General features: G+C 32.8%; 3 long non-coding RNA genes across 3 annotated transcripts; all 3 read right to left on the reverse strand.

The window, feature by feature from the left end:
- Positions 1–4,684: 4,684 nt before the first annotated feature.
- LOC148763685 (uncharacterized) lies at positions 4,685–6,522 on the reverse strand. Its single transcript, XR_016025088.1, has 3 exons — positions 6,416–6,522; positions 5,683–5,766; positions 4,685–4,824 (listed from the first exon to the last, which is right to left on the reverse strand). It is a non-coding gene; the product is annotated as an uncharacterized LOC148763685 (long non-coding RNA).
- A 5,239-nt stretch (positions 6,523–11,761) lies between these two features.
- On the reverse strand, positions 11,762–13,599 carry LOC148763686 (uncharacterized). Its single transcript, XR_016025087.1, has 3 exons — positions 13,493–13,599; positions 12,760–12,843; positions 11,762–11,901 (listed from the first exon to the last, which is right to left on the reverse strand). It is a non-coding gene; the product is annotated as an uncharacterized LOC148763686 (long non-coding RNA).
- Positions 13,600–17,163: 3,564 nt separating this feature from the next.
- On the reverse strand, positions 17,164–47,488 carry LOC148763687 (uncharacterized). The gene is made up of 3 exons (XR_016025570.1): positions 47,446–47,488; positions 18,323–18,406; positions 17,164–17,454 (listed from the first exon to the last, which is right to left on the reverse strand). It is a non-coding gene; the product is annotated as an uncharacterized LOC148763687 (long non-coding RNA).
- Positions 47,489–72,089: the final 24,601 nt, after the last annotated feature.

Raw genomic sequence — 72,089 nt, forward strand, 5'->3', positions numbered from 1 at the left:
GCCATGTGCTTTTATTTTGAACTAAATAGGTTTTTATAATCAACAATTGACTAATTACCATTAGTCAAAATGCTAATTCACGTAACAAGTGAAAAATGCCACATCACGATCCATTATGACATATCAACATGTCGTGTAAATATTACATGTTATAAGAATCTATTACATGTTACGTGTCAACATTACATGTTATAAAATTACAAATGATGTAACACCCCTGATTTTTTATATGGCCCAAATGTGATGCTGGCCAAATGATTTGACGAGTAAACTTGAAAACTAAATGTATATGCTTGTGGTACATGCATATGAGCTATTGTGGTTTATAGAGAAAGACTTTGAATTTCAGTGTACATTGAGGATTCTAATAATATGATATATGAGCATGTGAAGGCTCAAAATAATGTTGTGCATATGTTTGGCACATAAACTTTTATAAATATGATGTTTAATGTAAATTATACTAAGTTTTAATTTGTGTACCATATGACATACAGTATAATGAGGATTTGGCTCTACGTGATGAGTACATGCCTGGATATTGAGCATTCTTGATGTGTTGAGATAGGAATGATAATTGTGGCACTTAAAGCACAAGACCTTGAGACTTAACCAAAAATTTAAGGAATGGGTGATAAATCTTGAATTTTAAAGTTTAGATTGAGATTTGATTGTGTGTTTAAGTATATAAATATGAGTTAAGATAGTCATTTTGAAGTATAACTTAAACAGGAAATGATTTTGGGGTGTTAAAGTTTGAATTTTTAGAAGTTAGAGTACAAAAAAGGTGCAATCTAAGCCAAATGTATCGATACATTAATAAATGTATTGATACATTCTTGGTAGGATGAACATCTATCGATACATTGTCCAAATGTATTAATAGATTTAAAGCAGGGGACATTATGTGGGAAAAAGTATCGGTAGATTCCCAAATCTATCTATACATTTTAAGCAGAAAGCAATCTGAATAAAATGTATCGATACATGGCTTCATGTATCGATAGATTTGAGGGAAAGATGTATCGATACATTAACAAATGTACTGATACATTCTTGGTAGGATGAACATCTATCGATACATTGTCCAAATGTATTGATAGATTTAAAGCAGGGGACATTATGTGGGAAAAAGTAGCGGTAGATTCCCAAATCTATCGATACATTTTAGGCAGAGAGCAATCTGAATAGAATGTATCTATACATGGCGTCATGTATCGATAGATTTAAGGGAAATTTGTTAAGAATGTATCGATACATCACTGGGCAAAGGCAAAAATAAAAAAAGGGTCTGGGCATCAGCTCGTGCACAAACCTTCACCCTCTTTTTTTACTCTTTCTTTTTCTATCCCATACGAAACCCTAAGGCCCTAAATGGCATTTGGAGCCTATTTCAACTAGATCCAAGCTTAGGAAATTGATTCGAAGGTAAGATTACATGTTCTTACTGATTGATTTTCTATTTAATCGGTTAATAACCTCGAATCTAAATATTTTCAAATTTGGTCAAACTTTCTCCCCTTGAGTTTATTATAGATTTGAAGCCTAAATTTGAGCAACCCAACTGCTTAGGTAAGGATTTAGCTCATTTGATAGAACAATAAGCATGTATATTAAAATTGGGTATTTTTGAAAAGTTGGGATATTATTGAAAGCTAGGATATAAATATTTTTATGATGTTTTAATTTGTTCAAAGGGATAATGGAGGCTATTGATGTGTTTGTGAGCTAGAGGACAATTAAAGCCTAAAGTTGAGCTTGATGCGGAGTGCCTCCGATTGTCAAAGTGAGTGGGATTTAATTAAATGCATGTGATGCATCTTGCATAATGTATGCGCTGCCATGGTACTTAAATGTTGTGTGTATGCCTAGATAAAAATGCCTAGGTTAGAGAATTTATATGTATGTTGGAGTTGGACCTAAGTGGATTGATGTGATTGTGTCAAGTATGAATTTCAAAAATATTGTTTTATGAAGGAAGCAAGCAATCCAATTACACAAGCGGAAACACAGATCATTCTTATTGCAAGTAACATAATCTCATCCTAAAAATAAGAATTTATATAGTAAGAAAAAAAATGTACCTTTTTTTTAAATTCTTATTTTTGGACACCACTGTGAGACCTCAACCTCTATAGACCCATTACTAGAATAGACCTTATAAAACGAACCAAGGGTAATTTCATCATTTCTCATGGTGAGCTTCTAGAAATAGCTTTCTAATGTTATTAAGGTCTACGTAGGCCTAAAGAATAGATGAATGATGGTAAAGTAAATGAAAAAGATAGAAATACTAATAATTTCCATAGTAAGGGTAAAATGGTCATTTTGTACCTCGAGCCTAAATTTTTAAGTTTTTATGAACCCAAGTACTTTTAAACTATTATGGACTTTGTCTCAATGTCAAAGGAGTAAAAAGATTGTATAAAGGAACGGAGGAAGACAAGTGGCCTTGTTAAGGGCATTATTGTAAATTGTATGAAAATTGGATAAACTTTAACTATAAATATCTAATCTTCAACAACTTTTCTTCAGTTTTCCAGCAGCTTCTCTTCTTCTTCTTCTTCCTCCCATCCTCCTTTCCATTCCATGTTTCTTTGCACTTTCCATGGAAGCCTCCCTTGAAACCTTTATAACTTTCCCAAATTAGCTTCATTTCTTATGTTTTTCTACACCTTTTCATAGGGTTTTTCATGCTCTTCCACTTTTACACCTCAATAGCCTTCAAAAGTCTCTCTTTAGTACATTCACTCACTAGCTGTAGAGAGAGAGAGAGAGAGAGAGAGAGAGAGAGAGAGATTTCCCTTATTAGCTTGAAGAATTTTGAAAGAGAATTCAACTACAAAGACCATTAAGCTGAGTATGAGTTAAGGTTAATCTCTTTAGTTGTTGATAATGTCTAGTAATTAGATTTATGAGTGTTTTATTGTTGAGGTTGTTTATTCATTTTTAGTGTGACTAGAGTAATGCAAATAATAGCCATTTAATAGTAGTTGGAAGCTAGCAAGGAATGACTAGTAGAACTTGATTTAGGAAATAGCTTTTGGATTGGTATTAATGCCAAGTTGGGTTGATGGTGATGTTGTCATGTGTGATAGGTTCCAACGAAACCCCACACCTCCATTCGAAATATTAGTCGAAGTTAGAGCCCATCAAAACATCAACAAAAACTGGTGAGTGAACTTGCATTAAATGTTTTGGGGTTAGGGTTTATGAGTTTGATGGAAACAAAAATGAAACATGTTATTTGACTTTCTTTAAAAATGCATGGGAACAAGCTCTTAATGGAACGATTTTACGTTGTGAAATATGTAATGTGATGTGATGAATCCATGTGTTCTATGTTATGTTGATATATATATGCCTTGGATGGTATCATTGTGTGATGAGATTGAAATGTGCGAGTAGGGAGAGCACATGATGATGATATGGAAATGTGCAAGTAGGGAGAGCATATGATGATGATATTGCCTTGAGCGTGTAGGGAGTGCACATGAGCTGAGTCAGGCGGGGTGGTGTACGTGTTTATATATGTTTATGTATGTATATGTGATAGAAAGTTTATGACTATAATATGTGATTGTATTGTATGTTGAATCCCACATGATGAATCTTGAAAATTGCTAATTACTTGCAAATTGATTTTATTACAGCACAAAAATGGATTTTTATTGCAGAAAGATCCTTTTTGCTCAAGTGCTTTATTTCTCGCTGCAGCGAGAATGCATTCCGCTGCAGCGAGAAACTCTCGAGTGGTAAGGGATTACACCAGCCCTGGATTTCTCTACAGCAAGAATGAAATCTCGCTGCAGCAAGAAATTTCACCGTAGCGAGAAACTCTCGGGTGGTTGCATTCCAAACCATCACTAGAATTTCGCTGTAGCGAGAAACCCTTGGGGCAGCTGATGATTTGTGCCCGAATGCCTTTCCGCTACGTCGAGGATCAATCTATTTCGCTTGACTTGCTTGAATGCTACCAAAGTTTTCACCCTCCAAATTCTTTGCTGTTCATGGATCCTTCATCATCAATGATTAAACAACTAAGGGTTTAAATGAAGGGTTTTAACAAGATTTAAACTAAATTGCATTGTTTTTTTAATGCAATTGCATCATGATTTTTAAACTTTCCTTATCGTTTGTTTGTTCCCTTCCTATGTTCACTCACTTGGTTTATACTCACCGTTTTCAACCTCATGTTTTCAGATCAGGTGTCACGACCCGGAACTCCCATCGAGCCCGTGACAACCGCCGCTACGTCTCAATTTACATTCATTACCCAGAATGTCAACCGAGACCCCGCAAGGCTTTAATATCAGCTTCTCATTTCCCCTGTGGGTAGCTGTTTCCAAATACCACATTTTAAAAGATTTTAAACTGTTTCCAACTTAAACAAATGAAATAATAATTTCCGTCTCACAGGGGTATTTTTGTCATTTATCCCAAAAATCTCAAAAATCATCTAAAAATATAGTATGTAAGTGGAAAACACATATTTCTTAATCAAAAATAATTTTGGATGTCTAAAACATTCGTTTAAAATGGAATTATGACTGTTATAATAAAATAAAAATATTCAATAAAATATTCAATTTTCACATAAAACGATATTTTAAGAACACTGCATAAATAATTTTTATAGCGTAAAAGCAAAATAAATTCTTACATACCGTAATACAGATAACCAAAGTATAGAATTTAATTTACAGTGACACGTGGGCCCACGAATGACCAAAAGTAGCAAAAGAAATGAACCTACAATCTTTGGATGTGGCAAGTTCAACTGTAATCCTCGCCGATATCAGTTATCTACAATCTATTCTGAGCCTGAAATGGGTGGAAATGAGGGTGGTGAGATTATAAAATCCCAGTGAGTAAACAAACATCACTCAAAATATCTAAAGTCGAGTAAAAGGAGACTATTAAAACATTTCATCAAACTGTAATTTATCATCTTTCAACTTATTTCAACCAAATGAAATCAATTTATTTAAAGCAAGTAACCAGTATGGCTTATGAATTTCTTAAAAAGCTTGGCTCATGCCAAAAATTATTATCATACTCAGTTATTTGGGATACCTTGGCCGAGGGCTATCCCAACTGAGTCCGCCAAGGCTATTAGAAAGTCATGTTTTTATTTTGAAAACATAGCCATTCCTTGGCGTTGGCCGAGTTCCCCTTCACGAGGTGGTTTGGCGTGAAGTGAACTCTAAAAGTTATACCTCAGGAGTTACCCTACTCGCCTCTCCAACCGAGGTAAAAATATAACAGGATTCCGTGCCCCTCTAATAGGCTAGTCCACAGAATCCAGCCCACTGCAGCAGGTCAAACCCACCATACAATAAAATTTTGACAGCATGACAGGGCTAATATATTACTACCCAGCCTGCAAGGGTAAAATAAAGCAATTCATATAATTCATAAAAAACACAGCCCAGCCAGTCATGCCAATACAATAACATAAGCCATTAATTCAATTTTAAATTTACAACATATCAGTGGTCTCCAATTACTCTATTTTCAAAATCGTTATTTCGTTTCAAGACAATTTATAAAATATTTTCATTTAAACTCATTTTGTTTACAAAACATAAAAATTTACCATTTGAACTCATTTTCATAAAATTCACCAAAACCGAATAAAAACATACTTTAGATAATTAAAATGATGGTAAGGTTACTCACCGTGTCTAGAGTGAGGATTTTCAAAATACTCAGACTATTGGTCCTCGGGTGCAATTCTCTTGCCTTTATCAGAGGACTCACCACCTTGACACAGTACAAAATCGAGAAATTCACCACATTGGTACTAAATTGAAATTAAACTAATTTAGACTACTAATGCTTGATATGGAATGCAAAAATGTCTAAATTTTTGTCGAAATGCGGTGTTAGCCTATTTTGGTCTTTTACCCGATAAATCGATATACGCGTCCGTTTAAACTCCAAATTAATTTTTTTCAGTTTCTATACCTCAATTGCACCCAAATTGACTTAATGTCCCTCAGTGTGGTGCAAATTATCAGTCCCGATAGCAAATTACAAAAATACCCCTAGTGGGTAAAAATTTGTATTTTTGCTCCAAAAATTCCCATTATTTTTCTAGGCTCATAATTCATCATTATTCATCATAATTCCTCAGATAAACATCAAGATCAGCAGCCAATATTTCCCTAGAAAATTCAGCATAATGGGTTTCAATGGGAGAAAATTATATCTTTAGCTTATTTTTGCTATATTTCAATATAACTTAACTAAAATCACTTAATTCAATTATAATCAACCAAAAATCAAGCTCAAAACTCATCCATGGAGGTTTGGCCAGCATGGGTGTCCATACCCACTTTCTAATTTTGCATAGAAATGAGAAAAAAATGCATGGGTAGTGAAAATCACAAGGAAAATCAATGAAATTTACCTTTTTAATGCTTGATTTCTTGATTTCTCTTGATTTTCCCCAAATTTTTCAGGTAGGATTCTTGTTTTTGTTTTTCCCCTTTTCTCCCCTGGTTTGGACAGCTGAAGAAGATGAGAATTCCGGAATTTTTACCTTTTTAAAGGCTAAAATAATATAATATTATTTTATTCATTTTTTTAATGTTTTATTAATTCCTTAAATTCTAGCCATCCATTTGTTTCCAAATTTTCACCATACTCTTGTCCCACATATCCATAGCTTAGGTAAAATTCTCAGACTTATCCAAAGTCTTGGTGGAGTAATTTTTGAAATTTACACTTTTACCCCCGTAAAAGTCAAAAATTACATTTTTGCCCCAAAAATTGAAAAATTGCCCATAGACATATTTTTCATCCCTTATACTCATACCATTCTCCAATTTGTCAAATTTGATCTAAATTGTCTCAAAATCTCAAATTTTGTTCGCGGGTGGCAAAATTACGATTTTGCCCCTACACTCTAGAAATCACTGGAATTAAACTTTTTCACTGCCAAACCCTCAAATTATACTCCAATACTCAAATCATACTCCAATAAGTCAAATGGGGCTAAAAAATTTCTTTTCTAAAAATTCCCATTGTGTCCTTGGGTGGCAAATGACCATTTTGCCCCTGGACAGTAAAAATTCTAGTTTGACTTCAAATTGATCCTCGAACTCCAAATCACCATATTAAACCATTCTGGGACTTTAATATTCTTAATTTCATTTTAAATTCTCTATTTGATCTAGTTCGAGACTTAAATTAACTTAATTGTACCATTTGGTACATTGTCGTCTTTTAACGATTTTTCTTTCAAGGCTTTCCAAGTATACAAGCATATTGTCAATCATATGAATGACATGGAAAGTATTTTATAAGGTCGGGCTTGACAACACTACCCCCCTTAAAATAAAATTTTGACCTCAAAATTTCATGTACTGAACTCAGAGAAAAAGTAGGGGTATTATTTTCTCATCTAATGCTCGACTTCTTATGTCTTCCCCTTTATAGGGAATTTCGATTTGTTCACCTCATTTACCTCCAATTCAACTCAAGTATTTCGCTTATGTCTATTATTATCCTTTAAAATCAGATCAACAATAACCTTCACAATTATGATCTCTTATATTGAGACATTAAGCATGCTTCTATTACTATCATTAAGCTTGAACCATAACTCCATCTCAATCATACCAATTTCGATCGCATTTTATTCTTATTTAGGTATACCAATCACTATCTTATTACTTCATTCCATATCAAACTTCTCGACTTTCATTCATTCATCCTATCCTCATACACTATTGTGTAGTTTACAACATCATTAACACGCCATACTCATTCCTGTACATATCCTCAGCGTTCAGGAAAATTAATGGCTTTAATTATTTCTACTTATTTCATGTTTACTTTGCATTTAGGAAATTTCAATCTTCTTAATCCTATTAATCCATCTCATATGGCTTAATCGTACTATAGATTATATTCCCTTAACTATTTCTCCAAAATTCCTTAGGTCACCATAAATCGTCTTCTGATAAGATTCTTAATCGTTACATTATCTATACAACTCATCAAATATATTGAGTTCAAATCTTGAACCACTAAAACCATTATTCATTTAGTTGGGTACATCACTACTCCACACATACATAAACATATACATTCAAATGTCTATATTCCTCATTATGTATACGAGTCTCTATTTTCAAATGCCTTCAGACTAATTTCTCTTAATTCATTCTCATCCACAATCAAGATTCAATAGAATAAGCTTCATAATTCATACAAATTCTCATCATGCCTGTGTATAGTTCCTCATCATTTATATACTTATATTCTCTTCTTATCGTTTCCAATTATATGCTTAAGTTTCCTTGTACTGTATATCATTGCATCACAATGTCATCTCCATTGAATTATAATCTATTATGCGTGTATGTTTTATAATCCCATTGGTATCTCAAAAATTTATCTTGACTTGATCATTGCATCTTATGCAATACTACAATTCCTAAAAGTCATCCTTATTCCTCGATTATCCTTCATGTCTCCTATATATTGTATCCTTATTGCATTTCGATATTGATTTGTCACTTAAAACTCAGATTCATTTGAATCATGTATGCCTCACGCATTTTCGAATTCCAATTCCCATAATATATTAAGAAAGTTTCATTATCTGACTTCATTATCAAGGTTAACTTCTATCATCCTTTATTCCACTCTTTCATATGAATATAACATCATTCTTCCTTAACTAATTTACAAATTGTACTTGAAATTACAAGACTTGAAACTAAATTCTCCTCAAGTACTTTTTAATGTTAATACTTATACCACTCTCAGCTTATAGCTTCCTTTTTATAACTACATAACTTAATGCTTGCTTTCACAAGATCCATGGCAGAACTTCTCTTGAGTATTTCCTTAGGGATATTTATTTTAAATTTATGTCTCATAACATATGATCATTTAACCCGTAACTTAGCCATTTGGCTCCTTAGCAAGTTTCAAAGTCACGCATCTTATGCCCATCATGTATAACTTATAATTCTTTCTCAAGGGCGTGTCAACATTTTTGAAACACTTAATCACTTATTTACTCTTTTATACACCAAGTATATCATTTCCATAAAGGCATGCCCAACTACTCATGCTTCAATTTATCTCCATGGGTTTCTAGCATGTCACCTAGTTTACTTGTGTTGTTACTAATCCTTTCCTTTCAACAAGGTCAAGACAAGATCAGTATATTCTCATAACAATATTCTATATAAACTCATTTGCTATATCATTATTGAAATCTTTATTTACATTTTCCTCACTTGCTATTGACATCTCTTATCAGTATCTCATACATTCATCTAACCTTTCGCTCGCTTCCTCTTTAGTCTTTAACAAGACTTAATCTCTTGTCTTTCTTATTTCTTAAGATTTGACTTCAGTCATCATATTATTCATCTTAACACTCCCCATGTTAATTTATTTTTATGTAACCATCTAAAAAATTCTCTAACTTTCTTTCTCTTACATGCCAATATATATAAGGCAATAAAATAATAATAAAAAAAAAACTTTGCAATTTCACTCATCATCTTTATCTTAATACCTCCCAATGCACTTAAGACTCCAAACCACAAAGCTTAGCATGAAAACCAATGACCATTCTTCAACTCGTGAGTTTCATCTTCATGCCACTCTCAATTTGCTCTTGCTTGTTAGCCATTAGGGGTTCTTAACGCGACAGTGTTTGAGAGTCAGTACTGTGGCGTTGCAACTATTTGATTTCACTTTATCCCAGCAACTCTTCTACCCTTAAAGCTACTACCTCAATTATTCACAATCGTGTGGCTTCCCTTCGAGTCTATACCACAATTAGTAAGACTAACTTTCTATCACAAGTTTACGATCAAAACATTGATTTAACATATTTATTTTGCCACTAGCATTCATATATCTTTACCATAACATTTAATACACGTTTGCTTAAGCAAAAATCTCCAAATTTATTCATAGCTACATGTATCTCAAATTGCTCATCACTTATCATCAGTCAATAAATCCCACTCGAAAATACCCTTTCCATATTGTATAGTGATTTCACCATATAGCATCACTGCACGATGTTCCTCCATTCTACTATCATGGATACTCCATAGAAATTAATTAAAAGATTTACGTACCCTAACTAATGCTAATTCCATTTAATCATATCTTAAATACTTCAAACTTGTAAATTACAACTCCAAATGTATGTCCATATATTGATAATCTTTATATATTTCATGAGCATGAAAACTACAACTTACAAACTAGCTTTCTATCATACGTACTTTATTAGAGCACTAATTTCAACTTATTTAATCTACCCTTGGTGGTATGTCAAAATCATCCCTGTCTCGATTGCAATCCAGAGGAATCTCTCCTCTGTATATTCGTATGAGCTAGTGGAGATGGAGCAGCTACCGTAGCCCGTCCTAACTGTGGACAATCTCTCCTAATGTGACCCAGTTGATCACAATGAAAACATCGTGCAGGCCCTCTGCACGGCCCAACATGATAATTCCCACAATTTCTGCATCTACGTGAACTTCCTGAAACAGAGGAGTCTTTGCCCTTTTTTGGTGGCTGACTAGAAGATACACTTAGATTTCTCCTTTTTGCTAACTCAGCTCGCAGACTCTTATTTTCATTCGCAAGCTTCTCGGCTCTTAAAGCCATTCGCACCACCTCTTTAGCCACGGTTGCGTCCGACTCACCCATAAAAGAAACACAACTATGTTGCCTAGCCTCTTTAAGCTTCTTAGAATCAGAAACATCCAGCACTGGTGGTGGGACAGGAGGTGGGGATGGTGGTACTGAAGGAGCAGCCAGAGGAACTGTAGGAAGAGCTTGACCAGCTTGAGCCTGGCCAGCAATAGCAGTAAAGAAGGCTGCTAATGCCTGAACTGCCTCAAGAGGCATAGCAGGAATACTAGTAAGTGGTAGAGGAGGTGGAGGATGTGGAGGAGTCTTGGTTTGTTCAGCAGTAGGTGCTGCCCGAATGGTGGATGCAGTCAATTCCTCCTCTATTGCACCTAACTGACGACGTTGGAAACGACCTCTTCCCCTTCCAGCTGATCTAGTGAAAGGTGGTTGTTCGCGTCGAGGAGACATAATAATCTATAATAGGGAACAAAGTGAGTTTAGGCAACCTCAGGCTCTATATGCTTATGCATGTATTTTATTCAACCTAACCTAACTTAACTCGGGGCCACACTGACACTGTAAATTTTTAAAACAGCTTTAAAATAACTTTAAACCCAAAACTCTAATCTTTCAAACCAACAGCTCTGATACCAACTTAATTGTCACGACCCGGAACTCCCATCGAGCCCGTGACAACCGCCGCGACGTCTCAATTTACATTCATTACCCAGAATGTCAACCGAGACCCCGCAAGGCTTTAATATCAGCTTCTCATTTCCCCTGTGGGTAGCTGTTTCCAAATACCACATTTTAAAAGATTTTAAACTGTTTCCAACTTAAACAAATGAAATAATAATTTCCGTCTCACAGGGGTATTTTTGTCATTTATCCCAAAAATCTCAAAAATCATCTAAAAATATAGTATGTAAGTGGAAAACACATATTTCTTAATCAAAAATAATTTTGGATGTCTAAAACATTCGTTTAAAATGGAATTATGACTGTTATAATAAAATAAAAATATTCAATAAAATATTCAATTTTCACATAAAACGATATTTTAAGAACACTGCATAAATAATTTTTATAGCGTAAAAGCAAAATAAATTCTTACATACCGTAATACAGATAACCAAAGTATAGAATTTAATTTACAGTGACACGTGGGCCCACGAATGACCAAAAGTAGCAAAAGAAATGAACCTACAATCTTTGGATGTGGCAAGTTCAACTGTAATCCTCGCCGATATCAGTTATCTACAATCTATTCTGAGCCTGAAATGGGTGGAAATGAGGGTGGTGAGATTATAAAATCCCAGTGAGTAAACAAACATCACTCAAAATATCTAAAGTCGAGTAAAAGGAGACTATTAAAACATTTCATCAAACTGTAATTTATCATCTTTCAACTTATTTCAACCAAATGAAATCAATTTATTTAAAGCAAGTAACCAGTATGGCTTATGAATTTCTTAAAAAGCTTGGCTCATGCCAAAAATTATTATCATACTCAGTTATTTGGGATACCTTGGCCGAGGGCTATCCCAACTGAGTCCGCCAAGGCTATTAGAAAGTCATGTTTTTATTTTGAAAACATAGCCATTCCTTGGCGTTGGCCGAGTTCCCCTTCACGAGGTGGTTTGGCGTGAAGTGAACTCTAAAAGTTATACCTCAGGAGTTACCCTACTCGCCTCTCCAACCGAGGTAAAAATATAACAGGATTCCGTGCCCCTCTAATAGGCTAGTCCACAGAATCCAGCCCACTGCAGCAGGTCAAACCCACCATACAATAAAATTTTGACAGCATGACAGGGCTAATATATTACTACCCAGCCTGCAAGGGTAAAATAAAGCAATTCATATAATTCATAAAAAACACAGCCCAGCCAGTCATGCCAATACAATAACATAAGCCATTAATTCAATTTTAAATTTACAACATATCAGTGGTCTCCAATTACTCTATTTTCAAAATCGTTATTTCGTTTCAAGACAATTTATAAAATATTTTCATTTAAACTCATTTTGTTTACAAAACATAAAAATTTACCATTTGAACTCATTTTCATAAAATTCACCAAAACCGAATAAAAACATACTTTAGATAATTAAAATGATGGTAAGGTTACTCACCGTGTCTAGAGTGAGGATTTTCAAAATACTCAGACTATTGGTCCTCGGGTGCAATTCTCTTGCCTTTATCAGAGGACTCACCACCTTGACACAGTACAAAATCGAGAAATTCACCACATTGGTACTAAATTGAAATTAAACTAATTTAGACTACTAATGCTTGATATGGAATGCAAAAATGTCTAAATTTTTGTCGAAATGCGGTGTTAGCCTATTTTGGTCTTTTACCCGATAAATCGATATACGCGTCCGTTTAAACTCCAAATTAATTTTTTTCAGTTTCTATACCTCAATTGCACCCAAATTGACTTAATGTCCCTCAGTGTGGTGCAAATTATCAGTCCCGATAGCAAATTACAAAAATACCCCTAGTGGGTAAAAATTTGTATTTTTGCTCCAAAAATTCCCATTATTTTTCTAGGCTCATAATTCATCATTATTCATCATAATTCCTCAGATAAACATCAAGATCAGCAGCCAATATTTCCCTAGAAAATTCAGCATAATGGGTTTCAATGGGAGAAAATTATATCTTTAGCTTATTTTTGCTATATTTCAATATAACTTAACTAAAATCACTTAATTCAATTATAATCAACCAAAAATCAAGCTCAAAACTCATCCATGGAGGTTTGGCCAGCATGGGTGTCCATACCCACTTTCTAATTTTGCATAGAAATGAGAAAAAAATGCATGGGTAGTGAAAATCACAAGGAAAATCAATGAAATTTACCTTTTTAATGCTTGATTTCTTGATTTCTCTTGATTTTCCCCAAATTTTTCAGGTAGGATTCTTGTTTTTGTTTTTCCCCTTTTCTCCCCTGGTTTGGACAGCTGAAGAAGATGAGAATTCCGGAATTTTTACCTTTTTAAAGGCTAAAATAATATAATATTATTTTATTCATTTTTTTAATGTTTTATTAATTCCTTAAATTCTAGCCATCCATTTGTTTCCAAATTTTCACCATACTCTTGTCCCACATATCCATAGCTTAGGTAAAATTCTCAGACTTATCCAAAGTCTTGGTGGAGTAATTTTTGAAATTTACACTTTTACCCCCGTAAAAGTCAAAAATTACATTTTTGCCCCAAAAATTGAAAAATTGCCCATAGACATATTTTTCATCCCTTATACTCATACCATTCTCCAATTTGTCAAATTTGATCTAAATTGTCTCAAAATCTCAAATTTTGTTCGCGGGTGGCAAAATTACGATTTTGCCCCTACACTCTAGAAATCACTGGAATTAAACTTTTTCACTGCCAAACCCTCAAATTATACTCCAATACTCAAATCATACTCCAATAAGTCAAATGGGGCTAAAAAATTTCTTTTCTAAAAATTCCCATTGTGTCCTTGGGTGGCAAATGACCATTTTGCCCCTGGACAGTAAAAATTCTAGTTTGACTTCAAATTGATCCTCGAACTCCAAATCACCATATTAAACCATTCTGGGACTTTAATATTCTTAATTTCATTTTAAATTCTCTATTTGATCTAGTTCGAGACTTAAATTAACTTAATTGTACCATTTGGTACATTGTCGTCTTTTAACGATTTTTCTTTCAAGGCTTTCCAAGTATACAAGCATATTGTCAATCATATGAATGACATGGAAAGTATTTTATAAGGTCGGGCTTGACATCAGGAAACAGTCGGAACCTAGGTCAAGGTGTCCACTTAGTTCGTCTCCTTGGTAGGTATCTTCGCATTCAATAGTTGTACATTCGCTAAGGTCACTCCGCTGAAAGTCAAGAGTCCTTTTTGTTTGAACATACGTACCCTGGTGTAAATTGTTAAGATATATATATATATATATATATATATATATATATATATATACATATATCTTAAGCAATAGATGTTTATGTTGATTAATGCTGCCACTAAGAGATGGCACGGATGACATTATTTTGAATCATATAAATGTGAATATATGGTTTCTATAGTATAGTATTGAAATACTTGTTGTTAAAAATTACGAAATACGGTTGTAGGAACAAATGATGAAATCGATGAATAGAATCACATAGATAGGCTTGCTTGGGCTTAGTGGGCTATGTCCATTGAGTCCATGCGCCGGTCATGGCTCGAAATTTGGGCTGTGACAACCACCACACCAACGATTTATTTCTCGACCAAACAAGTTTACCACTTACTCTTCAAGAATGCTTTCAACTTGAACCTTGAGTGGATAAGGTGTGAAATGCTAGACTACAAGATGGCAATCAATTTTGTCTCTCTTTTCTTCTTAAAAATTAATAGCTATTTTTCTTTCAAAAAATTCAATCAAGAATGGAAAGAGGAAAAGAGATACGGCAAAGTTAGGAGGAGAAGAAAAGTGACGATTGAAACTTTTTCAAGAAAAGTACGTACTTTTCTTTTCTTTAAATCTCTTTTCTTTTTATTAAAACTCTAGCCTCAAAGGTTTAATCAATGTCAATACCTTTGAATCAATCTTGACCATCCATTTAGAGTTATGGAAGCATCAAACATGCTCCATAATTATCAAAATTAAAATTAAATAATAAATAATTTATTTTTTTAATTATCATTTAGAGTTCTTGATAAAATAAATCTCCTTGTTAAATAATAACTCTTATTTTATTATTATCCATCTTTGTTTAAAAAGAATTAATAACAAATAAAAGAGTGATAGTCAAACATGGAGTCTCTTTTTATCAACATGGATGTTTAGATTCATCTTGCAAGAATTCTCCTAGAATTATCTTAATTTAAGATAACTCTTGTCTTTAATTAAGACAAAAATATATTATCTTGTCTAAATCGAGACAAATATGTTTTCTTGTCTAGATTAAGACAAAAATATTTTTCTTGTCTTAAATTAAGACAAACATCTTTTCTTGTCTAAGTTTAGATCAAACATGATTTCTTGTCTAAATTAAGACAAACATGTTTTTTTGTCTAAATTAAGACAAACATGTTAAAGCTGTTATTTTTGTACACAATTTAATTAACCAAATAAACCATATATTCGAACTTAAACAAGTTGAATTCTACAAAGCTAAGTAGGGAATATATTTGGACATAGATACTCCAAGCTCCAATAAACTTAGAATTATTCATAATCTCATTAAAAATCGTTCAAGCTTATTAACCATGAAATCACTCCGCCATAGATTCATGGTTGCACTATAATTAGAAGAAATAATTCAATACTTGATATCAATTATTAGTTGTCCAATTGCAAACCTTATATTGTGAACTTTCATAACCATCCAATGACAAAAGGTGAATTTACCATTTTACCCTTTATGTCAATTTTGTCCCTCAGTTTCAAATGTCATCCAATTAGTGATTCAATACTCTAGATCTAGTCTTTTGATATCTAGATGTGATAAGTAGCTAATTCATTAATCCATTGGGCCCAGATTAATCACCAATCTTTCTGAAATCACTAAAAGTGATGTTAATGCTATGAATTCCATCATTTAGATATATGTTTCTAGTTATTCATCTTGATTATAATCCTAACTTACGGAGTCTAGATTAATGCTTTATGATAATCATGCTCATGGTATATCAAAGATTATAAGGAGATTAAACACGAGTCCACTGTCTATTAGGATTTCGGTTCTACTATAAGCAAATGCATAAGTGTGAGATCATGATTTAAGTAACGGTTAAACTTAAATTTGATTCTCACATGATTCTAGTTCATATTATAGTGTCATTACTCAAAGTCAATCATTTCGATGATTTGATACTCATTATTCGCTTGAAATGAATCACATTCGTTTCGTCGGAAGTAATCTAGACACTACGGCCTTAACACAATAAAGTAACTAGCTTTATTATATGGTTATGAATAATTTTTACATTCAATTAAAATATATGTCTCCTAGGTATGACTCTTCATACAAATGTATTTTAATATCTCAATAGAATCATGGTACCTAAACAACTAGATAATGAATGTTTATTTAAAACAAACTCTTCGTCTTATTATCAAAATATACTTTTATTATAAATAAATTAAATAAAATTAAACATGAGAATATACTTGCTTTCTAAGGCACCATATTCTCAAAATTCTTAACAATGTATGTATGTGTGTGTCACGACCCGAAACTCCCCATCGAGCCCGTGACAACTCCCACGAGGCCTCGACAGACATTCTTCACCCCGAATGCCTATCGAAACCCCGTAAGGCTTAGCATCAACTTTCGCATCTCCCCGGTGAGCAACAATTATAAAATCTCGCATTTAAAAAAAATCATAAGTCATTTTCAAATAAGAACAATAAAATATTATTTTCTGGCTCATAGGGGCATTTTCGTAATTTTTCGTCAAAAATCTCAAAACTTGCTAAAAATGTAATAGGTAAGCAGAAAATATATATTTGATGATTTAAAAACAAAATAAGTATCTAAAACGTTCATTTGAAAGCAAATTGTTAACAACTAGTACTATTCAAAAATAATTAATAAAATATTCTATTTTCTCATAAAATAAATTTTTATAGAAATATTCGTAAATAATTTTTCGCACATGAAAGTAAAGTAAAAATTGTATGAATAGAAATACAGATAACCAAAATATAAGTTTTGATCTGCAATGACACGTGGGCTCCAATTGACCAAGAGGATGTAAGACTGTGAACTCTTACTTTCTATAATGCAGTTCCGAGCTTAGTTCTCGTCCTACTCGACTATCTACAAACTTTCCTGAGCCTGAAAAATGTATAGGAAGAAGGGGTGAGATTTTATAATCCCAGTGAGTAAACAGATACCATCTAAAGTATCTAAAGTCGAGTAAATAGAGACAATTAAAATAAATCATCATACTGTAATTTCATTACCTTTCAGTTCATTTCAACCAAATAAAATCAATCCATATAAATCGAGTAATCAACTTGGCTTATGAATTTCTTAAAACTTTAGCTCGTGCCAAAACTTATACTCGGTGATACCTTGCGCAGGGCATCTAACCGAGTCCGCCAAGGCTGTTAAAATTTTGTTTACACTTAAAATATATTTTAGTTTGAGAAAAATACAGCCGTTCCTTGGCGTTGGCTGAGTTCCCCTTCACGTGGTGGTTTGGCGTGAAGTGAACCCTAAGCTTTATCCCAGGAGATACCCTACGCGCCTCTCCGTTCGAGGTAATAATATAATGGAGTTTACCGTGCCCCTCTAATAGGCTGGTCCACGGAACCCCCCTCTGCAGTAAATAATTAATATATAATCCACCAATCAATAAAATTCATTCTAGTATGACATGGTAATTTATTACAACCTAGCCTCTCAAGGCTGAATACATAGTATAAATAACTCTAACAGCAAAATCAGTTTAGCCATTCATGCTCATTTAATATCATAAGCCATTCAATTTAAAACCATAATTTACAACACAAGCAGACAGTCTCCAATTACTCTATTTTTAAAACCAGTATTCGATTTTTCAGAAAATTTATAAAATCATTTTATAAAATCAGAATTTCTCCTAAAACATAGCAATTTACCATTTAAACCCATTTTCCATAAAATCACACAATTGTATAAACCTACTCTAGATAATTAAGACGATAATAAGTTTACTCACAATATCTAGAATGCAGACTTTCGAAGCACTCTGTCTACTGGTCCTCGGATGCAATTTCCTTGCCTTTATTGGAGGACTCACCACCTTGACACAGTACAAAATTGAGAATTTCACTAAGTTGGTACTAAATCAAAATTAAACTAATTTGGACTACCAATGCATGATATGGAATGCAAAAATGCACTGGTAACTATCTAAATCCGGTATTAGCCTAATTCGTCTTATCACCCGATTAAATTCCTAACGGGTTCGTTTAAACTCCAATTTAATTCTTTTCAGTTTCTATACCTCAATTGCACCCAAATTAACTTAATGTCCCTCAGTGTGATGCAAATTATCAGTCCCAATAGCAAATTACGAAAATACCCCTAGTGGGTAAAAATTCGTATTTTTGCTCCGAAAATTCTCATTATTTTTCTAGGCTCATAATTCATTATTCCTTAACCAATTCTCCTAGAATAAAATCAAACTCATCCTCACTCACTACATGGTAAATTCAGCCATTAATGGTTGGGGGAGAAAATAAATTCTTTTCTTGTTGTTTTGTTTCTAAATATGCTAAACTAACTAAAAACACTAACATAAATTAAAATCAAATAAATCCAACAACTTTCTCTCTCCTAACCCATTTTTTCAGAATTGAATTCATCATGAAAACATGTAATTTAATCATGGAAAATAAAGAGAAATGCTTGGGAATAAGAAAACTCAAGCTTAATAGAAAAAATCTCACTTTTTTCACTTAATTTCCTTGAAAATTCACACTTTTTCTTTGATTTTCTCTCTCTAGGGTTTTGTTTTCTCCTTTCTCTCTCTTGTTTCTTGCTTGGCCGAATGTTGAAGAAGAAGAATGGGTGGGCTGATTTTTTTTATGCCTTTTTATTGTTTAATGAAATAATATTATTTTATTCATATTTTAAATATTTTATTAATTCATTTTTTTTTCTAGCCATCCACTTGTCCTATTTTTTTCACCATGCATTCCCTTTGACTTATCCAAGTCTTAAGTGAAATTTCCAGATTTTTCCAAAGTTTTGGTGGAGCAAATTTTTCAAAATTACACTTTTGCCCCCGAACTTTTCAAAAATTACATTTTTACCCTAAAAATTGAAAATTTGCCATAATGCATAATTTTCACTCCTCATACTCATTTCACACTCCAAATAATTAAATTTGATCAAAATCCTTTCAAAAATTAAATTTTCGATTTCGGATGGCAAAATTACCATTGTACCCTTTTACTCCAAATTATACCGAAATTAAAATTTTTCACTTCTAAACTTCAAATCTTACTCCAATAAGTCAAATGGGGCCAAAAATCTTTTCCGAAAATTCCCATTTTGCCCCTTGGTGGTAAATGACCATTTTGCCCCTAGATAGCGAAAATTTCAATTTGACTCCAAATTGATCCTCAAACTCCAAATTACCATATTAAACCATTCTGTGAGTTTAAAATTCTTAATTTCATCATAAATTCTCTATTTGATCTAGTTCGAGGCTTAAATCAACTTTATTGTACCTCTAGGTACAATACCGACTTTTGTAAATTTTTCAAGACTCTCTTAGCATGTAAACATGCTATCCACCACATGTATGTCATCACAAATATTTCTGTAGAGTCGGGCTTGTCATCTTCTCCCCCACTTGGATCAACCATATGATCCTCCTTCTTGATTGACTTCGACATCCGGCTAAATATTAATATTTTAATATTATTTTATTAATAAAATATTATTTTATTCTAAAAATTTTATCTTGTCTCCTTGGTACCAAAAATACCTTATTATGCCTCACTTAACTTCCAAATCACCTTTTATCTCACAAATTCTCCTCCGATAAAATTATTATTATTTTATTATTATTTTCTCACTTGCGAAACATTTTATCCTAAACTACTCCTTTCGTCTTTTATCACTTCTAAACATTTTAATTGACCTCAATTTGCATTTGATCAACTTTATTTATCACCATATCAAAGTATGGGGTATTTCAGTGTGTGTGTGCGTGTGTGTGCCTAGAGGTATATGCCTAGGCTAGAGAACAAATATGATTGTGTGCTTAGATAAGGATGCTTAGGCTAATTAGTTATCTGAGATAAGAAATTTGTGTTTGTTTGAGTTGTGGTAAGCCACAAGGTGGCATTGTGTTGGAACCCATGGTATGTAGGACTTAGAGCAAGAGGCATACACATGGTGTGATATGAATTATGGATTAAAGACTGTATCGAATTATGACGAATGGGCTGCCCAGTAGGTATATGGCCTAATATGTATTTGGGTTAATAGAACTGTCAAGCCCGATCTTATAAAATACTTTCCATGTCATTCATATGATTGACAATATGCTTGCATACTTGGAAAGCCCTGAAAGAAAAATCGTTAAAAGACGACAATGTACCAAATGGTACAATTAAGTTAATTTAAGTCTCGAACTAGATCAAATAGAGAATTTAATATGAAATTAAGAATATTAAAGTCCCAGAATGGTTTAATATGGTGATTTGGAGTTCGAGGATCAATTTGAAGTCAAACTAGAATTTTTACTGTCCAGGGGCAAAATGGTCATTTGCCACCCAAGGACACAATGGGAATTTTTAGAAAAGAATTTTTTTAGCCCCATTTGACTTATTGGAGTATGATTTGAGTATTTGAGTATAATTTTAGGGTTTGGCAGTGAAAAAGTTTAATTCCAGTGATTTCTAGAGTGTAGGGGCAAAATCGTAATTTTGCCACTCGCGGACAAAATTTGAGATTTTGAGAGAATTTAGATCAAATTTGACAAATTGGAGAATGGTATGAGTATAAGGGATGAAAAATATGTCTATGGGCAATTTTTCAATTTTTGGGGCAAAAATGTAATTTTTGACTTTTACGGGGGTAAAAGTGTAAATTTAAAAAATTACTCCACCAAGACTTTGGATAAGTCTGAGAATTTTACCTAAGCTATGGATATTTGGGACAAGTGTATGGTGAAAATTTGGAAACAAATGGATGGCTAGAATTTAAGGAATTAATAAAACATTAAAAAAATGAATAAAATAATATTATATTATTTTAGCCTTTAAAAAGGTAAAAATTCTGGAATTCTCATCTTCTTCAGCTGTCCAAACCAGGGGAGAAAAGGGGAAAAAAAAAAAACAAGAATCCTACCTGAAAAATTTGGAGAAAATCAATAGAAATCAAGAAATCAAGCATTAAAAAGGTAAATTTCATTGATTTTCCTTGTGATTTTCACTACCCATGCATTTTTTTCTCATTTCCATGCAAAATTAGAAAGTGGGTATGGACACCCATGCTGGCCAAACCTCCATGGATGAGTTTTGAGCTTGATTTTTGGTTGATTTTAATTGAATTAAGTGATTTTAGTTAAGTTATATTGAAATATAGCAAAAATAAGCTAGAAATATAATTTTCTCCCATTGAAACCCATTATGCTGAATTTTCTAGGGGAATATTGGCTGCTGATCTTGATGGTTATTTGAGGAATTATGATGAATAATGATGAATTATGAGCCTAGAAAAATAATGGATATTTTCGGAGCAAAAATACAAATTTTTACCCACTAGGGGTATTTTCGTAATTTGTTATCGGGACTGATAATTTGCACCACACTGAGGGACATTAAGTCAATTTGGGTGCAATTGAGGTGTAGAAACTGAAAAAAATTAATTTGGAGTTTAAACGGACGCGTATATCAATTTATCGGGTAAAAGACCGAAATAGGCTAACACCGCATTTAGGCAAAAATTTAGACATTTTTGCATTCCATATCAAGCATTAGTAGTCTAAATTAGTTTAATTTCAATTTAGTACCAATGTGGTGAATTTCTCGATTTTGTACTGTGTCAAGGTGGTGAGTCCTCCGATAAAGGCAAAGGAATTGCACCCGAGGACTAGTAGTCTGAGTATTTCAAAAATCCCCACTCTAGACACGGTGAGTAACCTTACCATCATTTTAATTATCTAAAGTATGTTTTTATTCGATTTTGGTGAATTTTATGAAAATGAGTTCAAATGGTAAATTTTTATGTTTTGTAAACAAAATGAGTTTAAATGAAAATATTTTATAAATTGTCTTGAAACGAAATAACGATTTTGAAAAATAGAGTAATTGGAGACCACTGATATGTTGTAAATTTAAAATTGAATTAATGGCTTATGTTATTGTATTGGCATGACTGGCTGGGCTGTGTTTTTATGAATTATATGAATTGCTTTATTTTACCCTTGCAGGCTGGGTAGTAATATATTAGCCCTGTCATGCTGTCAAAATTTTATTGTATGGTGGGTTTGACCTGCTGCAGTGGGCTGGATTCTGTAGACTAGCCTATTTGAGGGGCACGGAATCCTGTTATATTTTTACCTCGGTTGGAGAGGCGAGTAGGGTAACTCCTGAGGTATAACTTTTAGAGTTCACTTCACGCCAAACCACCTCGTGAAGGGGAACTCGGCCAACGTCAAGGAATGGCTATGTTTTCAAAATAAAAACATGACTTTCTAATAGCCTTGGCGGACTCAGTTGGGATAGCCCTCGGCCAAGGTATCCCAAATAACTGAGTATGATAATAATTTTTGGCATGAGCCAAGCTTTTTAAGAAATTCATAAGCCATACTGATTACTTGCTTTAAATAAATTGATTTCATTTGGTTGAAATAAGTTGAAAGATGATAAATTACAGTTTGATGAAATGTTTTAATAGTCTCCTTTTACTCGACTTTAGATATTTTGAGTGATGTTTGTTTACTCACTGGGATTTTGTAATCTCACCACCCTCATTTCCACCCATTTCAGGTTCAGAATAGATTGTAGATAACTGATATCGGCAAGGATTACAGTTGAACTTGCTACATCCAAAGACTGTAGGTTCATTTCTTTTGATACTTTTGATCATTCGTGGGCCCACGTGTCACTGTAAATTAAATTCTATACTTTGGTTATCTGTATTACGGTATGTAAGAATTTATTTTGCTTTTACGCTATAAAAATTATTTATGCAGTGTTCTTAAAATATCGTTTTATGTGAAAATTGAATATTTTATTGAATATTTTTATTTTATTATAACAGTCATAATTCCATTTTAAACGAATGTTTTAGACATCCAAAATTATTTTTGATTAAGAAATATGTGTTTTCCACTTACATACTATATTTTTAGATGATTTTTGAGATTTTTGGGATAAATGACAAAAATACCCCTGTGAGACGAAAATTATTATTTCATTTGTTTAAGTTGGAAACAGTTTAAAATCTTTTAAAATGTGGTATTTGGAAACAGCTACCCACAGGGGAAATGAGAAACTGATATTAAAGCCTTGCGGGGTCTCGGTTGACATTCTGGATAATGAATGTAAATTGAGACGTCGCGACGGTTGTCACGGGCTCGATGGGAGTTCCGGGTCGTGACAAGAACAATGATTGAGTGATATTAAATATGTGAGGCCGAAACGTCATGATTACTTATGGACATAATATATGCATAAATGCCCACGTATTCGTGGTTGATTTGAGAAAATGTATAAAGTTGTTAAGCCACGATTGGTTAGATTAAGTATGATGAATACCCATGTGGGGTTAAAGGCATAGGGGCCTATAGCTTTATTATGTTTCATTTGATGATGTCTTATAGATTTGAAGGCACTTAAAATTAAACCGAGCTTAAAGATGACTAAAGGTCGTTGAATTTGAAATATGATTTGATATGGACATATGGATTGTCACAGGCACGATGGCCTGAGTTGTGGATATGTGTTCCGTCGAAGGGATAAATTCCAAACATTGATTCAATTTGAGGTTGAATAGAGCCCCATGCCTTGTGACAATATGTGTGCTTGCAAAGATGGTAGTCAGCAGGGATGGTGGTATTAGTCCTACCGGTGATTCCTGCCTGCAGTGCTTTAGTGCCACCCGTTTGAGAATACTCTGGGTGATGTCGATCGTCGGGAGATTACTCTAATCGATGACTCTAATTCTCTGCCCATTGCTTTAACGCATGCGTAATTTGTTCTTCTCCAGCTAATTCCACACTAGGCAAAGAATTTTTCCTGCGCGTGATTTGTTTCTTCATCGGTTGGCCATCGTGAGTGATTTGACCATGTCCATGAGAGGACCACTCTTTTGATTTCGTTTGACTATGACGACATGCATCAGGTATGGCATGATTGGATTTGAATATGAAATTGTGTTGTCTAACTGTGAATGATATTTGATAAAAAGCTTTAAGATAAGCAAACATATGTAAATGAGATTTGAGATTGGGCTCGGCAACTAAGGTGTGCCTATGAAGCCTAGTTTGATGAGAACGGCTTAAAGATAAGCTTTGAATTGATATGATTTGATGTGAGGACATAAAACTTAGAGATTGTTAAAATACAATACATCGTTGAGATGTAATCTTGCAAGGTTTAATATGATGAATTGTGCATGTAGGATATTGGGATGATCCTCGCACCTTTTGAATTATAGATGTTTAAATATAAAGGTATTATCGCTAGAGAGGCCTAGATATATAATTTATATGTGAAATATTATGTTATGACAATATCCCCTCATTGAGTATTAGATGACTTACCCCTCTGTTGTACCATGTGTAGATAAGAGAATTTATGGGGTTATGTGGCAACTGTCATCGATTAGACGGATACGTAATTGGCATCCAGTAGGTCTCCCTCCTATTGTGTCACTTCTCTGAGTCTGTATGGGCCTTCTACCTTCCAGTCTGATTACTTTGCAAAATATGTCAAGCACGATGTGCCATTTAAATTGTATAAAGATTGTTATGTACGAACCCGATTTGATGGCCAATGTATGGCTTTTGAATGCTTTTATGAATTATATGCCAAGGATATTGTATTATATTTGGTTTTATTGTGAACATTTGATTATGGAATCCCTCGACTTTGTGTTATATGGTTGTGACTTTGAGTAGGGATGTCAATGGGTACCCTATTATAGGGTACCCGCGGGTACCCGATCCGATTATACCGAATTAGGGTATCCAATAAACAGGTTCGGGACGAGTTCGGGTAGTGATTTCATTACCCGAATCGGGTTCGAGTAGGGTTCGGGTATCACACTTTGGATACCCGTTACCCGACCCGATTATTGTTTAACCGAGTTCTGCGGATACCCGCCCCAAACTCGTTTATATATTCTTTTATCATTTAAATTGTTGAATAAAATTGATAATGTTTGGACTCGAACCCAAGCCAAAGAAGAGAAGCATTCACCGTCTCAACCATCTTGACAAGCAATTTCCTTTGTTGTATTTTGACAAAATATATTTAAAATATGCTTACTTAAATAACTAATGTGATGATATGAATATATATAAATAAAAAAATTATTAGATTATTAATTATATTTAAATAATATGAATATCATATCATATTACAAAGGAATATAATTACTATTATATACATTTTTAATAAAAATGTATTTACTTTTTATTTTGGGTCAAGACTACAAAAATTATAACTTATAATATATTTACTTAAAGAGAGTCTTTGAGTTTAAAATAGTTTTGGAATCTAACTATTTTTTTAATTTCATATAATTAAAGATAAACTCATATAGTTAATTAAATTAATTCATTAAACTATGATTATTAATTAACTTGAAACGTTTTTAAATATATATATATATATATTATATATATTGAGTAATATTATAAGAAATATAATTACTATATTATATATATACTAATACTTTTAGTATATATATACTTTAAATGTAAATATATTTATTTTTTATTTTGTGTTAACATTATAAAAATTATACCTTATAAAATTATTAATTGTAATATATATATATATATATATATATATATATATATATTGAAATACCCCATACTTTGATATGGTGATAAATAAAGTTGATCGAATGCAAATTGAGGTCAATTAAAATGTTTAAAAGTGATAAAAGACGAAAGGAGTAGTTTAGGATAAAATATTCCGAAAGTGAGGCATAATAAGGTATTTCGGGTACCAAGGAGACAAGATAAAATTTTTAGAATAAAATAATATTTTATTAATGAAATAATATTAAAATATTAATATTTAACCGGATATCGAAATCAGTCAAGAAGAAGGATCATATGGTTGATCCAAGTGGGGGAGAAGATGACAAGCCCGACTTTATAAAAAAATATTTGTCATGACATACATGTGATGGATAGCATGTTTACATGCTAAGAGAGTCCCGAAAAATTTACAAAAGTCGGTATTGTACCAAAACGTACAACAAAGTTGATTTAAGCCTCGAACTAGATCAAATAGAGAATTTACGATGAAATTAAGAATTTTAAAGTCCCATAATGGTTTAATATGGTGATTCGGAGTTCGAGGATCAATTTGGAGTCAAACCGAAATTTTCGCTATCTAGGGGCAAAATGGTCATTTGCCACCTAGAGACAAAATGGAAATTTTAGAAAAGATTTTTTTTGGCCCCATTTGACTTATTAGAGTATAATTTGACTTATTGGAGTAAGATTTGAGGTTTATAAGTGAAAAATTTTAATTTCGGTATAATTTGGAGAAAAATGGTAAAATGGTAATTTTGCCACCCCAGGGGCAAAATTGTAATTTTTCACCACCAGGACATTTTTCCAGCACATGGTCTTCCTTATCCTCATTTTGACCATTGACTAATTGTGTGGTGGAGATAAAAAGGATTAAAATTTTAAAATTTTAAAAATAGACCAATAAGAAAATGACATGTGTCATACCTTTATTATTTTATTGTTTCTTATTAAAAAGGCATAAAACCAGCCCATTTTCTTCATATGGCCGGCCAAGCAAGGAAGAGAGAGAAAGAGAGGAAGAACAAAGGGAAAAACAAGAAAACCTAGGTGGAAAATTCAAAGAAAAAGTGAAGAAATCAAGAAAACAAGCTAGGTAAGTTAGAATTTCTTTAGTTCTCCTTGATACCTAGTGTCACGACCCGGAATTCCTATCTAGCCCGTGACAACCGCCGCGACGTCTCGATCGACATTCATCACCCGAAATGTCAACCGAAACCCCGCAAGGCTTTAATATCAACTTCTCATTTCCCCTATGGGTAATTGTTTCCAAATACCACATTCTAAAAGATTTTAAACTGTTTCCAACTTAAACAAATAAAATAATAATTTTCGTCTCACAGGGGTATTTTGGTCATTTATCTCAAAAATCTCAAAATCATCTAAAAATATAGTATGTAAGTGGAAAACACATATTTCATAATCAAAAATAATTTTGGATGTCTAAAACATTCGTTTAAAATGAAATTATGACTGTCATAATAAAATAAAAATATTAAATAAAACATTCAATTTTCACATAAAACGATATTTTAAAAACACTGCATAAATAATTTTTATAGCGTAAAAGCAAAATAAATTCTTACATACCGTAATACAGATAACCAAAGTATATAATTTAATTTACAGTGACACGTGGGCCCACGAATGACCAAAAGTATCGAAAGAAATGAACCTACAGTCTTTGGATGTGGCAAGTTCAACTGTAATCCTCGCCGATATCAGTTATCTACAATCTATTCTGAACCTGAAATGGGTGAAAATGAGGGTGGTGAGATTATAAAATCCCAATGAGTAAACAAACATCACTCAAAATATCTAAAGTCGAGTAAAAAGAGACTATTAAAACATTTCATCAAATTGTAATTTATCATCTTTCAACTTATTTCAACCAAATGAAATCAATTTATTTAAAGCAAGTAATCAGTATGGCTTATAAATTTCTTAAAAAGCTTGGCTCATGCCAAAAATTATTATCATACTCAGTTATCTGGGATACCTTGGCCGAGGGCTATCCCAACTGAGTCCGCCAAGGCTATTAGAAAGTCATGTTTTTATTTTGAAAACATAGTCATTCCTTGGCGTTGGCCGAGTTCCCCTTCACGTAGTGGTTTGGCGTGAAGTGAACTTTAAAGTTATACCTCGGGAGTTACCCTACTCGCCTCTCCAACCGAGGTAAAAATATAACAGGATTTCGTGCCCCTCTAATAGGCTAGTCCACAGAACCCAGCCCACTGCAGCAGGTCAAACCCACCATACAATAAAATTTTGACAGCATGACAGGGCTAATATATTACTACCCAGCCTGCAAGGGTAAAATAAAGCAATTCATATAATTCATAAAAAACACAGCCCAGCCAGTCATGCCAATACAATAACATAAGCCATTAATTCAATTTTAAATTTACAACATATTAGTGGTCTCCAATTACTTTATTTTCAAAATCGTTATTTCATTTCAAGACAATTTATAAAATATTTTCATTTAAACTCATTTTGTTTACAAAACATAAAAATTTACCATTTGAACTCATTTTCATAAAATTCACCAAAACCGAATAAAAACATACTTTAGATAATTAAAATGATGGCAAGGTTACTCACCGTGTCTAGAGTGGGGATTTTTGAAATACTCAGACTATTGGTCCTCAAGTGCAATTCCCTTGCCTTTATTGGAGGACTCACCACCTTGACACAATACAAAATCGAGAAATTCACCACATTGGTACTAAATTGAAATTAAACTAATTTAGACTACTAATGCTTGATATGAATGCAAAAATGTCTAAATTTTTGCCTAAATGCGCTGTTAGCCTATTTCGGTCTTTTACCCGATAAATTGATATACGCGTCCGTTTAAACTCCAAATTAATTGTTTTCAGTTTCTATACCTCAATTGCACCCAAATTGACTTAATGGCCCTCAGTGTGGTGCAAATTATCAGTCCCGATAGCAAATTACGAAAATACCCCTAGTGGGTAAAAATTTGTATTTTTACTTCGAAAATTTCCATTATTTTTCTAGGCTCATAATTCATCATTATTCATCATAATTCCTCAAATAAACATCAAGATCAACAGCCAATATTTCCCTAGAAAATTCAGCATAATGGGTTTCAATGGGAGAAAATTATATCTCTAGCTTATTTTTGCTATATTTCAATATAACTTAACTAAAATCACTTAATTCAATTATAATCAACCAAAAATCAAGCTCAAAACTCATCCATGGAGGTTTGGCCAGCATGGGTGTCCATACCCACTTTCTAATTTTGCATGGAAATGAGAAAAAAAATGCATGGGTAGTGAAAATCACAAGGAAAATCAATGAAATTTACCTTTTCAATGCTTGATTTCTTGATTTCTCTTGATTTTCCACAAATTTTCAGGTAGGGTTCTTATTTGTTTTTTTCCCCCTTTTCTCCCCTGGTTTGGACAGCTGAAGAAGATGAGAATTCTGGAATTTTTACCTTTTTAAAGGCGAAAATAATATAATATTATTTTATTCATTTTTTTAATGTTTTATTAATTCCCTAAATTCTAGCCATCCATTTGTTTCCAAATTTTCACCATACACTTGTCCCACATATCCATAGCTTAGATAAAATTTTCAGACTTATCCAAAGTCTTGGTGGAGTAATTTTTGAAATTTATACTTTTGCCCCCGTAAAAGTCAAAAATTACATTTTTGCCCCAAAAACTGAAAAATTGCCCATAGACATATTTTTCATTCCTTATACTCATACCATTCTCCAATTTGTCAAATTTGATCTAAATTCTCTCAAAATTTCAAATTTTATTCGCGAGTGGTAAAATTATGATTTCGCCGCTACACTCTAAAAATCACCGAAATTAAACTTTTTTACTGTCAAACCCTCAAATTATACTCCAATACTCAAATCATACTCCAATAAGTCAAATGGGGCCAAAAAAATTCTTTTCTAAAAATTCCCATTGTGTCCTTGAGTGGCAAATGACCATTTTGCCCCTAGACAGTAAAAATTCCGGTTTGACTCCAAATTGATCCTCGAACTCCAAATCACCATATTAAAACATTCTGGGACTTTAATATTCTTAATTTCATTTTAAATTCTCTATTTGATCTAGTTTGAGGCTTAAATTAACTTAATCGTACCATTTGGTACATTGACGTCTTTTAACGATTTTTCTTTCGGGGCTTTCCAAGTATGCAAGCATATTGTCAATCATATGAACGACATGGAAAGTATTTTATAAGGTCGGGCTTCACACCTAGCTTACCCATGCTTTTGTTCTTGATTTTCATGGTTGAATATTGAGTTATTATGATGAATTCAATTCTGAAAAATGGGTTAGGAGAGAGAAAGTTGTTAGATTAATTTGATTTTAAGTTATGTTAGTGTTTTAAGTTAGTTTAGCATACTTAGAAACAAAACAACAAGAAAAGAATTTATTTTCTCCCACAACCATTAATGGCCGAATTTACCATGTGTTGAGTGAGGATAAATTTGATTTTCATTTTAGGAGAATTGGTTAAGAAATGATGAATTATGAGCCTAGAAAAATAATGAGAATTTTTGGAGCAAAAATACGATTTTTTGGCCACTAAGGGTATTTTCGTAATTTGCTATCGAGACTGATAAATTGAATCTCATTCACAGTCATTGAGGTAATTTAGTTATAATTGGAGTGTAGAAAGTGAGAAGAATTGATATGGAGTTAAATTGGAAATAATAGGCCGAATTAGGTCAACACCGCATTTAAGCAATAGTCGGATAAGTTGTATATCATATCATGCATATATACCGAGCCTGAATTGATTTTATAATGGTCAAGTATTGATGAGGTGAATTATGTATTGTACATTGTGGATAGGTGGTGAGCAAAGTACACTGGTAAAAGTACAAAGATTGTGCTTGGAGACTAGGATTAGGAGTACATCAACTCCAAGAACAGTGAGTGAACTTATTATCGTCTTAATTATCTAGAGTAGTTTTATACAACTGTGTGATTTTATGGAAAATGGGTTTAAATGGTAAATTGCTATGTTTTAAAAGAAATTGTAATTTTACAAAATGATTTTATAAATTTTCTGAAAAATCGAATATTGGTTTTGAAAATAGAGTAGTTGGAGACTGCCTGCTTGTATTGCAAATTTATGGTTTTGAATTAAATGGCTTATGACAATAAATGAGCATGAATGGCTAAACTGATTTTGGTGTTAGAATTATTTATATTGTGTATTCAGCCTTGAAAGGCTAGGTTGCGATAAATTGCCATGTCATGCTAGAATGAATTTTATTGATTGGTGGATTATATATTAATTATTTACTGCAGAGGGGGTTCCGTGGACCAGCCTATTAGAGGGGCACGGTAAACTCCATTATATTATTACCTCGAACTGAGAGGCGCGTAGGGTATCTCCTAGGGTAAAGCTTAGGGTCCACTTCACGCCAAACCACCACGTGAAGGGGAACTCAGCCAACGCCAAGGAACGGCTGTATTTTTCTCAAACTAAAAATATATTTTAAATGTATACAAAATTTTAACAGCCTTGGCGGACTCGATTGGATGCCTTGCGCAAGGTATCATCGAGTATGAGTTTTGGCACGAGCCAAAGTTTTAAGAAATTCATAAGCCAAGTTGATTACTCGATTTATATGGATTGATTTTATTTGGTTGAAATGAACTGAAAGGTAATGAACTTACAGTATGATGACTTATTTTAATTGTCTCTATTTACTTGGTTTTAGATACTTTAGATGGTATCTGTTTACTCATTGGGATTATAAAATCTCACCCCTTCTTCCTATACATTTTTCAGGCTCAGGACAGTTTGTAGATAGTCGAGTAGGACGAGAACTAAGCTCGGAACTGCATTATAGAAAGTAAGAGTTCATAGTCTTACATCCTCTTGGTCAATTGGGGCCCACGTGTTATTGCAGATCAAAACTTATATTTTGGTTATCTGTATTTCTATTCATACAATTTTTACTTTACTTTCATGTGCGGAAAAAATTATTTACGAATATTTCTATAAAAATTTATTTTATGATAAAATAGAATATTTCATTTATTATTTTTGAATAGTACTAGTTGTCAATAATTTACTTTCAAACGAATGTTTTAGATATTTAATTTGTTTTTAAATCATTAAATATATATTTTCTGCTCACCTACTACATTTTTAGCAAGTTTTGAGATTTTTGACAAAAAATTACGAAAATGCCCCTATGAGCTAGAAAATAATATTTTATTGTCTTTTATTTGAAAATGACTTATGATTTTTTTTGAAATACGAGATTTAATAACTATTTCTCACCGGGAAGTGTGAAAGCTGATACGAGAGCCTTGCGAGGTTTCGATCGGCATTCGGGGTGAAAATGTCTGTCGAGGCCTTGCGGCCGTTGTCACGGGCCCGATAGGGAGTTTCGGGTCGTGACATATATATACACACACACACTTTATAGTTACTATAACTTGTAATGTCTTTTAACACATACACTTTATATTATATATTATGTTCATTTATAAAGAATATAATTACTATTATATATATTAATTACTAAATAATATATATACCTTTGTTTATATAAATTTACAATATATAAACTTAATTATCTAAAAAGAAGTTGTGAGATTAGAATAGTTTTGAAATTTAGCTATTTTTTTTAAATTTCATGTAACTAAGGGCAAATTCATATAATTAATTAAATTAATTAATAAAATTAATATTATTAATTAAATTGTAATGTCTTTTAATATCCATACTTTATATACATTGGGTTCATTTATAAAGAATATAATTACTATTTTGTATATACACTATAATACTTTTAATATATATACTTTATAATATAAAACTTGTAATGTCTTTTAACACATACACATTATATTATATATTATGTTCATTTATAAAGAATATAACTACTATTGTATAAATTAATTACTAAATAATATATAAAGTTAATTATCTAAAAAGGAGTTGTGAGATTAGAATAGTTTTGAAACTTAGTTATTTTTTTAAAATTTTATGTAACTAAGGACAAATTCATATAATTAATAAAATTATGATTATTAATTAAATTGTAAGGTCTTTTAATAACTATATTTTATATAAATTGAATTTATTAATAAAAAATATAATTACTATTTTGTATATACACTATAATACTTTTAATATATATTTATTTTTTATTTTATATTAATATTATAAAAATTATAATTTATAAAATTATAAAATTCATATAACAAAATTTGTTTTTTTGTGCTTATTAGAAAAAGACTATTAACTTACTTCATAATTTCCTAATCCAAATGTGAAATGTTTATGTAATTGATGTTAAAATAAGACAGAAAGATTAAAAAATAAAAACCCTAGCCACTCCCTTTTTTTCTTTCTTTTTTCTCTTCTAGTCAGTAGCCGCTCCTTCAGTCGAATCAGTCCTTGTTCAGTTGTTCTTCCTCAAGACCCCAGCTACTAGCTTACCAGGCCATGCTCGGCTCCTTCATCTTTCTTTTCTCCCCAACCGCCCAACCACAACCACGCCCTGCCGATTGCCTCGATGTCACCCCAAGCCCCACGCCTTTGTTCTTCCCCAACTGCCAATCTGCCACGCCACGCTCGGCTCCTTCTTCTTTCTTTTCTCCCCAGTCGCCCAACCACAACCACGCCCTGCAAGCTGCCATGGTGTCGCCCTAAGCCCCACGCCCTTCGACCCTTGTTCTTCCCCAGTTGCTAGCCTGCCATGCCACGCTGTATAAATATTTAAGATCTTTGTGTTTAATTATTTAAATTTAAATTTTATTATTTGTGTTTTTATTAATTTAATTAGTAGTTAATTTTATGAAATACGTAGATAAATATTATCGTATATGTATACGGGTTCGGGTAATTGGATACCTATGAAGAAGATTTTAATAATTTTTTAATCTAATTGGGTTTTTAAATGGGTTAAGGTTGTAAAACCTGACCCTATAAATACATGTCATGACATACATGCATTGAGTAGCATGTTATTACGCTAGAAAAGCACCTAAGAATAGACGAAACCTGATATTGTACCTAACGGTACACTTAAATTGATTTAACCTCGAACTAGTTCAAATAGGAATTGTAGGATGAAATTTAATATTTTATAGTCTAGGAATGACTAAAAATTATTGTTCGAAGTTCGAGGGTTCATTTGGGGTAAAATTGGAAATTTTGATATTCAAGGGCAAAATCGTCATTTTGCCACCTAAGATAATAATTTAATCATGGAGTGAAATTTTTTACCAAGATTAACTATTTGGAGTATAATTTAATGATAGGAAGTGAAAAAGTTTAATTCTAGTGATTTTTTAAGTGTAGGGGCAAAATCGTAATTTTGCCACCCACGGACAAAATTTGAGATTTTGAGAGAATTTAGATCAAATTTGACAAATTGGAGAATGGTATGAGTATAAGGGATGAAAAATATGTCTATGGGCAATTTTTCAGTTTTTTGGGCAAAAATGTAATTTTTCACTTTTACGGGGGCAAAAGTGTAAATTTCAAAAATTACTCCACCGAGACTTTGGATGAGTCTGAGAATTTTATCTAAGCTATGAATATATGAGACAAGTGTATGGTGAAAATTTGGAAACAAACGGATGAAATTTTAAAAACGGGCCAATGGGAAAGTGACATGTGGCATTTTTTAATGATATAATATTATTTTAATGAAAAATCAGCCCATTGAAACCCAAATTTTAAGTGCTGGCCGGCCATAAGGAAGAACAAGAGAGGAAATAGAGAGGAAAGGAAGAAAAAAAGGAAAACCAAAGAGAAACAACAAAATTCAAAGGGAAATTCGCGTTTTTCGCCCGTTTACGTGTCTAACGGTAAGATTTTTCGATTTTAGCTTGATTTCTACCTTTCCTATACCTTTATTTCCATTTAGCATGCTTGAGGAGAGAGATCAAAAAGTGATATCAAGGTCTGGACGAAATTCTAGGGGAGAGAAATTGAAATTTTTAGGTTTTGATTTTTAGTTAAATTGATAGTTTTAGTTAGTTAAATGTGTTTAGAAATTAAATTGGGCAAGAAATCATTAAATTTTCACAATACCCACTCTTGGCTGGATGCTCAATGCTGTACAATGATGATGAATTGATTTTATTCTAAGAAAAATGAAGAGAAAATGATGAAAAATGATTAAACGTGATAGAAAAACAAAATAGAAAATTAACCGAGTTAATGTCCCATTTTTGGCCGAATTTTCCAAGGAAGGGAGTGAGCTGATTTTGTTGTTTTTAGAAGGTTATTGGCTGATATTTAATGGTTAGAAATGTTGGAGAGAGAATGGGATTATTTAGAGCTAAAATGGAGCGCGTTAGCAATTTATCGGGCAAAGTACCAAAAATAGGTTAATACCGCGTTTAAGCCGGTTTAGGCTATTGCATTTCATACCATGTATTAGTATAGGATTTAAGTTAATTATATAGTGATTTAGCATCAATGTGATGAATTCTGTAAATTTTTGTAATATGTCTAGGATGAGAGCCTTCCGGAAAAGGCAAAGAAGTCGTACCCGACGAGTAGTGATCGAGGCGCTTAGAAAGCTTTTAGTTTGTACAAACGGTAAGTAAACTTATTATTATTGTAAATTATCTAGAGTTTATTTTTAAATACCCTTTATGTATTTTATGAAATAAGAACGAGATTAAAACGAGATTTTTAATGTTTTAGGAATAAATGTGACAAATAAAAATATATTGTATTGATTATGAAATTGAGTAATTGGAGGCTGCAAATTACTTGAAAAATATATATTTTCTGTCACGACCCAGAACTCTCCATCGGGCCCGTGACAACCGCCGCGAGGCCTCGACAGACATTGTAAAGCCCGACCTTATAAAATACTATTCATGACATACATGTGATGATAGCATGATTGCATGCTAGGAGAGTCCCGAAAACTTTACAAAAGTCGGTATTGTACCTAGAGGTACAACAAAGTTTATTTAATCCTTGAACTAGATCAAATAGGAATTTTAAGGTGAGATTAAGAGTTTCATAGTTCATGGATGACTTAAAATGGTAATTTGGAGTTTGAGGATCAATTTGGAGTCAAATCGAAATTTTCACTAACTAGGGGCAAAATGGTCATTTGCCACCTAGGGACAAAATGGGAATTTTAGAAAAGATTTTTTTGACCCCATTTGACTTATTAGAGTATAATTTGACTTATTGAAGTATGATTTGAGGTTTAGAAGTGAAAAATTTTAATTTCGGTATAATTTGGAGTATAGGGGTAAAATGGTAATTTGCCACCTCAGGGGCAAAATTGTAATTTTCCACCACCAGGATATTTTTTCCAGCACATGGTCTTCCTTGTCTTCATCTTTGACCCTTGACTAAACATGTGGTGGAGATAAAATGTTTAAATTTTTAAAATTTTAAAAACGGGCCAATGACATGATGCCATGTGTCATGCCTTTATTAATTTATTATTTTCCTTTTTAAAAGGCACAAAATCAGCCCATCTTCCACCCCATGGCCGGCCAAACCAGCAAGAAGAGAGAGAAAACAAAAACAAAACCCTAGAGAGAGAAAATCAAAGAAAAAGTGTGAATTTTCAAGGAAATTAAGTGAAAAAGGTGAGTTTTTTCTATTAAGCTTGAGTTTTCTTATTCCCAAGCATTTCTCTTTATTTTCCATGATTAAATTACATGTTTTCATGATGAATTCAATTCTGAAAAAATGGGTTAGGAGAGAGAAAGTTGTTGGATTTATTTGATTTTAATTTATGTTAGTGTTTTTAGTTAGTTTAGCATATTTAGAAACAAAACAACAAGAAAAGAATTTATTTTCTCCCCCAACCATTAATGGCTGAATTTACCATGTAGTGAGTGAGGATGAGTTTGATTTTATTCTAGGAGAATTGGTTAAGGAACGATGAATTATGAGCCTAGAAAAATAATGAGAATTTTCGGAGCAAAAATACGAATTTTTACCCATTAGGGGTATTTTCGTAATTTGTTGTTGGGACTGATAATTTGCACCACACTGAGGGACATTAAGTTAATTTGGGTGCAATTGAGGTATAGAAACTGAAAAGAATTAAATTGGAGTTTAAACGGACCCGTTAGGAATTTAATCGGGTGATAAGACGAATTAGGCCAATACCGGGTTTAGATAGTTACCAGTGCATTTTTGCATTCCATATCATGCATTGGTAGTCTAAATTAGATTAATTTTGATTTAGTACCAACTTGGTGAAACTCTCGATTTTGTACTGTGTCAAGGTGGTGAGTCCTCCGATAAAGGCAAGGAAATTGCATCCGAGGACCAGTAGACAGAGTGCTTCGAAAGTCTGCATTCTAGACATTGTGAGTAAACTTACTATCATTTTAATTATCTAGGGTGGTTTTTAGATGCTTTCATGAATTCTATGGAAAGAGGAATTTAAAAAGATAAATTTTCATGTTTTATGAATAAATGAGTTTCAATGAAATTAAATTATAAATTGTTTTGAAATTAATAGTGATTTTGAAAAATAGAGTACACAGAGACTGTTAATTGTGGCAATTTGATTGTTTAAATTAACTGGCTTATGATAAATCGAGCATGATTGGCTAGTTGGCAATTGTATTGAAATGCGAATTGTTTGGTTACCTTGAAAAACTACGAATTACAAAATTGCCATATCATGTTATTGAGTTTTATTATATGGTGGATTATATATTAATTAATCACTGCAGTAGGGGGTTTCTGTGGACCAGCCTTTTAGAGGGGCACGGTAAACCCCATTATATTCTTACCTCGAACGGAGAGGCGCGTAGGGTATCTCCTGGGGTAAAGTTTAGGGTTCACTTCACGCTAAACCACCACGTGAGAGGGAACTCAGCCAACGCCAAGGAACGGCTATGTTTTCAAAACAAAAACATGATTTATGTGAAATATGAATTTTAATAGCCTTGGCGGTCTCGGTAGGATGTCTCGGCCAAGGTGTCCCTGAGAATGGATTTATGGCACAAGCCTAGATTTTTATGAGATTCATAAGCCTCTTTACATGTTTTGAACAAAATGTGTTCTAATGCTATAACCCAGTTTATGATGATTTACTTTATTGTCTCCATGTACTCAACTCTAGATGTTTATGATAATGTTTGTTTACTCATTGGGATTTTATAATCTCACCACCCTCATTTTCACCCATTTCAGGTTCAGTATAGACTGTAGATAGCTGATCTCATCGAGGACTACAGTGGGATCTGCATTTTCCAAACCGTAGGTTCACAGTCCTCTTTACTTTTGTTTATTCGGGGGCACTCTTGTTATTGTAAATTAAATTAAATATTTTGGCTTACTATATTTAAGTATGTATAAATTTATTTAGCTTTTACGTTATAAAAATTATTCACGTATAACTCTATAAATATTGTTTTATAAGAAAATAGAATATTTTACTTAATATTTCTTTTATTTTCTTATTATATTCAAATAACCATAATTTCGTTTTAAATGAAGATTTTAGACTTTTAAACTCATTTTGAATATGAATTGTGTGTTTTGTACTTGTATATTACGTTTTAGCCAGTTTTAAAATTTTTGAGAAAAATGACCAAAATACCCTTGTGAGACGAAAAATTAATATTTTATTTGTTTAAAGTTGGAAACAGCTTAAAATATTTTAGAACACGATATTTGACAATGGTTGCTCACAAGGGAACAGAGAAACTGATAGTAAAGCCTTGCGGGGTTTCGGGTTGACATTCCGAGCAATAAGTGTCTACCGGGACACCGCGGCGGTTGTCACGGGCTCGAGGGGAGTACCGGGTCGTGACAATTCGATTGGTATCAGAGCTTTTGGTTTTCAAGATCAAAGTTTTTAGTTTTAAAGTTGTTTTAAATATTTACAATATCAGTGTGGCCCCGGATTAAGTTAGGTTAGGTTAGGTTGAATAGAATGCATGCATTTGCATATAGAGCCTAAGGTTACCTAAACTTGCTCGTATTTTTTTTATATAGATTATAATGCCTCCTCGACGCGGACGCCCACCTCTCACTAGATCGGTTGGGAGGGGAAGAGGTCGTTCCCAACGTCATCAGCCAGATACAGTAGAGGAGGAATCAGCTGCATCTACCATTCTGGCAGCACTTGCTGCTGAGCAGGCCGATAGTCCTCCACATCCTCCATCTCCTCAGCCACCTACTGGTATTCCCGCCATGCCTACTGAGGCAGCACAGGCATTGGCAGCTTTCTTTGCAGCAATAGCTGGTCAAGCTCAGACTGGTCAAGTTCCACCTGTAGTGCCTCCAGCTACTCCTTTAGTTCCACCACCAATACAGGATGTATCCATTTCCAAGAAGCTGAAAGAGGCTAGGCAATTGGGTTGTGTATCTTTCACTGGTGAGTTGGATGCCACTGTGGCAAAGGATTGGATTAATCAGGTGTCTGAGACTCTCTCTGATATGGGATTAGATGATGACATGAAGCTGATGGTGGCTACGAGATTATTAGAGAAGAGGGCTCGTACTTGGTGGAATTCGGTGAAGTCTCGTTCTGCTACTCCTCAGACATGGTCCGATTTTCTCAGGGAATTCGATGGTCAGTATTTCACTTATTTCCATCAAAAAGAAAAGAAGAGAGAATTTCTGAGTTTGAAACAGGGAAATCTAACTGTAGAGGAGTACGTGACTCGTTTTAACGAGTTGATGTTATATGTGCCGGATCTGGTGAAATCTGAGCAAGATCAGGCCAACTATTTCGAGGAAGGGCTCCGTAATGAGATCAGAGAGCGAATGACAGTGATTGGTAGGGAGCCACATAAGGAGGTGGTACAGATGGCTTTACGGGCTGAGAAGCTCGCGACTGAGAATAGAAGGATTCGGACTGAGTTTGCAAAAAGGAGGAATCCTGGTATGTCTTCTAGTCAGCTAGTAAAAAGAGGCAAGGACTCAACGACTTCAGGGAGCACTACTTCTGTTTCCGTGACATCTCCTCGACCTCCATTTCCACCATCACAGCAGAGACCTTCGAGGTTTAGCAGATCTGCTATGACTGGTTCTGGGAAGAGTCTCGGAGGTTCTGACAGATGCAGAAACTGTGGGAATTATCATAGTGGGCTATGTAGAGGGCCAACAAGATGTTTCCAATGTGGACAGACGGGTCACATTAGGAGTAATTGCCCACAGTTAGGACGAGCCACTGTAGCTGCATCATCTCCACCAGCTCGCACAGATATACAGAGGAGAGATTCTTCTGGGTTACCACCGAGACAGGGAGTAGCCATACGGTCTGGTGTGGAGAGTAATACCCCGTCACATCCACCTTCGAGACCACAGACTCGTACCGCGACAAGAGTTTTTGCTGTGACAGAAGATGAGGCACGAGTCCGACCTGGAGCAGTGACAGGTACTATGTCTTTATTTGATAAAGATGCTTATGTTTTGATAGATTCTGGCTCAGATAGATCTTATGTGAGTACGACATTTGCATCAATTACTGATAGAAATCTGTCACCATTAGAGGAAGAAATTGTAGTGCATACCCCTCTAGGAGAACAGTTGATTAGAAATACTTGTTATAGAGACTGTGGGGTAAGGGTAGGTGAGGAAGAATTTAGGGGTGACTTAATTCCTCTAGAGATCTTGGATTTTGATTTAATATTAGGTATGGACTGGTTAACTGCACATCGGGCGAACGTGGATTGTTTCCGAAAAGAAGTTGTTCTTCGGAATTCGGAGGGAGCAGAGATTGTGTTTGTAGGGGAACGTCGAGTATTACCATCTTGTGTAATCTCGGCCATCAAAGCTTCAAAATTAGTGCAAAAAGGGTATCCGACTTATTTGGCATACGTGATCGATACTTCAAAGGGGGAACCTAAGTTAGAGGATGTCCCAATAGTAAGTGAGTTTCCTGATGTATTTCCTGATGATTTACCGGGAATACCTCCTAATCGAGAGCTTGAGTTCCCTATTGATTTACTTCCGAGTACCGCACCTATTTCTATTCCTCCATATAGAATGGCTCCAGCAGAGTTGAAGGAACTGAAAGCCCAGTTGCAAGATTTGGTGGATAAAGGTTTCATTCGCCCTAGCATTTCTCCTTGGGGAGCACCAGTCCTATTTGTAAAGAAGAAAGATGGCACTCTTCGATTGTGTATTGATTACCGTCAGCTGAACCGAGTGACCATCAAGAATAAATACCCTTTACCCCGGATAGATGATCTTTTTGATCAATTACGAGGTGCTATGGTATTCTCTAAGATTGATTTGAGATCTGGGTACTATCAGTTGAGGATTAAGGAGCAGGATGTACCTAAGACTGCCTTCGGGACGCGTTATGGGCATTATGAGTTTCTGGTGATGCCGTTTGGTTTGACTAATGCCCCGGCAGTTTTTATGGATCTTATGAATAGGGTGTTCCATCCATACTTGGATAAGTTTGTGATAGTATTCATCGATGACATCTTGGTTTATTCAAAGAATGATGATGAACATGCTGCCCATTTGCGCATTGTGTTGCAAACTTTGCGCGAGAGACAACTCTATGCCAAGTTCTCTAAATGTGAATTCTGGTTGAAGGAAGTGGTTTTCTTGGGACATGTGGTGTCCGGAGCTGGAATTTATGTCGATCCCAAGAAGATTGAGGCAATCTTGCAATGGGAGCAATCGAGAACGGTAACTGAGATTCGTAGTTTCCTTGGCTTAGCCGGTTATTACCGGAGATTTGTTCAGGGATTTTCTTTGATAGCAGCTCCTCTGACTCGTTTGACTCGTAAAGGAGTTAAGTATGAGTGGGATGATGTTTGTGAGAATCGATTTCAGGAGCTAAAGAACCGGTTAACCTCCGCTCCCGTTTTAACACTTCCTGTTAGTGGAAAAGAATTTGTGGTATACAGCGATGCATCTAAGTTGGGATTAGGGTGTGTGTTGATGCAGGATGAGAAAGTAATAGCTTATGCTTCCCGACAGTTGAAGAAGCACGAGACGAATTACCCTACTCATGACTTGGAGTTAGCAGCAGTAGTATTCGCATTGAAGATTTGGAGACATTATTTATATGGTGAGCGTTGTCGGATTTTTTCTGATCATAAAAGTTTGAAGTATTTGCTCACCCAGAAAGAGCTTAACTTGAGACAGAGACGATGGTTGGAGTTGATTAAGGATTATGACTTAGTGATTGATTATCATCCGGGAAAAGCAAATGTTGTAGCGGATGCTTTAAGTCGTAAATCCTCATCGTCGTTAGCAACACTTCGGAGTTCTTATTTTTCGATGTTACTTGAGATGAAATCTCTAGGGATCCAGTTGAATAATGGTGAGGATGGAACCCTACTTGCTAGTTTCGTCGTGAGACCTTCATTGTTGAATCAGATCAGAGAATTGCAGAAATTTGATGATTGGTTGAAACAGGAAGTTCAAAAGCTGCAAGATGGAAAAGCTAGTGAGTTTAGACTCAGCGATGATGGAACTTTGATGCTTAGATACCGAATTTGTGTCCCTAAGGATGATCAGTTGAGACGAGCTATTTTGGAGGAAGCTCATTCTTCCGCCTACGCTTTACATCCCGGAAGCACCAAGATGTATCGGACTATTAAAGAAAGTTATTGGTGGCCGAGTATGAAACGAGACATAGCAGAGTTTGTAGCGAAATGTCTCACATGCCAACAGATCAAGGCGGAGCATCAAAAACCGTCAGGTACTCTTCAACCTTTATCGATTCCTGAATGGAAGTGGGAGCATGTGACTATGGACTTTGTATTGGGTTTGCCGCGGACACAAAGTGGGAAGGATGCTATTTGGGTGATTGTGGATAGATTGACTAAGTCCGCCCATTTCTTGGCTATCCATAGCACGTATTCTATTGAGAGGCTGGCAAGACTTTATATAGATGAGATTGTGAGATTACACGGAGTCCCAGTTTCTATTGTGTCAGATCGAGACCCTCGATTTACTTCTCGATTTTGGCCGAAATTTCAGGAAGCTCTTGGAACTAAATTGAGATTTAGTACTGCATTTCATCCACAGACAGATGGTCAATCTGAGAGAACTATTCAGACCTTGGAGGATATGTTACGGGCTTGTGTCATTGACTTTATCGGGAGTTGGGACAGACACTTGCCATTGGTGGAGTTTGCTTATAATAACAGTTTTCAGTCTAGTATTGGGATGGCACCATACGAGGCTTTGTATGGAAGGAAATGTCGAACTCCGCTCTGTTGGGATGAAGTAGGTGAGAGGAAATTGGTAAATGTGGAATTGATTGATTTGACAAACGATAAGGTCAAAGTTATCCGAGAGCGATTAAAGACAGCTCAAGATAGGCAGAAGAATTATTCGGATAAACGAAGGAAAGATTTAGAGTTTGAAGTCGACGATAAAGTTTTTCTTAAGGTTTCTCCTTGGAAAGGTAATAATTTGAAATTTCCAAGTATTAAATCTTATTTGATTATACTATTGTGATAATTTGTGGTATTTATTGGATGATGAAAGGTGTGATTCGATTCGCGAAGAGGGGAAAGCTCAATCCAAGATACATTGGACCTTTTCATATCATTGAAAGGATTGGGCCAGTGGCTTACAGACTTGAATTACCCCCAGAGTTAGATCGAATTCATAATGTCTTCCATGTCTCGATGTTGAAAAAGTATGTTCCCGATCCCTCTCACATTTTAGAGACACCTCCCATTGAGTTGCATGAGGATTTGAAGTTCGAGGTGCAGCCTGTACGTATTCTAGATCGAAAGGATCGAGTGCTAAGGAACAAGAGCATTCCAATGGTGAAAGTATTGTGGAAGAATGCTCGAATGGAGGAGATGACGTGGGAAGTCGAGAGCCAGATGAGAAACCAATATCCACATCTTTTATTCGAATCAGGTAAGTGAAATTTTGAGGTCAAAATTTTATTTTAAGGGGGGTAGTGCTGTAAAGCCCGACCTTATAAAATACTATTCATGACATACATGTGATGATAGCATGATTGCATGCTAGGAGAGTCCCGAAAAATTTACAAAAGTCGGTATTGTATCTAGAGGTACAACAAAGTTTATTTAATCCTTGAACTAGATCAAATAGGAATTTTAAGGTGAGATTAAGAGTTTCATAGTTCATGGATGACTTAAAATGGTAATTTGGAGTTTGAGGATCAATTTGGAGTCAAATCGAAATTTTCACTAACTAGGGGCAAAATGGTCATTTGCCACCTAGGGACAAAATGGGAATTTTAGAAAAGATTTTTTTGACCCCATTTGACTTATTAGAGTATAATTTGACTTATTGAAGTATGATTTGAGGTTTAGAAGTGAAAAATTTTAATTTCGGTATAATTTGGAGTATAGGGGTAAAATGGTAATTTTGCCACCTCAGGGGCAAAATTGTAATTTTCCACCACCAGGATATTTTTTCCAGCACATGGTCTTCCTTGTCTTCATCTTTGACCCTTGACTAAACATGTGGTGGAGATAAAATGTTTAAATTTTTAAAATTTTAAAAACGGGCCAATGACATGATGCCATGTGTCATGCCTTTATTAATTTATTATTTTCCTTTTTAAAAGGCACAAAATCAGCCCATCTTCCACCCCATGGCCGGCCAAACCAGCAAGAAGAGAGAGAAAACAAAAACAAAACCCTAGAGAGAGAAAATCAAAGAAAAAGTGTGAATTTTCAAGGAAATTAAGTGAAAAAGGTGAGTTTTTTCTATTAAGCTTGAGTTTTCTTATTCCCAAGCATTTCTCTTTATTTTCCATGATTAAATTACATGTTTTCATGATGAATTCAATTCTGAAAAAATGGGTTAGGAGAGAGAAAGTTGTTGGATTTATTTGATTTTAATTTATGTTAGTGTTTTTAGTTAGTTTAGCATATTTAGAAACAAAACAACAAGAAAAGAATTTATTTTCTCCCCCAACCATTAATGGCTGAATTTACCATGTAGTGAGTGAGGATGAGTTTGATTTTATTCTAGGAGAATTGGTTAAGGAACGATGAATTATGAGCCTAGAAAAATAATGGGAATTTTCGGAGCAAAAATACGAATTTTTACCCATTAGGGGTATTTTCGTAATTTGTTGTTGGGACTGATAATTTGCACCACACTGAGGGACATTAAGTTAATTTGGGTGCAATTGAGGTATAGAAACTGAAAAGAATTAAATTGGAGTTTAAACGGACCCGTTAGGAATTTAATCGGGTGATAAGACGAATTAGGCCAATACCGGGTTTAGATAGTTACCAGTGCATTTTTGCATTCCATATCATGCATTGGTAGTCTAAATTAGTTTAATTTTGATTTAGTACCAACTTGGTGAAACTCTCGATTTTGTACTGTGTCAAGGTGGTGAGTCCTCCGATAAAGGCAAGGAAATTGCATCCGAGGACCAGTAGACAGAGTGCTTCGAAAGTCTGCATTCTAGACATTGTGAGTAAACTTACTATCATTTTAATTATCTAGGGTGGTTTTTAGATGCTTTCATGAATTCTATGGAAAGAGGAATTTAAAAAGATAAATTTTCATGTTTTATGAATAAATGAGTTTCAATGAAATTAAATTATAAATTGTTTTGAAATTAATAGTGATTTTGAAAAATAGAGTACACAGAGACTGTTAATTGTGGCAATTTGATTGTTTAAATTAACTGGCTTATGATAAATCGAGCATGATTGGCTAGTTGGCAATTGTATTGAAATGCGAATTGTTTGGTTACCTTGAAAAACTACGAATTACAAAATTGCCATATCATGTTATTGAGTTTTATTATATGGTGGATTATATATTAATTAATCACTGCAGTAGGGGGTTTCTGTGGACCAGCCTTTTAGAGGGGCACGGTAAACCCCATTATATTCTTACCTCGAACGGAGAGGCGCGTAGGGTATCTCCTGGGGTAAAGTTTAGGGTTCACTTCACGCTAAACCACCACGTGAGAGGGAACTCAACCAACGCCAAGGAACGGCTATGTTTTCAAAACAAAAACATGATTTATGTGAAATGTGAATTTTAATAGCCTTGGCGGTCTCGGTAGGACGTCTCGGCCAAGGTGTCCCTGAGAATGGATTTATGGCACAAGCCTAGATTTTTATGAGATTCATAAGCCTCTTTACATGTTTTGAACAAAATGTGTTCTAATGCTATAACCCAGTTTATGATGATTTACTTTATTGTCTCCATGTACTCAACTCTAGATGTTTATGATGATGTTTGTTTACTCATTGGGATTTTATAATCTCACCACCCTCATTTCCACCCATTTCAGGTTCAGTATAGACTGTAGATAGCTGATCTCATCGAGGACTACAGTGGGATCTGCATTTTCCAAACTGTAGGTTCACAGTCCTCTTTACTTTTGTTTATTCGGGGGCACTCTTGTTATTGTAAATTAAATTAAATATTTTGGCTTACTGTATTTAAGTATGTATAAATTTATTTAGCTTTTACGTTATAAAAATTATTCACGTATAACTCTATAAATATTGTTTTATAAGAAAATAGAATATTTTACTTAATATTTCTTTTATTTTCTTATTATATTCAAATAACCATAATTTCGTTTTAAATGAAGATTTTAGACTTTTAAACTCATTTTGAATATGAATTGTGTGTTTTGTACTTGTATATTACGTTTTAGCCAGTTTTAAAATTTTTGAGAAAAATGACCAAAATACCCTTGTGAGACGAAAAATTAATATTTTATTTGTTTAAAGTTGGAAACAGCTTAAAATATTTTAGAACACGATATTTGACAATGGTTGCTCACAAGGGAACAGAGAAACTGATAGTAAAGCCTTGCGGGGTTTCGGGTTGACATTCAGAGCAATAAGTGTCTACCGGGACACCGCGGCGGTTGTCACGGGCTCGAGGGGAGTACCGGGTCGTGACAGACATTCTTCACCTCGAATGCCGATTGAAACCCCGCAAGGCTTAGCATCAACTTCCTCATCTCCCCGGTGAGCAACAGTTATTAAATCTCGCATTTCAAAAAAATCATAAGTCATTTTCAAATAAGAACAATAAAATATTATTTTTTGGCTCACAGGGGTATTTTCGTAATTTTTCATCGAAAACCTCAAAACTTGCTAAAAATGTAGTAGGTAAGCAAAAAATATATATTTAATGATTTAAAAACAATTAAGTATCTAAAACGTTCATTTGAAAGCAAATTGTTAACAACTAGTACTATTCAAAAATAATCAATAATATATTCTATTTTCTCATAAAATAAATTTTTATAGAAATATTCGTAAATAATTTTTCGCACTTGAAAGTAAAGTAAAAATTGTATGAATAGAAATACAGATAACCAAAATATAAGTTTTGATCTGCAATGACACGTGGGCTCCAATTGACCAAGAGGATGTAAGACCGTGAACTCTTACTTTCTATAATGCAGTTCCGAGCTTAGTTCTCGTCCTACTCGACTATCTACAAACTGTCCTGAGCCTGAAAAATGTATAGGAAGAAGGGGTGAGATTTTATAATCCCAGTGAGTAAACAGATACCATCTAAAGTATCTAAAGTCGAGTAAATGGAGACAATTAAAACAAGTCATCATACTGTAATTTCATTACCTTTCAGTTCATTTCAACCAAATAAAATCAATCCATAAAAATCGAGTAATCAACTTGGCTTATGAATTTCTTAAAACTTTGGCTCGTGCCAAAACTCATACTCGGTGATACCTTGCGCAGGGCATCTAACCGAGTCCGCCAAGGCTATTAAAATTTTGTATACACTTAAAATATATTTTTAGTTTGAGAAAAATACAGCCGTTCCTTGGCGTTGGCTGAGTTCCCCTTCACGTGGTGGTTTGGTGTGAAGTGAACCCTAAGCTATACCCCAGGAGATACCCTACGCGCCTCTCCGTTCGAGGTAATAATATAATGGAGTTTACCGTGCCCCTCTAATAGGCTGGTCCACGGAACCCCCTCTGCAGTAAATAATTAATATATAATCCACCAATCAATAAAATTCATTCTAGCATGACATGGCAATTTATCGCAACCTAGCCTCTCAAGGCTGAATACACAGTATAAATAATTCTAACACCAAAATCAGTTTAGCCATTCATGCTCATTTATTATCATAAGCCATTCAATTCAAAACCATAAATTTGCAACACAAACTAGCAGTCTCCAATTACTCTATTTTCAAAACCAATATTCAATTTTCTAAAAAATTTATAAAATCATTTTATAAAATTACAATTTCTCTTAAAACATAGCAATTTACCATTTAAACCCATTTTCCATAAAATCACACAGTTGTATAAAACTACTCTAGATAATTAAGACGATAATAAGTTCACTCACCGTATTAGGAGTAGAAATACTCCTATCTTCCGCCCTCGGGTGCAGTCTCTTACCCGAAACAATTGACTCACCACCTATCCATAATCTATGACACAAAATTCAATAAATTGTGTCAATTTATCATAAATTATTTCAGGCTCTTATCCATGCGTATGCACTAGATAGGATTTGAAATGTCTAAACAATCGCTTAATTGCGGTGTCCGACCTAACTCGCCTATACACGGTGTAAAGTCCTAAAATCCCCAATTCGACTCCAATTCCATCCATTTCAATTTCAATTATCCAATTATATCCACAATACCTCAATGACTGTGAATTTGGTCCAATTTATCAGTTCAGACTATAAATTACGCTTTTACCCCTAGTGGGTAAAAATTTCAATTTATTGCACCGAAAATTCCCATTTAATTTCCAACCTCATAATTCATCATTTTTCCACCCAATTCTCTTAAAATAAAGTCAACCTCATCCTCACATACCATTGGCTAGATTCGGCCTAGGGAAATTCATGGAGAAGATAAATATTTTTCTTGTTGTTTTACTCATAAACATGCTACACTAACACTAAACACTAACATAGCTCAAAATCAAATTTATCTAATAACTTTCTCTCTCTAAACCCATATGACCAGAATTGAAATCATCCTCAAATCACATGATTCAACCATGGAAAATGATGGGAAATGCATGGGAAAGGTAAAGCACAAGACAAATTTAAGAAATGTTACCTTTTTTTCACTTAATTTTTGAATTTCCACCTATTTTCCCTTTAAATTTCTTGGGTAGGGTTTTATTTTCTCCTTTTTCTCTCTTGTTTCTTGCTTGGCCGAATGTTGAAGAAGAAGAATGGGTGGGCTGATTTTTTTTTATGCCTTTTTATTGTTTAATGAAATAATATTAATTTATTCATATTTTAAATATTTTATTAATTCATTTTTTTTTCTAGCCATCCACTTGTCCTACTTTTTCCACCATGCATTCCCTTTGACTTATCCAAGTCTTAAGTGAAATTTCCAGAAATTTCCAAAGTTTTGGTGGAGCAAATTTTTCAAAATTACACTTTTGCCCCCGAACTTTTCAAAAATTACATTTTTACCCCAAAAATTGAAAATTTTCCATAATGCATAATTTTCACTCCTCATACTCATTTCACACTCCAAATAATTAAATTTGATCAAAATCCTTTCAAAAAATTAAATTTTCGATTTCGAATGGTAAAATTACCATTTTACCCTTTTACTCCAAATTATACTGAAATTAAAATTTTTCACTTCTAAACCTCAAATCTTACTCCAATAAGTCAAATGGGGCCAAAAATATTTTCTAAAAATTTCCATTTTGTCCCCAGGTGGCAAATGACCATTTTGCCCCTAGATAGCGAAAATTCCAATTTGACTCCAAATTGATCCTCGAACTCCGAATCACCATATTAACCCATTCTGGGACTTTAAAATTCTTAATTTCATTGCAAATTCTCTATTTGATCTAGTTCGAGACTTAAATCAACTTTATTGTACCTCTAGGTACAATACCGACTTTTGTAAATTTTTCAAGACTCTCTTAGCATGTAAACATGCTATCCACCACATGTATGTCATCACAAATATTTCTGTAGGGTCGGGCTTGTCATCTTCTCCCCCACTTGGATCAACCATATGATCCTCCTTCTTGATTGACTTCGACATCCGGCTAAATATTAATATTTTAATATTATTTTATTAATAAAATATTATTTTATTCTAAAAATTTTATCTTATCTCCTTGGTACCAAAAATACCTTATTATGCCTCACTTGACTTCCAAATCGCCTTTTATCTCACAAATTCTCCTCCGATAAAATTATTATTATTTTATTGTTATTTTCTCACTTGCGAAACATTTTATCCTAAACTACTCCTTTCGTCTTCTATCACTTCTAAACATTTTAATTGACCTCAATTTGCATTTGATCAACTTTATTTATCACCATATCAAAGTATGGGGTATTTCATTTTCCTAGGAATGGCTTATGAGAAATGAGTATATGTGGCTATATTTTGTGAATGCATTGGGAAATTTATGTAAGTTGTTTTTACTATGCAGGCTGGATAAATAAATAAAAGTCACGTTATACTGTCAAAATTTTATTAAAATTGGTGGGTTAGTCACTGCAGTGACGGGTTTTCGTGGACTGCCTATTAGAGGGGCATGGTAAACCCAGTTATATAGTTACTCCGGTTGTAGAGAAAAGGAGGGTAACTCCCGAGGTAGTATTAGAGTTCACTTCACGTCGAACCCCCACGTGAATGTGTAACTCGGCCAACGCCAAGGAACGGCTGGTTTTAAAAATAAAAATGTGTTTCATGTGTGAATATTTTAACACCCTTGGCGGACTCGGTTAGATGCCTCGACCAAGGTATCCCTGAGGATTAGTTTTGGCTTGAGCCTTGTTTTAATAAAAGACATAAGCCTTAACAACTGTTTTGGTAAATTACAAATATTTTATGGTTTAAGAAATAAATTGGAAACATTATGAAATGGGTTGAAATTTGTTGTTTAAACTTGCCTCCATTTTACTCGCCTTTAGATATTTATGATAATGTCTGTTTACTCATTGGGATTGCAAAATCTCACCCAACTCCTTTCCACTCATTTCAGGTTCAGTATAGACTGTAGATAACTGATCTCATCGAGGACTACCATTGGATCTGCATTTTCCAAACCGTAGGTTCATAGTCCTCTTTACTTTTGTTTATTCGGGGGCCCTCTTGTTATCGTAAATTAAATTAAATATTTTGGCTTACTGTATTTCAGTATGTATAAATTTATTTAGCTTTTACGCTATAAAAATTATTCACGTATAACTTTATAAATATTGTTTTATAAGAAAATAGAATATTTCCCTTAATATTTCTTTTATTTTCTTATTATATTCAAATAATCGTAATTTCATTTTAAATGAAGATTTTAGACTTTAAACTCATTTTGAATATGAATTATGTGTTTTGTACTTGTATATTACGTTTTAGCCAGTTTCGAAATTTTTGAAAAAAAAATGACCAAAATACCCCTATGTGGCGAAAATTTTATTTTGATTGTTTTTTATCTAAAATAGTATATATTCTCTAAAAACTTGATATTTAACAATGATTGCTCACAGGAAAGGAAAGAAACTGATATGTAAGCCTTGCGGGGTTCCGGTTGGCATTCTGGATAATGAGTGTTAATCGGGACGTCGCGGTGATTGTCATGGGCCTGAGGGAGGTTCGGGGTCGTGACAAAGGTAATTATAGGGTAGTAAAAATGTAATAGGGTTAAGGTTAGGGTAGTAATTTTAAAATTATTTGGGTAATTAATAGGGTTAGGGTAATTGATTTTTTATAAGGTTAGGGTTCGGGTACCTCGAAATTATAAGGTACCCGACCCGTTGACATCCCTAACTCTGAGGTTTGCTCATGTCTAGTGAGCTTGTCTGCTGGTGAAATATCCTATACTTTGATATGGTGATAAATAAAGTTGATCGAATACAAATTGAGGTCAATTAAAATGTTTAGAAGTGATAAAAGACGAAAAGAGTAGTTTAGGATAAAATATTTCGCAAGTGAGAAAATAATAATAATTTTATCGGAGGAGAATTTGTGAGATAAAAGGCGATTTGGAAGTCAAGTGAGGCATAATAAGGTATTTTGTGTACCAAGGAGATAATATAAAATTTTTAGAATAAAATAATATTTTATTAATGAAATAATATTAAAATATTAATATTTAGCTAGATGTCGAAGTCAATCAAGAAGAAGGATCATATGGTTGATCCAAGTGGGGGAGAAGATGACAAGCCTGACTCTATAAAAATATTTATCATGACATACATGTGATGGATAGCATATTTGCATGCTAGGAGAGTCCCGAAAAATTTACAAAAGTCAGTATTGTACCTAGAGATACAATAAAGTTGATTTAAGCCTCGAACTAGATCAAATGGACAATTTACGATGAAATTAAGAATTTTAAAGTCCCAGAATGGTTTAATATGCTGATTCGGAGTTCGAGGATCAATTTGGAGTCAAACCGGAATTTTTGCTATCTAGGGGCAAAATGGTCATTTGCCACCTGGGGGCAAAATGGTCATTTGCCACCTTGGGACAAAATGAGAATTTTAGAAAAGATTTTTTTGGCCCCATTTGACTTATTGGAGTATAATTTGACTTATTGGAGTAAGATTTGAGGTTTAGAAGTGAAAAATTTTAATTTCGGTATAATTTGGAGTAAAAGGGTAAAATGGTAATTTTACCACCCCAGGGGCAAAATTGTAATTTTCCACCACCAGGACATTTTTCCAGCACATGGTCTTCCTTTATCCTCATTTTGACCATTGACTAATTGTGTGGTGGAGATAAAAAGGATTAAAATTTTTAAAGTTTTAAAAACTGGCCAATGACATGATGCCACGTGTCATGCCTTTATTAATTTATTATTTTCCTTTTTAAAAGGCACAAAATCAGCCCATCTTCCACCCCATGGCAGGCCAAACCAGCAAGAACAGAGAGAAAATAAAAACAAAACACTAGAGAGAGAAAATCAAAGAAAAAGTGTGAATTTTCAAGGAAATTAAGTGAAAAATGTGAGATTTTTTCTATTAAGCTTGAGTTTTCTTATTCCCAAGTATTTCTCTTTATTTTCCATGATTAAATTACATGTTTTCATGATGAATTCAATTCTGAAAAATGGGTTAGGAGAGAGAAACTTGTTAGATTAATTTGATTTTAAGTTATGTTAGTGTTTTAAGTTAGTTTAGCATATTTAGAAATAAAACATAAAGAAAAGAACTTATTTTCTCCCACAATCATTAATGGCCGAATTTACCATGTGTTGAGTGAGGATAAATTTGATTTTCATTATAGGAGAATTGGTTAAGAAATGATGAATTATGAGCCTAGAAAAATAATGGGAATTTTCGGAGCAAAAATCTGATTTTTTACCCACTAGGGGTTTTCGTAATTTACTACCAAGACTGATAAATTGAATCTCATTCACAGTCATTGAGGTATTGTGGATATAATTGGATAATTGAAATTGAAATGGATGGAATTGGAGTTGAATTGGGGATTTTAGGAATTTACACCGTGTATAGGCGAGTTAGGTCGGACATCGCAATTAAGCGATTGTCTAGACATTTCAAATCCTATCTAGTGCATACGCATGGATAAGAGCCTGAAATAATTTATGATAAATTGACACAATTTATTGAATTTTGTGTCATGGATTATGGATAGGTGGTGAGTCAATTATTTCGGGTAAGAGACTGCACCCGAGGGCGGAAGATAGGAGTATTTATACTCCTAATACTGTGAGTAAACTTATTCTCGTCTTAATTATCTAGAGTAGTTTTATACAACTGTGTGATTTTATGGAAAATGGGTTTAAATGGTAAATTGCTATGTTTTAGGAGAAATTGTGATTTTATAAATTTTCTGAAAAATCGAATACTGGTTTTGAAAATAGAGTAATTGGAGACTGCCTACTTGTGTTGTAAATTTATGGTTTTAAATTGAATGGCTTATGACAATATATGAGCATGAATGGCTAAACTGATTTTGGTGTCAGAATTATTTGTATTGTGTATTCAGCCTTGAGAGGCTAGATTGCGATAGATTGTCATGCCATGCTAGAATAAATTTTATTGAATTGGTGGAGTATATATTAATTATTTACTACAGAGGAGGTTCCTTGGACCAGCCTATTAGAAGGGCACAGTAAACTCCATTATATTATTACCTCGAACGGAGAGACGCGTAGGGTATCTCCTGGGGTAAAGCTTAGGGTTCACTTCACGCCAAACCACCACGTGAAGGGGAACTCAGCCAACGCCAAGGAACAGCTGTATTTTTCTCAAACTAAAAATATATTTTAAGTGTATACAAAATTTTAACAGCCTTGGCGGACTCGGTTGGATGTCCTGCGCAAGGTATCACCGAGTATGAGTTTTGGCACGAGCCAAAGTTTTAAGAAATTCATAAGCCAAGTTGATTACTCGATTTATATGGATTGATTTTATTTGGTTGAAATGAACTGAAAGGTAATGAAATTACAGTATGATGACTTATTTTAATTGTCTCCATTTACTCAGTTTTAGATACTTTAGATGGTATCTGTTTACTCAATAGGATTATAAAATCTCACCCCTTCTTCCTATACATTTTTCAGGCTTAGGACAGTTTGTAGATAGTCGAGTAGGACGAGAACTAAGCTCGGAACTGCATTATAGAAAGTAAGAGTTCACAGTCTTACATCCTCTTGGTCAATTGGAGCCCACGTGTCATTGCAGATCAAAACTTATATTTTGGTTATCTGTATTTCTATTCATACAATTTTTACTTTACTTTCATGTGCACAAAAATTATTTACGAATATTTCTATAAAAATTTATTTTATGAGAAAATAAAATATTTTATTGATTATTTTTGAATAGTATTAGTTGTTAACAATTTACTTTCAAATGAACGTTTTAGATACTTATTTTGTTTTTAAATCATTAAATATATATTTTTTGCTTACCTACTACATTTTTAGCAAGTTTTGAGATTTTTGACGAAAAATTACGAAAATGCCCCTATGAGCTAGAAAATAATATTTTATTATTCTTATTTGAAAATGACTTATGATTTTTTTAAATGTGAGATTTAATAATTGTTGCTCACCGGGGAGATGCGGAAGTTGATGTTAAGCCTTGCGGGGTTTCGATCGGCATTCGGGGTGAAGAATGTTTGTCGAGGTCTCGCGGCGGTTGTCACGGGCTCGATGGGGAGTTCCGGGTCGTGACAATTTTATTGGTATCAGAGCATGGTTTAAAGATCAAAGATTTTGGTTTTAAAGCTTTGGATTTTAAAGTTTTTTATTTTAAGGTTGTTTTAAGAAATTCACACTGACATTGCGTGGCCCCAAGTCCAATTAAGTTAAGATAAGTTAAGTTAGGTTAGATTGAATAGAATGCATGCATCTACATATAGAAACCTACCTACTTTTGGGATACATGAATGATTAAGTAATTACTACTTGGTTGCGTATAGGTTTTAAGGTGCGCTGGTGACACACACACCATATCTAGGAGAGACGGTAGTCCCGACTCCTCTCATAGTATTAGTGAGGGATCGCTAGATTCTACTATTAGGAGCCGATGGCAGCCCGAACCAAGTAATCCAAAAAGTGCATATAGTAATAATATTAATGTAAGCATAAGAGGTTCTCTTTTGAGAGAATCTAAGGAATATGCTAAAGAAAGGGAAAATTAAGGATAGCCGAAGGAGGTATTCGTTCTAGGAAGAGCGTGACAGTAGTCCGACATTTTCCATCAGGCTGTGGGAGAAATGTAAGGGAACAACTAGAAAAGAATAAGGATAAAGTAACAGTGGTAAGTAAACCCCGTAGGGGGGTGAACGTTGTACGACATTTTCCTCTTGGCTGTAGAAGAAATGTTGCACCGATAAATGATGAGGGACGTAGGAGAATACAACAAGCCTGGATTGAAGAACAAAGGAGAAAATCTCAGGAGAAAGAGGATCCATTGATGTGCCCGGATCAGGATAATGAGGAACCTAAAGATGTTTAATACTTTAGTTGAAGTTGTATTGTCATAAATCTAGGCAAGTGTCGTTTAAGGGAAAATGTAGTAGTTACCTGTGTAAAGGAGTTAGGAGTGGCTTTTATTTTGTATGACTCGAACGGAATGTAAAATAGCAGTTTAAATAATTAGATATGTATGGGAATCTTTTAGTATAATAGAGATAAATTGGTGATATAATTATTGAGGAAAGTTATAGAAGGAAGCAATAAGGTTATAAATGACATTCGGAATGGATAATGTGATTACGTAAATGATTGTAATTTAAGCATGAAGGGGATTATTCAGTGATGTTATGACACTATGAGGCAATAGTTGGGCCAAATATAACCCGATGAAGTTAAATTATGGAATATGGGGAATATAAAATTTTGATTCAGTAAGGATTGCGAGAATAAAGTGAGGAGAAAGCTGGGCTATTTTCGTAGTTAATTATACCGAAAGTCAATAAAATTATTGGAGTATAAGACAAAGAAGATAATTGGATAAGGATGACAATAAATTTGAGGAAAGTTGTAGATAGTACGCAACTTATGTGTTGAGTGATATATGTATTTTGAATTTATTACACTGTATGGAAAGGATGTTTTGAGGTGGAATTTTATGAATGTTGATAAAAGTCAAAAGATGACATGAGATGAAAGTATTAATTTGGCTTAGTGTATATGACAAGAAAATAAAAGGTACCTATACTTATGGAACTCATGATATATATCTAGAAGGGAAACCACTGGTTGAGAATGATTGATGTGGTGACTTTGAATGCAGACAAATAGCTTTGATGAGAAAATTCCTAATAGCTACAGTACTTCAGTATTGACTGTTCAACATGATACTGCTCCGAATACTTCACGCCTATGATGCATGAGTAAGATGGGAGTGACACGATAATAAGCTTACAAATTGAATTTTGGTTGTTGGTCATTGTGTTTTGTTATCTGGGAGTCTTAAATATTCTGGAGAATGTTTACCCAAATGAATTGAAAAACTTCTTTATTGCCTTGTATATGGGCATATAATTAAAAAAAAAAAATTGAAAGATTCTTGAGATGACTATATTGAGATGAGATACCAAGTAATGAAAGTGTGAAGGAAGAATTACGAGACTGGTATAGAAAATCAGTTTACATAGAATATCATTACGAGAATTTGTAATATCTGTTTTGATTCAGTAAAATGACAAGGGTTAGTAACAACATGAGGCTAATTGTGTGGCACCCTAGAAACCTATGAAGATGAGTTAAGGATTGAATGGATGAGTACGTATATATATACACCTTTAAGATTAAGTGTTTTAGGAATATATAAACATCTTTGAGAAGAGATTATAATCACACACAGCAAGTATGAAACGTAAAATTTTTAAAACTTGCTGAGAAGCCTAACGGCTAATCACAAGTTAAGGGATCACATGCTGTGAGACATAAGTTTAAGATAGATATTCCCAAGGAAATACTCAAGAGAAGTTTTGCTCTGGATCTCGTTAAAGCAAGCACTAAGTTATGTGATTATAAAAAGGAAGCTGTAAGCTGAGAGTGATATTAGTATTAGTATTGAAAAATACTTGAGGAGAATCTAGTTTTAAGTTTTACAATTTCAAGTACAATTTATAAATTGGTTAAAGAAGAATGATGTTACGTTCATATGAAGGAGTGGAACAAAGGATGATAGAAGTTGACCCTGAAAATGAAGTCAGATAATGAAACTTTCCTAATATATTATGGAAATTGGAATTCGAAAATGCTTAAGGCATACATGATTCAAATGGGCTCGAGTCTTAAGTGACAAATCAATATCGTAATGCAAGAAAGATACAAGGTAATATAAAGGCATGAAAGATGATTAAGGACAAAGGATGACTCTTAGGAATTGTGGTATTGCATGAGATGCAATGATCAAGTTAAGATAAATCTTTGAGTCATCAATAGGATTATAAAGCATACACGCATAATAGATTATAATTCAATGGAGATGACATTGTGATGAATGATATATAGTATAAGGAAACTCAAACATATGGTTGGAAATGATATGAATGATATGAAGTTATACACAAGTATAATAAGAAGGTTGACATGCACTATAAGAATTATTATATTGAAACTAGGATTGGGATACAGATGAATAAATGGGGAATGTAGTCCAAGGCATGTCAACACATGGATTCCTATATATAAAGAGAGATGTTGACATTTGAAAATACATGCATCTATGTATATATGAAATACCCCATACTTTGATATGGTGATAAAGAAAGTTGATCGAATGCAAATTGAAGTCAATTAAAATGTTTAAAAGTGATAAGAGACGAAAAGAGTAGTTAAGGATAAAATATTTCGCAAATGAGAAAATAACAATAAAATAATAATAATTTTATCAGAGGAGAATTTGTGAGATAAAAGGCGATTCAGAAGTCAAGTGAGGCATAATAAGGTATTTCGAGTACCAAGGAGACAAGATAAAATTTTTAGAATAAAATAATATTTTATTAATGAAATAATATTAAAATATTAATATTTAGTCTGATGTCGAAGTCAATCAAGAAGAAGGATCATATGGTTGATCCAAGTGGGGGAGAAGATGACAAGCCCGACTCTATAAAAATATTTGTCATGACATACATGTGATGGATAGCATGTTTGCATGCTAGGAAAGACCCGAAAAATTTACAAAAGTCGGTTTTGTACTTAGAGGTACAATAAAGTTGATTTAAGCCTCGAACTAGATCAAATAGAGAATTTATGATGAAATTAAGAATTTTAAAGTCCCATAATGGTTTAATATGGTGATTCGGAGTTCGATGAACAATTTGGAGTCAAATTGGAATTTTCGCTATCTAGGGGTAAAATGGTCATTTGCCACCTGAGGACAAAATGAGAATTTTAGAAAAGATATTTTTTGGCCCCATTTGACTTATTGGAGTATAATTTGACTTATTGGAGTAAGATTTGAGGTTTAGAAGTGAAAAATTTTAATTTCGGTATAATTTGGAGTAAAAGGGTAAAATGGAAATTTTGCCACCCCAGGGGCAAAATTGTAATTTTTCACCACCAGGACATTTTTCCAGCACATGGTCTTCCTTTATCCTCATTTTGACCATTGACTAATTGTGTGGTGGAGATAAAAAGGATTAAAATTTTAAAATTTTAAAAATGGACCAATAAGAAAAATGACATCTGTCATACCTTTATTATTTTATTGTTTCTTATTTAAAAAGGCATAAAATCAGCCCATTTTCTTCATATGGCCGGCCAAGCAAGGAAGAGAGAGAAAGAGAGGAAGAACAAAGGGAAAAACAAGAAAACCTAGGTGGAAAATTCAAAGAAAAAGTGAAGAAATCAAGGAAACAAGCTAGGTAAGTTAGAATTTCTTTAGTTGTCCTTGATACCTAGCTTACCCATGCTTTTGTTCTTGATTTCCATGGTTGAATGTTGAGTTATTATGATGAATTCAAATCTGAAAAAATGGGTTACGAGAGAGAAACTTGTTAGATTAATTTGATTTTAAGTTATGTTAGTGTTTTAAGTTAGTTTAGCATATTTAGAAACAAAACAACAAGAAAAGAACTTATTTTCTCCCACAATAATTAATGGCCGAATTTATCATGTGTTGATTGAGGAAAAATTTGATTTTCATTTTAGGAGAATTGGTTAAGAAATGATGAATTATGAGCCTAGAAAAATAATGGAAATTTTTAGAGCAAAAATACGATTTTTACCCACTAGGGGTATTTTCGTAATTTGCTACCGAGACTGATAAATTGAATCTCATTCACAGTCATGGAGGTAATTTAGTTATAATTGGAGTGTAGAATGTGAGAAGAATTGATTTGAAGTTAAATTGGAGATAATAGGTCGAATTAGGTCAGCACCGCATTTAAGCGATAGTCGGATAAGTTGTATATCATATCATGCATATATACTGAGCCTGAATTGATTTTATAATAGTCAAGTATTGATGTGGTGAATTATGTATTGTACATTGTGGATAGGTGGTGAGCAAAGTACATTGGTAAAAATACAGAAATTGTGCTTGGAGATTGGGATTAGGAGTACATCGACTCCTAGAACAGTGAGTGAACTTATTATCGTCTTAATTATCTATAGTAGTTTTATACAACTGTGTGATTTTATGAAAAATGGGTTTAAATGGTAAATTGCTATGTTTTAAGAGAAATTGTGATTTTATAAAATGATTTTATAAATTTTCTGGAAAATCGAATATTGGTTTTGAAAATAGAGTAATTGGAAACTGTCAGTTTGTGTTGCATATTTATGGTTTTGAATTGAATGGCTTATGACAATAAATGAGCATGAATGACTAAATTGATTTTGGTATTAGAATTATTTATACTGTGTATTCAGCCTTGAGAGGCTAGGTTGCGATAAATTGTCATGTCATGCTAGAATGAATTTTATTAATTGGTGGATTATATATTAATTATTTACTACAGAGGGGGTTCCGTGGACTAGCCTATTAGAGGGGCACGATAAACTCCATTATATTATTACCTCGAACGGAAAGGAGCGTAGGGTATCTCCTGAGGTAAAGCTTAGGGTTCACTTCACGCCAAACCACCACGTGAAGGGGAACTCAGCCAACGCCAAGGAACGACTGTATTTTTCTCAAACTAAAATATATTTTAAGTGTATACAAAATTTTAACAGCCTTGGCGGACTCGGTTAGATGCCCTGCGCAAGGTATCACCGAGTATGAGTTTTGGCACGAGCCAAAGTTTTAAGAAATTCATAAGCCAAGTTGATTACTCGATTTTTATGGATTGATTTTATTTGGTTGAAATGAGTTGAAAGGTAATGAAATTACAGTATGATGAATTATTTTAATTTTCTCCATTTACTCGACTTTAGATAGTTTAGATGGTATCTGTTTACTCACTGGGATTTTATAATCTCACCACCCTCATTTCCTCACATTTCAGGCTCGAGGAATTCCATAGTTAGCTGACTTTAACAAGGATCTTCATTTGGACTCGAATCGGTAAAAGCTGTAGGTTTTCAACTTCCGATGCATTTTGGATAGATGTGGGCCCACGTGTCACTGTAAAAGAAATTTTATGCTTTGGTTATTTGCTTTATAGTATATATGAATATAATTATCTTTTACGCTATAAGAATTATGTACCGATAGTTTTATGAAAATTATTTTACAAGAAAATAGTTTATTTTATTGAATATTTTTATTATATTCAAATGGTCAAATTTTCACTTAAAATGAACGTTTTAGATACTTAATTTTTTTTAAATCATTAAATATATATTTTCGGTTTACCTCCTACATGTTTACCAAGTTTCGAGGTTTTCGACAAAAATAACGAAAATGCCCCTGTGAGCCAAAAAAAATATGTTATGTTATGATTTGGAAATGATTTGTAATCCTTCGTATTTTGATTATTTGATAACTATTGCTCACAAGGGAAGTGCGAAAGCTGATACGAGAGCCTTGCGAGGTTTCGATCGACATTCTGGGTGAAGAATGTTTGTCGAGGCTTCACGGCGGTTGTCACGGGCTCGATGGGGAGTTTCGGGTCGTGACAATATATGAAATTGATAATTTTACTAACTAAAGTGAAGAATGGTTATCAGTAATTGGGAGATTTTGAAATAGTGTCCAGAGAGGTCGGTGAGCTAAAGTGTTAACGAACATGTAATGAACGATTAAAGTTATGAATGACTTTGAAGGTAAACCTTGGATTGTTTAAGTTCTTAATGGAACTCTAATAAAGGAAGGGTATGCACCAGTATAAGATGGATGAATCAAGGTTGAGAAATTTGGTACGGAGCAAATTAATAAAATGATGATTAGGTATACATAAGTAAGTATGATATGTAATCGAAATCAGTATAATTGAGGTGAAGTTACGGTTCAAATTTAATAATGGTGATAAAGGCATGCTTGGTGTCTAGATATAAGAGATCATGGTTGTGAAAAGCATTACTGATTCAGTTCCAAAGGATAATAATTGCCATAAATAAAGCATTTAATTGAACTGAAGGTGAACGAGGTGAAAAAGTTGAATGTCCCTATGGAAGGAACAAGGAGTAGGATCATAGAAGGAGATTGATAACGCAACATCGATGGGAATTCGAGGACGAATTCTATATAAGTGGGGGAGATTGAAATACCCTATACTTTGATATGGTGATAAATAAAGTTGATCGAATACAAATTGAGGTCAATTAAAATGTTTAGAAGTGATAAAAGATGAAAAGATTAGTTTAGAATAAAATATTTCGCAAGTGAGAAAATAATAATAATTTTATCGAAGGAGAATTTGTGAGATAAAAGGCGATTTGGAAGTCAAGTGAGGCATAATAAGGTATTTTAGGTACCAAGGAGATAAGTTAAAATTTTTAGAATAAAATAATATTTTGTTAATGAAATAATATTAAAATATTAATATTTAGCTTGATGTCGAAGTCAATCAAGAAGAAGGATCATACGGTTGATCCAAGTGGGGGAGAAGATGACAAGCCTGACTCTATAAAAATATTTATCATGACATACATGTGATGGATAGCATGTTTGCATGCTAGGAGAGTCTCGAAAAATTTACAAAAGTCGGTATTGTACCTAGAGATACAATAAAGTTGATTTAAGCCTCGAACTAGATCAAATAGAGAATTTACGATGAAATTAAGAATTTTAAAGTCCCAGAATGGTTTAATATGGTGATTCGGAGTTCGAGGATCAATTTGGAGTCAAACCGAAATTTTCACTATCTAGGGGCAAAATGGTCATTTGCCACCTGGGGACAAAATGAGAATTTTAGAAAAGATTTTTTTGGCCCCATTTGACTTATTGGAGTATAATTTGACTTATTGGAGTAAGATTTGTGGTTTGGAAGTGAAAAATTTTAATTTCGGTATAATTTGGAGTAAAAGGGTAAAATGGTAATTTTGCCACCCCATGGGCAAAATTGTAATTTTCCACCACCAGGACATTTTTCTAGCACATGGTCTTCCTTTATCCTCATTTTGACCATTGACTAATTGTGTGGTGGAGATAAAAAGGATTAAAATTTTTAAAGTTTTAAAAACGAGCCAATGACATGATGCCACGTGTCATGCCTTTATTAATTTATTATTTTTCTTTTTAAAAGGCACAAAATCAGCCCATCTTCCACCCCATGGCCTGCCAAACTAGCAAGAAGAGAGAGAAAATAAAAACAAACCCCTAGAGAGAGAAAATCAAAGAAAAAGTGTGAATTTTCAAGGAAATTAAGTGAAAAATGTGAGATTTTTTCTATTAAGCTTGAGTTTTCTTATTCCCAAGCATTTCTCTTTATTTTTCATGATTAAATTACATGTTTTCATGATGAATTCAATTCTGAAAAAATGGGTTAGGAGAGAGAAGCTTGTTAGATTAATTTGATTTTAAGTTAGTTTAGCATATTTAGAAACAAAACAACAAGAAAAGAACTTATTTTCTCCCACAATCATTAATGGCCGAATTTATCATGTGTTGAGTGAGGATAAATTTGATTTTCATTCTAGGATAATTGGTTAAGAAATGATGAATTATGAGCCTAGAAAAATAATGTTAATTTTCGGAGCAAAAATCTGATTTTTTACCCACTAGGGGTATTTTCGTAATTTACTACCGAGACTGATAAATTGAATCTCATTCATAGTCATTGAGGTATTGTGGATATAATTGGATAATTGAAATTGAAATGGATGGAATTGGAGTCGAATTGGGGATTTTAGGAATTTACACCATGTATAGGCGAGTTAGGTCGGACACCGCAATTAAGCGATTGTCTAGACATTTCAAATCCTATCTAGTGCATACGCATGGATAAGAGCCTGAAATAATTTATGATAAATTGACACAATTTATTGAATTTTGTGTCATGGATTATGGATAGGTGGTGAGTCAATTGTTTCGGGCAAAAGACTGCACCCGAAGGCGGAAGATAGGAGTATTTCTACCCCTAATACTGTGAGTAAACTTATTCTCGTCTTAATTATCTAGAGTAGTTTTATACAACTGTGTGATTTTATGACAAATGGGTTTAAATGGTAAATTGCTATGTTTTAGGAGAAATTGTGATTTTATAAATTTTCTGAAAAATCGAATACTAGTTTTTAAAATAGAGTAATTGGAGACTGCCTGCTTGTGTTGTAAATTTATGGTTTTAAATTGAATGGCTTATGACAATATATGAGCATGAATGGCTAAATTGATTTTGGTGTCAGAATTATTTGTATTGTGTATTCAGCCTTGAGAGGCTAGATTGCGATAGATTGTCATGCCATGCTAGAATGAATTTTATTGAATTGGTGGAGTATATATTAATTATTTACTGCAGAGGAGGTTCCGTGGACCAGCCTATTAGAGGGGCACGGTAAACTTCATTATATTATTACCTCGAACGGAAAGGCGCGTAGGGTATCTCCTAGGGTAAAGCTTAGGGTTCACTTCACGCCAAACCACCACGTGAAGGGGAACTCAGCCAACGCCAAGGAACGATTGTATTTTTCTCAAACTAAAAATATATTTTAAGTGTATACAAAATTTTAACAGCCTTGACGGACTCGGTTGGATGCCCTGCGCAAGGTATCACCGAGTATGAGTTTTGGCACGAGCCAAAGTTTTAAGAAATTCGTAAGCCAAGTTGATTACTCGATTTATATGGATTGATTTTATTTGGTTGAAATGAACTGAAAGGTAATGAAATTACAGTATGATGACTTATTTTAATTGTCTCCATTTACTCAGTTTTAGATACTTTAGATGGTATCTGTTTACTCACTGGGATTATAAAATCTCACCCCTTCTTCCTATACATTTTTCAGGCTTAGGACAGTTTGTAGATAGTCGAGTAGGACGAAAACTAAGCTCGGAATTGCATTATAGAAAGTAAGAGTTCACAATCTTACATCCTCTTAGTCAATTGGAGCCCACGTGTCATTGCAGATCAAAACTTATATTTTGGTTATCTGTATTTCTATTGATACAATTTTTACTTTACTTTCATGTGCAAAAAAATTATTTACGAATATTTCTATAAAAATTTATTTTATGAGAAAATAGAATATTTTATTGATTATTTTTGAATAGTACTAGTTGTTAACAATTTGCATTCAAATGAACGTTTTAGATACTTATTTTGTTTTTAAATCATTAAATATATATTTTCTACTTACCTACTACATTTTTAGCAAGTTTTGAGATTTTTGATGAAAAATTACGAAAATGCCCCTATGAGCTAGAAAATAATATTTTATTGTTCTTTTTTGAAAATGACTTATGATTTTTTTAAATGCGAGATTTAATAATTGTTGCTCATCGGGGAGATGCGGAAGTTGATGCTAAGCCTTGCGGGGTTTCGATCGGCATTCGGGGTGAAGAATGTCTGTCGAGGCCTCGCGGCGGTTGTCACAAGCTCGATGGGGAGTTCCGGGTCATGACAGCTGGGCTCGTGTGCCGGTCATAGACCTCCGGGTTTAAGTCGTGACAAATGACATTATGACTAACAACAGTTAGTCAACCATTAATTAAAAGAATCTATTTGATCCAAAATAAAAATATAAAGATTTAATTAAATGTAATAAAAAAATAAAAACTCATTTAAAATTTTCTAAATAATTTAGGGTTTTTCTAAGTATTACACCTTTTTGCAAATTTATATGCTTTGTTTGTCTCAACAAGATACAGAAAATATTCAATATTAATGAGCTTTCTATGTAAATTTCGATTTTTGTATTTAATGACCAAATTAATTGTAATTAACTCATAAAAGGCAAAAATATTAGATAGTTAAAATAAATAAATGTAATTAATTTAATTAAAATAAATATTTTATATTAACAATCAAATCAAATTAAACATATTATTAATTGACGTGGCTCTGGATTAAGTTATCCACAAGAGTAAGCTATTGACGAAGGAATATTTCCTTTGTTGTCTATCTTTTATATATTTATATTAGATACCATAATTAGTATTTTTTTTCTTAAAGGGATTATAATTAGTAATTTAATATCAATGTTGAGTATAATTTTACTTGATAATTCTTATTCATTAAAGTTTCAAAATCAATATATTTGTTATCACATAAAAATCAAATATCATTTTGTACAAAATATCAAAATAGTCATGTTTTAAAAGTTAATAATTGTAACATTCTATCAATGTTAGAATTTCTCAAATACTAATATTGTATTTCTTAAATAAGTTATAATTAATCAAATCAATTAAAAATATATTTATTTTTAATAAATTAACTCTTTTAACTTTTTAAATTAAGGGCCATTTGATAACTGAAAAATAACTTATTGGGGAAAATATTTTACAGGAAAATTTAATATTTTTTATTCTTTGGATAAATTGTTAAAAACATTTTTTATTGTTTGAATCATCTTGTGGAAAATATTTTCCACTATTAATGATGGAGTTAGTTGATTGTTAAAATGGTAAATAGGAATTTATTATAAAAGAATGGTAACTTTTGGTTTTCACATTAAAATTAAGAATGAAAATGAAAATGAGAAAAATCAATAATGATATTTTTCAAAGCATTTAACAACATATTATAATGAATGTAAGTACTAATTTAAAAAAAAAAATCATCTTATAATTTTTATAATAACATTATAAAATTATCAATATTCATTAATTTTGTAAAACATCCAAAACCTATATTTATAAATGTGTATTCATCAAATGATAATTAATAAAATATTTTTTATTATAATTATTAACAAGATTTATTTAATTTATAAATAAAAATATTAATTACATTGAATGATTTCATTACTTTTTTTAATTTTAATAGTATTGAGTAATTTAAACATTAATATTTAAAGTTAAATTGTCAAACCCTGTTCTATAAAATAATTACGACGTCATTTACATGTTCAATAGAATGTTTGCATATTTAGGAAGTTCAAGAAATCATTAAAAGACGATATTGCCCCTAATGGTACCATTAAGTCGATTAAGCCTCGAACTAGTTCAAATAGGAATTTTAAGGTGAAATTAAGAGTTTCACAGTTCAGGGATGTCTCAAAATGGTAATTCGGAGTTCGAGGATCAATTTGGAGTCAAACCGGAATTTTTACTATTTAGGGGTAAAATGGTCATTTGTCACTTGGGGACAAAATGAAAATTTTTTAAAAAACATTTTTGGCCCCATTTGACTTATTGGAGTATGATTTGAGTATTGGAGTATGATTTGAAGTTTAGAAGTGAAAAATTTTAATTTCGGTATAATTTAGAGTATAGGGGCGAAATGGTAATTTTGTCACCTCGAGGGCAAATCGGTAAATTTTCACCCCCGACACTTGTCAAGACCAAGGGATTTTATTCATCATGAAAATGGATAAACATGAGAAATGTGTGGTGGATAATTAAAGAATTAAAAGTCAAATATTTAAAAATTGAACCAATAAGGAAATGTCATGTGTCATGTTTTTATTATTTTATTATTTCTTTATAAAAAGGCAAAAAATCAGCCCATTTCTCTCATAGTGATCAGCCAAACCAGAAGAGAAGAGAAACCAAGGAAGAACAAACCCTAGGTGGGAAAAATCAAAGAGAAAGTGTTGGAATTCAAAGGATTTGATCAAGCAAAGATAAAATTTCTTTGATTTTGCTAGTGATTTACCTTACCCATGCATTTTCCCTTAATTTCCATGGTTAAATTACATGTTTTCATGATGAAATTATGGCTGGTCAAAATGGGTATGGAGAGAGAAAGTTGTTGGAATTGTTTGATTTTGAGTTATGTTGGTGTTTAGAGCTAGCTAAACATATTTAGAAACAAAACAACAAGAAAAGAATTCATTTTCCTCATGAACCTTCAATGGCCGAACCCTATATGAAGTGTAGAAGTAATGAATTGATTTTGTGATCAAGTGAATTGGTTGAAAAATTAATGAAATGATGATTTATGGTGAGAAAATAGAATGGGAAAATTTTTAGTGATAGTGCACCACAATAGTCGAAATTTTCAAGAAAAATTATGAGGGTTGTTAGGATGAATTTTAGATTATTGGAATTGTATTTAGTGAATTGAAATATTAGAAATGAAATGGAGCAATTTGGAGCCAAATCGAACACAATTGTCATTTAATCGAGTAATAGGCCGAATTAAGTCAGCACCGCATTTAAGCGGTAGTCGGATAAGATGTATATCATATCATGCATATACACCGAGCCTGAATTGATTTTATAATGGTCAAGCATTGATGTGGTGAATTATGTATTGTACATTGTGGATAGGTGATGAGTAAATTACACTGGTAAAAGTAAAGAGATTGTGCTTGGAGACTGAGATTAGGAGTACATCGACTCCTAGAACTGTGAGTAAACCTATTATCGTCTGAATTATCTAGAGTAGTTTTTATTCAATTTTGTGATTTGTGAAAATTATTTTAAATGATGAATTTCTTCTTTTATGAGAAAAATATGAATTTATAAAATAAATGAAATCATAAAATAAATTGAATTTTTATAAATTGATTTGAAAATAGAATGTTGGATTTGAAAATTTGAGTAATTGGAGAACATGTGATTTATTGTAAATTACGATTTGAATTAAATGGCTAGTGATAAATTGGCATGATTGGCTGAATTTATACTTGTGTTGAAAAATATGAACTGTCTGTTTTGCCTTGATAAATTGGTTGGTAATGTAATTGCCATGCTATGCCATTGAGATTTGATCAATTGGTGGATTAAAGATTAGCTACTGCAGTGGTGGGGGGTTCCGTGGACCAGCCTATTAGAGGGGCACAGTAAATTCCTTTATATTCTTACCTCGGTTGTAGAGGCATGTAGGGTATCTCTTGAGGTGGGCTTTTTGAGTGCACTTCACGTTAACTACCACGTGAGAGTGAAACTCAGCCGACGCCAAGGAACGGCTGTGTGTCAGATGCGAAAACATGTTTATGGGTATGGGACATTTAACAGCCTTAGCGGTCTTAGTGGGATACTTTGACGAAGGTACCCGCAAGAATGATTTTGGTAGGAGCCAAGTTTTGTGAAATACATAAGCCAAGTTGATTATTTGAGTAAATTGATTACTAATGTTATGAAAAACATACTGGAATAGAATATCTTACTTGTCTCCATTTACTCGCGTTTAGATAATTTAGATGGTGTCTGTTTACTCACTAGGATTATGTAATCATAATTTCACCCCTCTTCCTATCCATTTTTCAAGCTCAAGACAATTTGTTGATAGTTGATTAAGATAAGAATTAATCTCGGAGTTTCATCCTAGAAAGTAAGGGTTCGTAGCCCTACACTTTCTTGATCAGTTGAGGGCCCACATGTCACTGTAAAAGTAATTTTATACTTTAGCTATCTGATTTAAAGTATGTATGAACATATTTATCTTTTACACCATATTTTTGACGAGTTTTGATATTTTTGAAGAAAAATGACGAAAATGCCTCTGTGAGTCAGAAAATAATATTTTATTGTTTTGATTTGGAAACGACTTATGATTTCTTGAAATGCGAGATTTAATAACTGTCGCTCACCGGGGAGATGTGGAAGCTGATGCTAAGCCTTGCGGGGTTTCGATCGGCATTCGGGGTAACGAGTGCCTATCGAGACGTCGCGGCGGTTGTCACGGGCCCGATGAGAGTTCCGGGTCGTGACATAAATATTAATATTTTAAGTTAAATATTAAATAAGGGTAATTTTTCTGTTCTTTGGAAATGTCTTGTGCTTTCAAAAGCGTAAGACATATTACATGGTTAATAGAAAATTTAATCTCGTAAAATGTTTTATATCTAAAATAGATTTTTTATTTTTCAAATAAATATAAATTCTAAAACTGTTGTCTAAATAATATTTTACATCAAAACGGACCCTAAACAAAAAGCTTTTAAACAGCCAAATGATTTTATTTGTGAAAATACCAAAACAAAAATTAAATACATTAAAAAAACAAAATATGGAAAGAAATATATAATATCCACGTTGGATTGAGTAAAGACAGTGCAGAAGCCACGTTTAAGCCGAGGGCAAGGCCAAAACTTATATTATTATATCAGGTTCCTAATCTACATACACGTGACCACCCCAAAGCATATAATTTTCCCCCAAGGATACAAGAATTGCTCTTTATACTTAAACAAAATTAATTCCTAAATTTGCTATCAAGTTATCAAAAAGTAATAGCATAATACTTTTAAAAAAAATCTTAAATTATTTAAAAAATTCAAGTAAGTTTTTATCTTTTATTATGTTCAATGAAATCATTATATTTTTATTTTAAATCAAAAAAGAGTTTATATTTTTATTTTAAATTAAATAAACTCTCACAACTAATAATTGACTTAATCAAATAAGCTTTTATACTATATGTTCATATCATTATGCCACATGGTGTTAATTTGGTATTAATGTAACATAGTAACATGTCATAATAGATTATAACATAGCATATTGATATGACATAATGATATGAGCATATAGTATTTTTCATTTTTCACGTCAGTACCACATTAGTGTCATATGGATATAAAATTATAATGGATATTTAAAGTAATAACAATTAATCAACCATTAATTTTAATAACTTATTTGACTTAAAATAAAAGTATAAAAACTTAATTGAATGTAATATAATAAAAGAATTTTTTTTAATTTTTTTAAATAATTTAAAGTTTTTTAACCATTACATCAAATATAATTATAAAAAAATGACTTTGTTGCTGTTTGTTTGACATTAATAGTAAGTTATTAATTTTGTTTTCAAATGATCAAATATTAATTAAGTTCTTCAAATTTTGAGGTACATGTATGAATACAGAGTACAACTTTCTTGGGATTTGATTTTGAGATAGAGAGTAAAAAAAAATCTAAAAACCCATATTTTAATATATAATGGAAGAAATTACTTTATTTTATTTTATTATATAGGTAACTTGAAATTATTTTACATTTTCTATTTATTTAAACTTTGCGCGTTATATACATGTTAAGAAATTAGTTCAGTACTTGTTTGATTGTTATAGAGATATATTTTCTTGACTTCATCTAATTATTGTTTTATATACTAAAATACTAAATAAATTATTACTTAAGAAAAACGGTTGAAACTTTTGACCAATTAATTAAGAAAGAACGTCATTTGCAATTTTAAAAATATTTATCTATATAAAATAATACTACCTCGTAAAAATCACGAGACTCGTATTAAATATATTGATTTAGGAAAATAATTTTAACTTAGACAATAAATAAAATTAAATTAAAAAATGGGCTTTAAGTTGTAGGCCCAAAAATATCATGGTACGTTTGGTTGGCGGAATAAATAGGAATGCAATAGAATAGTTATTATGTGAGAATAGAATAGAATAATTATTACTTAGTTTGGTATGACAAAGGGAATAGGACATGAATAATTATTATGATTTATTGTAGTATTTGGTTGGTAACAATAATTTTGAAATAAGAAAGGAATAGAAAATAAAAAGACAAAAACACCCTTTATTATTTATATGACATTTTATTTTATTAGATTTTTTAAATATTAATAATCTAGAATTTAATTAAAATATTAATAATTAATAATTTGAATATTAATATTTATTTATTTTAAATATTATTATGATTAATTTTTATTTTATTTTATTTTTAAAATATTAATAATTGATAATTTATTTAAAATATTAATAATTGATAATTTCAATATTAATATTTATTTATAATTTAATTATTTATATTTAAAATATTAATATTTTATTTAATTTAAATATTATGATGATCAATTATTTTATTTTATTTTATTTTTAAAAATTAATAATTTATTATTTATTTAAAATATTAATAATAGATAATTTAAATATTAATATTTTATTTAATTTAAATATTATTATGATTAATTTTTTATTTTATTTTTTAAATATTAATAATTGGTAATTTATTTAAAATATTAATAATTGATGATTTAATTATTAATATTATTTATCTAATTTAAATGATATTATGTTTATTTATTTTTAATTTATTTTATTTTTAAATAGGAATAATTTATAATTTATTTTATTAATAATTGATCATTTAAATATTAATATTTTATTTATACTTTAATATTAATATTTTAAAATATTAATATTTTATTAAAA

This window comes from Theobroma cacao, chromosome 3 (assembly GCF_053813885.1).
Source record: "Theobroma cacao isolate CCN51 chromosome 3, ASM5381388v1, whole genome shotgun sequence".
NCBI lineage: Eukaryota > Viridiplantae > Streptophyta > Magnoliopsida > Malvales > Malvaceae > Theobroma > Theobroma cacao.